This window comes from Aegilops tauschii, chromosome 3 (genome assembly GCF_002575655.3).
Source record: "Aegilops tauschii subsp. strangulata cultivar AL8/78 chromosome 3, Aet v6.0, whole genome shotgun sequence".
In the NCBI taxonomy this organism is placed as follows: Eukaryota; Viridiplantae; Streptophyta; class Magnoliopsida; order Poales; family Poaceae; genus Aegilops; species Aegilops tauschii.
In genome coordinates this window covers 266,440,881-266,512,969 of record NC_053037.3, presented here as the reverse complement: position 1 = coordinate 266,512,969, position 72,089 = coordinate 266,440,881, and the positions used below count along the sequence as shown (strand labels likewise).

The following is a 72,089-nucleotide window of genomic DNA, read 5'->3' as shown; positions in this document are numbered from 1 at the left end:
AGATAGCATAAAGGATACTTGAATAAGAATTTTTCAATGAAAAACCTCGGTGATGTTGCTTACATATTAGGCATCAAGATCTATAGGGATAGATCGAGACGCTTAACGGGACTTTCACAAAGTACATACCTTGACAAAGTTTTTGAAGAAGTCCAAAATAGGTCAGTCAAAGAAAGAGTTCTTGCCTGTGTTACAAGGTGTGAAGTTGAGTAAGACTCAAAGCCCGACCACGGCGGAAGATAGAGAGAGAATGAAATTCATTCTCTATGCCTCAGCCATACGTTCTATAAAGTATGACATGCTGTGTACCAGACCTATTGTCTACCTTGCCATGAGTTTGGCAAGGGGGTACAATAGTGATCCAGGAGTAGATCACTGGACAGTGGTCAAAATTATCCTTAGAGAACTAAGGAAATGTTTCTTGATTATGGAAGTGATAAAAGAGTTCGTCGTAAAGGGTTATGTCGATGCAAGCTTTAACACAAACCCGGATGACTCTGAGTGTCAATCTGGATATGTAGTGAACGTCGGAGCAATTAGCTAGAGTAGCTCCATGCAGAGCATTGTAGACATAGAAATTTGCAAAATACATATGGATCTGAATGTGGCAGACTCGTTGACTAAAATTCTCTCACAAAGAAAAACATGATCACTCTTTGGGTGTTAATCACATGGCGATGTGAACTAGATTATTGACTCTAGTAAACTCTATGGGTGTTGGTCACATGGCGATGTGAACTATGGGTGTTAATCACATGGTGATGTGAACTAGATTATTGACTCTAGTACAAGTGGGAGACTGAAGGAAATATGCCCTAGAGGCATAATAAAGTTGTTATTTTATATTTCCTTATTCATGATAAAGGTTTATTATTCATGCTAGAATTGTATTGATCGGAAACTTAAATACATGTGTGAATACATAAACAAATACCGTGTCCCTAGTAAGCCTCTACTAGACTAGCTCGTTGATCAAAGATGATTAAGGTTTCCTAACCATAGACATGTGTTGTCATTTGATAATGGGATCACATCATTAGGAGAATGATGTGATGGACAAGACCCATCCGTTAGCTTAGCATAATGATCGTTCAGTTTTATTGCTATTCCTTTCTTCATTTCAAATACATATTCCTTCGACTATGAGATTATGCAACTCCCGAATACCGGAGGAATACCTTGTGTGCTATCAAATGTCACGACGTAACTGGGTGATCATAAAGATGCCCTACAGGTATCTCCGAAGGTGTTTGTTGAGTTGGCATAGATCGAGATTAGGATTTGTCACTCCGAGTATCGGAGAGGTATCTCTGGGCCCTCTCGGTAATACACATCATAAGAAGCCTTGCAAGCAAAGTGACTAATGAGTTAGTTACAGGATGATGTATTACGGAACGACTAAAGAGACTTTCCGGTAATGAGATTGAACTAGGTATGAAGATATCGATGATCGAATTTTGGGCAAGTAACATACAGATGGACAAAGGGAATTACGTATGTTGTCATAAGGTTCGACCGATAAAGATCTTCGTAGAATATATAGAAGCCAACATGGGCATCCAGGTTCCGCTATTGGTTATTGACCGGAGAGGTGTCTCTATCATGTCTACATAGTTCTCGAACCCACAGGGTCGGCACGCTTAACGTTCGTTAACGATATAGTGTTATATGCGTTATATGTTCTAGTGACCGAATGTTGTTCGGAGTCCCGAATGAGATCAAGGACATGAAGAGGATTCTCTAAATGGTCGAGAGGTAAAGATTGATATATAGGACGATGGTATTTGGACACCGGAAGTATTTCGGGACATACCGGGAAGGAATCGGGTCACCGGAAGGGGTTCCGGGCACCCTCCCCCCCCCCCGGCAAGTTATGGGCCTTATGGTCCAAAGGAGGGGACAGACCAGCCCACAAGGGGGCTGGTGCGCCCCCTCCCTTGTTTGGCCAGCACTAGGGAAGGAAAAGGGGGAGGGCTAGCCCCTCCTGCATTTCCCTCTCATGGGAGAAAGGAAAGGGGGGCGCAACCCTCCCCTGCCTTTCCCCGCACTCCAAATAAGAAAAGGGGGGCGCGGCTTGGGAGGGAGCCCAAGTAGGATTCCTCCTACTTGGGCACCTCCTTTGGCTGCTCCTCCCTCCCTCCCACCTATATATATGTGGGAAGGGGGCGCCTAGCACACAACAGACAATTGCCTAGCCGTGTGCGGTGCCCCCTTCCACCGTTTACACCCCCGGTCATATTCTCGTAGTGCTTTGGTGAAGCCCTGTGGAGATCACTTCACCATCACCGTCACCATGCCGCCGTGCTGCCGGAACTCATCTACTACCTCACCGTCTTGCTGGATCAAGAAGGCAGAGGACGTCACCGAGCTCAACGTGTGCATAACGTGGAGGTGCCGTACGTTCGGTACTTGATCGGTTGGAGCACGAAGAGGTTCGAGTACATCAACTGCATTGTTAAACGCTTCCGCTTACGGTCTACGAGGGTACGTAGACACACTCTCCCCCTCTCGTTGCTATGCATCCCCTTGATAGATCTTGCGTGTGCGTAGAATTTTTTTGTTTTCCATGCAACGTTTCCCAACAATACCGAGTATTGCCGGTAATTATATAGGTGGAAAATATTTCTTGGGATGTTAAATTATATATAAAATGGTCTAAAAGTATTTAGAACAATTATATATTTAATTTAATATCAACGGGCCTAAAAAGGCTAAGAGGTGGAAGGCAACTTGGGCCACAAAGGCCCAAGTGGGAAGGCGCCTCCTTTCCCTAAGGAAGGAGGGTGAATAGGGGTGGAGGAGAAGTCCAACTCCTCCTCCCCCTTGGCTGGCTCCCCAAGGATGCTTTCCCTCCTTGGTGGCAGGGCTGCCTCTCCCCTCTAACCTATATATACTTGAGGATTTATGCTCTTTTAACATACAAGTTTTGGAGCCTCCTCTGGTTCCTCTAGTTCTAGTTGGTCCTAATTGACTAATAAGAGCTAGGCTAATCCTCTTGTCCTCATAATTAGATGCCCTGTGTTTCTAATCTCCTCCCTCTAATTCTTCAGCGACGATTAGCTCTGGACAATGAAGCGCTGCCAGATCATGAAGGTTGTACGCTTGCAACCAAGTAGAAAGGTCGTGCTTTTGGTCTTTGGTTCGAGGGACTGTTCATGGCGGTTCGCGGGATTGTTCATCAACGGTTGGAGGGACACCAAGTATGATCTACACCGACATGTTCTTCTTCCACTGCAACTCGATGATGGTAACAATCGTAATCCCAACCCATTATGCATCTTCATATTGATCTTGGGTGTGCGTAGGCGCGAAAATTTTGTTTTCTAATAAGTTTCCCAACAATGGCATCATGAGCAGTTATATGAGTAGGTGCAGGTTGCGATCTAGATCACATGTGGCTGTGAGGGTGATGTTCTTGCTATGCTTCCCTTGAGTGTTGCTTTGGTTCAATTCATTGACGACATGGTGTCGCTTTTCACAAGATTCTCACAATCGATCGACTCTGGCTGTCGACGATCTCCTAACAGTTCCTTGGGCTTCACCATAGTTGAGAATAGTGAACCATCATGTACATAAAAGCGTGCCGAAGATGGATGATCTTTTAGGGGGTCACGCGTATTTGACGAAGTTTAGTGTGGGGGACGAGACTTTTAATTAAGTCTCTTGTTTCACACACCCTGAAACTCAATCTAGCATCAAGAATCATCGCCTAAATTATGGACGTAGGTAGATAGTATTATTTGTTAAAACAAGGTTAGCCACGTAACTAAAATTTGCTAAAACCGATTAGGGGACGTCCAACTTGGTTTTGTAGAGTATGCATATGATGTGGTATAGCCTTCGTCGTTATAATGAGTTTATGTACGAGATGGTTATATGTATAATGTTAAGTGGCATGCGCTTCATGGCGTGATGGTTGGAGCCACGAGATTGCCACATTAATGTAAATATCGTAGAGATAGCCTACGAGTTACAGGTGACGATGGTAAACGTACACGGAGGACCCCAACATGGAGAAGGCGTACTGGGTGCAGGACGAGGAGCTATGATTTTGTGCCACGACGGAATTTCTGAATTTGGTGCCACGACAACATTTTCTGGAACAGTCACCGCGGCAACATTTCCTGAAATTGCCGCCACGGCATCATTTTTGAAACGGCTGCCACGGCAACGAAATATTGGTTGTCACGACGCTTCAACTGAAGATTGAAGATGATCATGAAGGATTCCCGGCGTCCAGGGCTATACCATATCATGCTTTTATGAATTGCCTGAGATGTTTATCCATTTTTTGTTTGCACCCTTTAATTGCGCAGTAGTCAATTATTAGGGTGATCTCTCACAGAAAATATCAAGTTAAAAGGTGCTCTTCCCAGTGTTGCAACCGTCTATAACATGTAACTTTTCGGAGTGGGTCATGTCCACATGAGCACAAACGGATTGGGACGTGTAAGGCGGGGATGGTCAGACCATGTATGCAGATAGCACTCAGTTGTCCTGAAGTTCTGGCAGAATCATTCTGAGTTCGGAGCACGAAGCATCGAAAGATGAACAAGAGTCATATGGAGATATGATTGGCAAAGGTTTGCCTACCGATTAAAGTTCACGTCATTTGTGATGTCCACATCAATGACTGAATTAGATCAGGGTCTTGAATCACTTAAAATCAATTATGAGAGATATTGTTTTGAGCGGGAGCACAATTATGTATTAATTAACTTTAATCACTGGTGCAAATTAATTATGAACAATTTCTATGTGTAGTTTGCATTATAGTTGTAGAATTATGGCTCACGGTTCAACCTTTGTTGTTGAAATTGATTGACTCTTATTTATCTGGTTGAATCTTTACGATTCGTAAATGTGATGAGAGGATTGTCCCCTAAGAGTTCCAAGAAGGATTTTGTCCTACTGCATGCATGCAATACTCTCCTACTAATGCTATGGATGACGACACTTACGCCTTTCGATCCAAAATGCTAAGAATTACATTACGGCCTGCTTGCTTCCGAGAGACTCGAACTTCAAAATGTTTGGGATAGTTATGTGATATTCATGGAACTAAAAATTGTTTTTAGAAACAAGCAAAGGATAAAAGATATATGATATCTAAAGAAGTGTTTTGTTTGCAAATTCTAGTGAAGCGTTCAGCTATGTTTGAGACTAAAATGTGTAAGATTCGGAAGAACGCCAATCATGAGTTGATGCTGAGAACTTAAAGACAAAGAACAAAACCAAATGATGTAATAAGACTTACATGCCTAGAAAAATTCAGGGCTAACGCCACTCTTACAAGTTAGATGATTCTTCTGAGTGGCAGAAATATTGAAAGTAAAACTACAAGAAGAGAGGCGGAAAGAAAAGAAGACTAGAATGTCCAGCTCAGGTATGAATGTCATACAAGTTAAACGATGTAGAGAAAATCGGTCAAGTAAAGTGTGATTCTTGAGAATTGTTATTAAATTGTTAAACACTAAATTCTTTGAGAATTGTGGTTAAAAGTTTATCACAAGGATACCGACTTGATTGCATATTGTTGCGAATCGATGCAAGAACTACTACGGCCTAGTGACCAACAAAATAATGAGGTTAAAATATATGTTGAAAATTTTGTGAAAGTTATGATACTTTTTCATCAACATATTACATCCGAATTTATTGTCATAATTCATTTTAGAGTTTTGCACACTCTAGCCCATTGCATAGAAGTTGCAAGGACGTTGTTCATAAGAGAACAATAGTTGTTCGATATAATGAACAAAAGGCCCACACTCCTATTGCGAATAGGATGTAAGTTATGAATGTTGATGATAGAATTAAACACCCATAACACTGACGCTAAGTGTCGCAAGACGAAAAGAATACCATACACTGGTACGTGTCGGTGCTATACAAATGGTTTTTAACCCCTTTCCGTGACGGCATTTGGAACCGTCGCCTAGTGAGTGACGGCGATGGGGGGGTCCTTCCCACACGACCCAGAAACCGTCGGGGATAGGGACCCTACAGTACTCCTACTCATTTGTGCTCGCATTGCCATCGCAGTCGGTATTATATGGTGCTACATTTACGATGCGCGGCCCATCACAAACGGTTCACTATTATAGAACGTGTATGATAAGCATACAGCCACACACATTCGCTTTTCCCAAATCATATGCGATAACCAATTAAGAAGATTAGCTCGGACATGATTACGAAATGTCGGACCATCGTAACATCGTCGTACACGACAACTATCGCACACGCTATTCTATGGTGCAACGTTTACGATGCATACTTCATCAAAAACAGTTCATGGTTGCGAATCGTGTACGATAAGGCAACTAACACAAATGTTTAGTTTGCCCGCACCGTTTGTGATATAGTCTGACATCGCACACGCTTGGCAAACGGCAACTGTGTGCATGCTTGCACATGTTTCCTCACTGTGAACCGTCTCGGATTATGGTGTATATCGCAAACGTTTGTGTTTTACCAACCGTGTGTGCCGTAACGACCTGGAGAGCGTAATTTCACCGTAATTTAATTGCTGCTATTTCAAATTGTACCGGATTTGAATTTGAATTTGAATGTATCTATAGCTTTATTCATATCCATCAGGTTCAACAACCAATGCATTATTCGATTCATAGGTACATATGTTCAAGAATTACATAAGAAACAAATAAAGAATGACGAATCACAGTTGTATACTTGTACTATTAAAGATGGTAAAGAAAGAGGCGAAATACATTCTGCTTGCTGAACAAGGTGAAGTGGAATGCCCATATTGTGCCCTCCTCCATGCAGAAGGCACGCACGACTCTAGTCCAACCCCTTGTGATAGCCGACCGCCCATCCTTCACGGTCTTCATGAAAACATCTAGATAATCATCGTGTTCTTTTAGAAATACTTTAACCTTTGCATGCCCACCAATCATGTAGTTTGAGAGGTAATCTTGAGTAAACTTCTTTGGCAACCACTGCAAAGGAAAAAGATTCAGACATTGTCATCTAACACAACTCATTATGGGCAGTAAAAAGAAGGCTGCAGAGTTCTTACTTACCATCCTGCAGTTTGCTGTTGTCTTGGATAAAGTGTAAACAAATAGTTCAATTGCCATCTTTGGACCCATTTTACTAACAATCTTTATCGGCTTCCTCACTTGATGCTGGTTCATCGATATCTCATTGCCCCATACGCAGAGAGGGTTGAAGCGCGGATCTTTACCAATGACATATGTACCTAAAAGCACCAAGTTAATATTAGAAGCTAAACAGCAATTGCATAATGATGTAGTACAACACTCTTTTATAATATTTTATAACATCCAATATACTCACATATTAGATGAATTAACATCTTATATTATGGGTCGGAAGGAGTTTATTGCATTCTCACAAATTATCGGCTGATTAACTGCTGTTGTATCCATGGGTTACAGTTAGTTTGAGCTAGTTCGGGATCAAATAGCCCTAAAGTATATCTAAACATGAGGGATAGTTTGAGCTAGTTGCATCTATAACCCACCCAAATAAACTATCCAACCCAAGAGGTGCTAATTGGAGCTAGTTCTCCTAGTGCATTTATTGTCAATCTAACCCTGCCATCCAAAAAACTCTTTGGATGGAGTTAGTTCAGGGTTAGTCATGAGCTAGGAACTAACTCTAACCTCTAGCTAAGTTGGGTATCCAAATAGGGCTGTGTTGTTGTTATTACTACTGCTGCTCTTCTACGTATATCTAGACATCATCAGAACATTAATGTAACACTCTTCTTTGTTGCTATGTAGCCTAAGATTGCATATTTAGACATTAAGTACAGTGCATGTTGCTATGTAGCCTCATATATATTACATATGGCCCTAGTTAACCTAACGATAAATGGGTTACAGATATATTCAGCTAAAGTCCGATTCACCGATTAGTCCCTTATCAGCCCCTGGCCTATATGGTACCAGCTACCGATATCCTGAACAGTGAGCATATATAAGCCATGGGATGAAACTAACCTCGATGGAAAACAGCAATCGTTCCCAAAATTGTCCTGTGTAGGTACATCGAGAAGCATGTTAAGCACAACAGGCTAAACATCAACCAAAATTATTCATGCCAGACAAAATAATCTCCAAAAGATAGCTTCAGTGTGCAGGTTTAAGCACTCTAGTAAAGCAAAACAAGTGGAAAGGTGTGTTAACTGCAACAGGCCTAACATTTAACAACAAGCAAACATAGTCATTCAAACTGGTATTGTGCTGGTCCAAGTACACTGGTTATTGTTAAATAAAAATGGAAAGGCGTGTTAACTACAAGATGCAGCAACCAAATGTAGTCATTCATAGTGGTACTGTTGAAATGGGTACTGATGAAATGGCATCGTATGAGACTCGTCTATTGCTAGCACTATTTTGACATTAATATGCAATGGTCTTAGATTTCATTAACCATTCTCGAATCTGTTTACCTTGTCAATCTCACAGCACACGATCTGTATAGCTAACTCGACTGCGATCTTCGACATTATTGCACACAGTTGGTTTCTTCCACCGTGTGCACTGTAGAGCACAAAATTAATTATCGCACTCGAGTGTCCATCATCACCCTTCTGTGTACCTTCGACCTCATCACCCATGGGTAAACTTATGACCGGAGTCATTCCACACACTTCGTTTTTACAAAGCTTTTTGCCAATAAATGCCCATGATTTGTCCCTCTTCTAGCCGACGCGTGGCCAAACTAGCCGGGCGGGAAGCTTGCGCGGTAAACTACGCGGTAGCGCGGGAATAGGCTCACCAACAATACATTTGGCGCCTCTTCGAGCCCACGCGTGCGGTGCGGTGTTGTCAAGCGTGCACTGGAATCCTCTGCTATGAACGCCGTGACAAGACGTGACGATTACAGGTCGGCCGGCCCCCATTTATTACAGCGGCCATTTAACCCTTGTGTCTCTTCAACCTTTCGATCGCGCCCCACCATTGCAAGAAGCACACCCACCATGAGAAATTCTTAGAGGGTATCCTGCGCGTCCAATGGCGCTCCGAGCGGCTGCCGACGATGAGCAGCAGTTCACCATGCGTGCCGTGGTGGACACCCACAGAAGGTTCATGGACCTCTCAGTGGTGTACACCAATGACCCGGTCTGGGTGGAGCACTCCATCCACATCATGGAGTTGTTGCTTTCCGAGGAGAAGTACAAGGTGGTCGGGTTCGACCTCGAGTACACCCGCGCTCGTGTCGGGTCTCATCCCAAGGTCGTCGTCGCCCAGATGTGCATGCGCCACCACGTCCTCGTCTACCACTACTGCCTGGCCACAAGGCCTTGCGAGCGTTTCGCCAGGTTTTTCAACAACCCCCACTACATGTTCGCTACGGTGGACATCACCAACGATGTAAAGGCGCTCGAGAATTCGGGCATCGCCTGCCAAAATCTTGTCGACATCCAGGGCCAATAGAAGATCTGGGGCAGCAAGGAGCATGAGAAGGACTCACTAGTTCACCTGGCCGAGGCCATCATCGACCCCTACTATGGAGACATGAAGGATTCATGCAACAAGGACAAGCGTGCCTAGCACTCAGCCTGGATGGAGAAACTCGACAAAGCTCACGTCGTGTACGCGGCCAAGGAGGCGTACACGAGCTACGACATGTACAGGCGGATCGTTGACATGAGGAAGTGCCTCCTTCCCCGAAACAGTCAGGGATCCAGCCGGAAGCAGAGCAATGGAAAGCGTCGTCGCAACAATAAGTAGATGATTAGATCCTCGTTTCTCCTAGTTTAGTATGCATGTAATTGCTTACTTTGGTGTGTGGAAGTGTTATGTGTGTAGTCACTTGTGTAATTGTATGCTTAATTTGGTTATGCAATGCTGTCTTTTTAAGTATATATGTTGATGCTCTGTAGACAGAGCATAGATGTTGTGCAGACAAAGAAAATCACATCACACACGGACTAAACAATGGAACCTGTCGGTGATGTTTTCATCAATCACTCACAATTGTATACCAGCAATCGTTTGCTCACAACCCAAACGGCTTGTTAGCAGCAATCGTCTGTGTTGTTATCGGTCTTCGCACATGTTTTCGATTACAGACCTGTTTGCCGAGTATCACACACATCTTGTTAAGTTGAACCGTTTCTGTTCTCTTGTCTCAACGCAAACAGTTCATCCGAGTGAACCGCATGCCGTATATCGCACACACCTTGATCTGGCTGACTGTTTCTTTTGTGTTTCCTAATCACAAACAGTCCATCCGAGTGAACCGTATGATGTATATCGCACACACCTTCATCTGGCTGCCCGTTTCTTTTGTTCCTCCTCATCGCAAACAGTTAATTGAACTGAACCGTATGCCCTGCATCGCACACGCAACTAAAATCTGAACTGTGTTTGATGCATCCTCCTTCGCAAACGTTTTGCACCTTTTTTGACGGGTTTTTTTACACCACCGTTTGCGATTATTGCATCGCACACAGTTTTGTCAAAGGGTCTCTGATCGTAGTGTCGCGTTAGCAGCATCCTGCAGTAGTGATAGATGTGTGGCACTGCATTTAGTCACATTGGAGAAACCTGCCTGGATCATTCTATAGAGAGAGTCATATGATTATGAATCATCTGACACTTGCAACTATCGGCCAAATAATGAAGTAAACTAAAATGGTTCACGGGCTATAAAGAATGAGCAACAAAATAATTGGAAATATGTATATTGATGTATGTACTCCAATAAGTGTTGTTGCAAGTAGTGGATTTATCTATCTTCGAAGATGACTCAAGTAGATATTTATATTTACTAATTGAGACATAAATTTGGATCTTTTGAAATGTTTCAAAATATTTTTAGAATGAAATAGAATTTATCATAACAAAAAAATTAAGTTTCTACAATGGGATTGCAGAAAAGAATATTTGAGTTACAAATTTAGCGAATGTGTGATGAGTTGTTAAAAATATTTTATAGCTTGCACCTCCAAGAAACACTACTAAGAGTAGAGTGTTTTGAGTAGATGTAATCAAGCTATGTATGACATGGTGCGATCAAAGATATCCCTAATTATTTTGCTAATATTTTTTAATGTTATGCTTTAGAGATTGTGGCTTTTCCACTGAATAGAAGCGCCATCAAATCTGTAAAATAAGTGCTAATTTGTAAGTTGTCCCAAATGGTTGGGAATTCCTCTATCACTACGCCAAGGCAAAGTGTTTTGCCACAGAGTGCAATTTTTTTGAAGAAAATGTTTTCTGCAAAAGAGTAAGTGGGAGGACAGTGCAAATCGACGAGATTGCAAAATCTTTAAGACCGGGTCAAAGAAAATAAATGCTAGAAATGGTTCTAAAATTTCTCACCGCGACTGATACGAAAGCCTCTACATAAGATATGGATACGTTGGTCGAATATGCAGCTGAACTATAAAGGTTGGAAAATTGGTACAGACCTTCAGGGTATGCAGACGAAGTATTGTTGAAACAAACAATGAATCTACAATACAAAGAGAAGCGTTGATGGGCCCCAACTCTGGAAGTGGCTAAACGCCAAAATAATCCAAGATAGTATCCATACACATAATTCAAGTTTAGAACTTGATGGACTCTCTGAAATACTTAAAGTCTAAAGTGTAGTGATGGGTCTATAGATTGACAAAGACAAAAATGTTTTATAATGCTTGACTTGTTGCAAATAGTTATGACAAGATCAAGGAGTTGATTATGATAAGATTGTCTCATCAAAATAATACTTAAAGTAAGTTCAGATTAAACTAGCAATTACTAAATATTTCAATTATGAGATATAACAGATGGATGACAAAATGATTCCCATGAGATGGAAATAGAACCAAGGTTGTATATTTGCTACAGTCCAAGGTAATTTTGTTGATCCAGAGGATGCTAGTAAGTGTACAAACTTCAAGAGATCCTATAATGATCTAAAGTAAGTATAGTGGCGTTGGAATCTTCATTTTGATGAATTGATCAAATAATATGATTTCATCGATAGAAGCAAAGATACTTGTAGTTAAAAGAAAGTAAGTGAGAGCATAATATTTCTAAACACCGTGTGTGCATGACACATTGTTGATTGGAAATTATATAAATTTCTTGACATGGATTGAGACTTTATTGAATCTAGTTTTTCAATAAAGTACTCAAAAATATATAGTCTTGGTATTAGGCATAATGATCTATGGAGATAGTAGTGTCTAATTAGGCTTAACCAAAATACATATTGAGAATGTACTAAAGCAGTTTAGGAAGACAAACGCCAAGAAGAGTTTCTTGACAAAGTCACATGGAAGGAGTTCTTAGCAAGAATCGGTATCTTGAAATACTGATGAGTGAAATACATGATTTCTATCACACTTGTGTTAATTCCATGGTATGTGAATAAGCAGATATGTCCAATACTCCAAGTAAGTTGTGAGTAAACTTACCAGAATAGTCAAATTGTTAATCATAGGACAACAGTGAAATGTCGTTGAGTACTAACGACATGTTTCTCGCATACGGGAAAGATGAAGAGATTGTTGTAGGAGTTACATCAATACAAGCTCATGATTATGAGTACGTCGATAAAATCTTCATCAGTGCCCCAAGCGATTTTCGGTTTCAATTAAATGATTAATGGTGGCACAGAAAGTTGGAATTGGTCCAAGAAAGTTAATGTGGTGAATTCTAAAACAGAAGGCTAAGTATATTGTCACTTTAGAAGAAACAATAGAGGGTCATGAATCAAAGGTTCATTTATTAACTTAGTATTGTTTCTAGATGATTGTGCAAATAGAACACTGTTCTTAATAGTGGTTCTATGGCTCAATCTAAGGAATCAAAGGTCCTGCCAGTGATTCAATATATATTCACATAAATTATGAATCCATGTGAAAGCATGACAGATGCATTGAAATGCGAAAGATACACACGGGTCTAAAGATTGTCAAGTTTGATAGGACAAAGTCTATACCACAAGCAAAGCATGGAGTGACACTAGATTGCCATTGGTGTAAATGTTAAAAGTGCTAACTAGATTATTAACTCTAGTGCAAGTGGGAGACTATTGGAAATATGCCCTAGAGGCAATAATATTGTATTATTATATTTCCATATTGATAATTAAGTGTTAATATTTCATGTTATAACTGCTACGATCCTGGAATAAGTGATTCCGTGGAAAACTCATATGCACGTGTGAAATGATAAATGTATAAAATAAAGGTTCCTAGTCTCGCCTCTAAGACTAGCTCAAGTGTTGTTGGTGACCACGTTTTTTGGATCTAAGGATATCGTTAAGAGTAACGACGGTCCTAAAACAACATTAAGATTATGACATTGGAAGAACGATCATATTGAATCGACCCAAACTTGTTTGTTATGAGTTGAGATAATATCGTCTGTAATCAATTGTAACAAGGAGTGTTAACGAGTGATTTTGCTCCTTAGACCATGAGAGTATGGTTGTCACTTCTTACCGTATGGTGGGATTTGGGGTTGCTCAAACGTCACCGCAACACGGTGATCACAACGACAATTTATAGGTTCATCAGAATGTTTAACAAGGGTCTAGATAGCCCGAGAGTGGGTTTGCTCCTACGAAGATGGAGAGATATTCTTAGGGCCCTCTCGGTGTGACGATATCCATCGTCATCTAGCTAGACACAGGTGACTTCATCACGAGGATGCCGGAACACGACAATGAGAAAAAAGGAACAAAACCAGTAACGAGGATAACAATATAGGGAGCATGGTGATGACTCAGGAGGACTCCTGGGTTTTATGAAGTATCGCGAAGCAAAGGGAACATCACATGATAACCAAAGGTTCACTCGAATATCGTTTGTGTGCTCATAGGGATCGATATGGACGTCTACGGTTCCGCTATCGATCATTGAACGAACGGTTTCGTTAATGTCTATGGGTTACCAAACCTACGGGGTCACAAGCTTAAGTTAATCACGATTTGTTGACTGTTGGTAGGACAGGAGTGATGGTAATATATTTGGGGAATTGTTTCATTAATATTTGGAAGAGTACTAAGAGGCTCCGGAAGCGTTTCGGGGTCACCAGAAGGGTTTCGGAGAGTATCGGGTAATACTGTTATTACACATAAATATATATAGGTGAAAAATGTTTCCAGGGAGGTTACATTATATATAAAATGGTCTGAAAGTATTTAAAACAATTTTATATTTAATTTAAAATCAACAGGCCTAAAAAGGCCAAGAGGTGGAAGGCAACTTGGGCCACAAAGGCCCAAGTGGGAAGGCGCCTCCTTTCCCTAAGGAAGGAGGGCGAATAGGAGTGGGGGAGGAGTCCAACTCGTCCCCCCCTTGGCTGGCGCCCCAAGGAGGCGTTTAGTCCTTGGTGGCAGCCCTCCCTCTCCCCTCTAACTTATATATACTTGAGGATTTGTGCTCTTTCAACATACAAGTTTTGGAGCCTCCTCTAGTTCCTCTAGTTCCGGTTGGTCCTAGTAGACTAATTAGAGCTGGGCTAATCCTCTTGTCCTCATAATTAGAAGCCTTGTGTGGTTCTAATCTCCTCCCTCTAATTCATCGGCGATGATTAGGTCTGGATGGCGAAGCATTGCTGGATTGTGAATGTTGTACGCTTGCAACCAAGTAAAGAGGTCGTGCTTTTGGTCTTTGGTTCGAGGGACTATTCGTGGGTGGTTCGAGGGATCGTTCATCGATGATTTGAGGGACTCCAATTATGATCTACACTGATACGTTCTTCTTTCGCTGCAACTCCATGACGGTAACAATCCATTATGCATCTTGGTATTGATCGTGGGTGTGCGTAGACGTGGAAATTTTGTTTTCTACTACGTTTCCCAACAAAAACGTATCGACGTTCTATCCCAAGTATGTTATGTACGTATGGTTCCTGATGAACCCGCACACATTGATCCAAGATGATCAATGATGTCAATATACTATTCCATGTGGCGTGATGCTATTGCTATTGCTTACAAGCTCTTTATTTTCTTTTTCTCTTTGCTTAAAAGCTTTTTCCTCTTTTTTGGATGTTTTCTTTGGCCACTATGCGATATGCCCAAACCAAGATAGCAATTATGTATATGATGGAACAATTGATGATACAAGAGATGATACGGTGATATATGCATGCAATGAAAGCTATGCGGAATATGTATCACTAAAGTGCACAAGTAATGTTGCCCGACAATACTCAAACAACTACTCTCGGTAGGCAAGTGACGCTAAAGGCTCAGGGGTAACAATGCAACGGAAAGGGAGTATGCTAAGATGTCGTCGAAGTTACTGTCCTTGCTTACGGCCGGGCTGTCAAATGATGAAGTGGTCGTTGTCAATGTCGAGTCTATGGCGAAGTTGAGCAGCGGTGTCGATGTTGAACCATTCCTAATTAGCCAAAACACCTTAGGAAACGGAAAACCGTGAACTCAAAGTCTCAAATGGCAAATAGGGAAAAATGTGTGGTGGTTGCGAAAGGTTGGCAGTGCAACATTGGAGATGCATTTCGGTGGATCTGGAAATCTCGATGCACTATGAAAATCAAAGTCTTCGCGTGGCTCCTTGCAGCGGACAGGATAAACACAAGAAACATGTTGCGTAGAAGACATTACAACATTGGAGACGACATCAATTATGCTTTATGTTGGGGAGGGGTCGAAGAAACAGTGGAGCATCTATTCTTTGGATGCCCCTTCAGTATACAATGTTGGTCCTCCATGGGTCTTACCTGGACGGTCGATTCCCACCGCCTCGAAGCCATTCATTCAGGACAAAGATGTTGGACACAGCCAATGTACATGGAGGTTTTCATGACTGGAGCGTGGAGTATATGGAAGGAACGTAACAACAAAATTTTCAGGGGAATACAACACTCCATTGGCTCTTGGAGGGAAAGATTCAAGAATGACTTTGCCCTCCTTATCCACCGAGTCAAACCTGCCCTCAGGTTTGTGAGCACCTTCATTGCTTCGTTATACTAGATCTATGTAATAGTTTGGACTAATCTTGTTTTTGTAATACCCCTCCACATACCTATCCCTAGAAAGGGTGTGGCCCCCCAAGTTGGTATCCACCCCTGTTTTAGCTGGATATATGTAAGGATGGAAACTCTGTAAGCATTTTGATAAGTTAACTAACGTCAGTAGGAGCCTCTCCTACTGTCTTCAACGCTCAAAAAAAGGTTGGCGGTATGGCGGAAGTTTGGTGGTGCTATGCGCAAGTAGTGTGGGCAAAAGTGGTCAAAATGGTGAAAATTGGGTGAAAATGGAGATGTTGGCTACGCCGGGCCGCATGTCTGGGCTGGTCCGGATGTCTGGGGGGTCGGGCTGGATTTCTAGCGGCTAGATTCCATGGAGATGGGGATCTCGGGTGTTCGAAGATGGGGAAGAAAAATTGTGGCGAAATTGGGGGATTTCATGGATAGAAATGGTGGGGAAGGTGTGGGGAAGCTAGATCCACCTGCAACACTTCGAATCCATGGATCAAAATCAACAAAATACCATCAAAATTGACAAATCACATTTTTTTTTGCTATGTCTATTTTTGAGGGGATTTTTGAATTTGGGCAAAAATAAGCAAAATTGGCTAGCAAATGGGGGGTGATTAGGGCTCCAAGATGTGAATCAACCTTACTCTAATCCAAGATGAGGGTAGAACCCTAGTTCATGATCTTTTCACACTTGGGGGAGGAGCAATTCAAGATAAGAAACACAAGATGAACACTCAATTGACAAAGATCCAATTACGCATGTGCTAAATCCATATACACATAATAGGGATACAAGGGTCCAAATCCAACAAAGTAGGCAAAGAGGAATTGGTTCATCCCAATCGTCAGAGGAATTGAGGGCTTGATATCCAAGAGGATCTACCCCAGAAGGGATCTTGAATCCACTAAGGGATCTTTTCACATGGAGGCCTTGATCTCTTTGGGAGAGGGATAGTGGATGAGAAAAACTCAATCTCAAATGAGCTAAACCTTTGCTAACCCTAGCTAGAGGGAGGAGGGTGTCTATTTATAGTCTTGGGCGGAATAAGAGATAGGGAGGGGGATACATGGGACTTTGGCCCGGTGGTGCACGCGCGCAGGTGTGGGATGTTCAGCCTTTAGGCCGGATGTCTGCCCTGGCGAAGGCCGGGAGGTGGCCCGCTACTGATGCCCTCGGGCCGGATTTCTGGGGGTAGGTGTCGCATGTCCGGGGCACAGCCGAATGTCTGACCGCTGTAGCTCCTTCAGGTGTTGTCTAGGGGCGATCATCTCCATCTTGGGGGCGCCAGATATCCGGGCTGGAGCCGGATGTCCGATTGCTGTAGCGCTTCGGCGACTCCTCTTGCCGTGCTCCTTCATCCGCATTCGTGGTGGCTTTGCCTCCGTCCTGAGTGTCTCCGAGGTTGCTTTCTTCATACCTAAGCACACATCCATTCCTGCTTGAGGTAGTAGCCATATCTCACGTGGTTCATGTGGAAGCTCATTAAGGAGAGATGTCACGTCGGTATCGATATCCCTTACACATGCTCTTGTCATCAGTCCACTTAGTGCTTAGGGTGATGAAGGTGGGTCCATGGGGATAACCATGGGATGCTTCGCATCACCAGGTAAGAGGGTAGGTCGGAGGATGGGCCGGACAGTATGACCCATTGTCTCACTTGGCAGATTTGACCGGAATTGCCTCCGTCATGGCTTCTCGCTCTCCTTCTCATTTCCTTCCTTCTCCATGATAGTTTGGCCTTCATTCCTTATTGCTCACGCTCGATTCCATCACACCTAACCACATTTAGCATTTCAGCTCGAGGTAGAAATCATCTCTCACTGGAAGGGATTTCAAAGAGGAACGAGTTCATCTCAGATTCAATGGCACATGTGCGAGCTCTTGACAAAGGTCCACTTGGAGGGGTAGGTGTTCACTACAGAAAACATACACTTCTGTGATGATACGTGTTTGTCACAGTAGGTCACGTTTTCTGTCATGCATGTACATCCATGACGATTTTATGATAGAATCAAGATAGCCATACATGTGCTGTCGTAGAAGTGTTCCATGACAATACCAAAATTATCGTCACGGAAGTGTCCACTTCCATGACGATAAATGGCGCATCATGGAAGTGCTTCCGTTAAGGGTGACCGGCACGTGGCATCCACCATAACAGGTCGTCGTTAAGCTATCGGGTTCCGGTTTGGATCCGATAACCCGTTAACAGCCCCGACCAATGGGGATTTTCCACGTGTAAAATCGTCATTGGCTGGAGGAAACACGTGTCGGCTCACCGTTGGGACAGATGTCATCCAATCATTGGACCGAAGGCGCCTATGATACTTCGACACGTGGCACGACCCAACAGAGGCCCATTCCTATGAAAAGGCCGGCCCGTTTGACTTGGTCAAAAGGTAGCGGGCCGGCCCATAGAAAGCCTGTTAACGGCATGTTTGCATATAGCCCATTTACAGCCCGCTAACTCAGGGCCTGTTACGGCCTATCCGAATTACGCCCAGTAGCGTCATCTGGGCCGTCCAATATGATTCCAGCCCGTTGTAACTTCCGGCCCATGTATGGCACATGACGTCTTTCGGCCCATATGAGGCCCTCTGTAACTCTTGGCCCATTGACGGCCCGTGGTGAAACTGGCCCGTAATGAACAGTGTATCGCTTTATACCCATTAACGGCCCATTATTCCATTGGGCTGTTTCCAGCCTGTGTTATCTTTCGGCCTTCTCACGGCCCATTTATTCTTGGGCTCATTTCCAGCATTCGGTTACTTATGGCCCGTTACTGGCCTTTTCTGCTTGTGGGCAAATTCAGCCCATGGTTACAGTCGGCCCGTTTGTGGCCCATTAATCTGTTGAGCCGTTTTCATAGCGTCATCAATTACGGCCTATTAACGATGACCCGTTATGGTCGGCCCATGAACGTACGATTCCAACTCTAGCCCGTTTACAACCCATAACGCGGTCCGTTATTGGCCCATGTTTGGCCAATCGATTATACGGCCCGTAGAAGGCCCATTATTTCTATGGCCCATAGAAGGCCCATTGTTTCTAGGGCCCGCAGGAGGCCCAGGCTCACTACAGTAAATATGTAGCCCATGGTTATTGTGGCCTAGTTTTAAAAAATAGGTTATTGCGGCCACTAGCAAACCGCGGAAAAAGAGCTGCACTGACTACAAGCAAACAAATAAACAAGACAACAAGGAAATAAATAAGCAAGCAACTTACGCTAGGCTATCACAGCTATTACACATATTACATCCACTGGGCATCAAAGTTCGCCACCAGTGCAAATATAGGGAACAAAGCAGCATATCACATACACTGGTTGTCAAAGTTGGCGACCAGTGCAAATAAACGCCACAGCAAAACAAGTCCAGAACTAAAAACCACTTCAGAAGAGCTCAAGCAACAATATCCTGGGTACCCATAATGCTGGCAAGATGCTTAGCAAGCTTATTAACTTTCTCTTGTTTGGCGCTTAAATCCTCCAACGCTTCTGTTGCACCAGAAAGTATGCATCTGAATTCTGCAGGGACTTCCTCAGTCCTTCGGGTTCCTATCGCAGAACATCTTATCGATGTCTTTCAACTTGAAGTTGAGCATTAAGAAGCCGAACTGATTCATGCAGCGAGTTCGAAGAGCTGGTGCCAGCAGTAGTGGCTAGTAACTCGAACACTACATCAAGACAGGTTGGGGTTGTCTCAGTGTCTTCAATATAGTTTTTATCAGCTTTCTTGGAGACCAATAGGGATGTCTCACTATCTTGAACCTTATATGCATTACTTCCTTTACCATTGCATAAAGGGGTACTCTTCTCCAGTATTTTATCCACATTCTAAAAGAGGAACAAACAGACACATCACAGGTTTACCATGTTTTATATGAAAACTCATTTTGGTAAACCAGTTCAGTAGTAAGGTGGACAGGATAACAGCATGAAACAAACATATATCTATGTCGTATGGTCAATGTATGGTCTATATCATTCTAGTTTATGTTGCCAAATCAAGATAGAGACAGTTCAAATCATATCTATTTAAGACAAAGCAGCATATACAGAATATAAGTGTGGGAAACTACACAACAATAACAACACTTGTAATGTGCATGGCATGAGAACATAACTGTTTATTCAATTGAAACTGAAATCAACATAGAGCAAGTTACAACAGCAAACACGTTAAAGAAACAGGTTTAAAACATACCTGTTGCGCCATTGGAGTTTCAATTGCATCCTTCAAATTTGAAATTAGTTGGTATGAGTAAATACAGTGATGCAAGAGCAAAGGAGTATGAACCATAGCTACGGAACCTGACCTGGGAACAATTCTTCTTCTGCTTTAAGCGTTGACTTGGGGTTCGGAGTGGTGGTCCTCGTGCTTTGGGCACTGCAGTTGCCTTACTAACTGCTCGTGTTTGGGTGCTTTGTGGTGGAGATGGTGTTGTGTCAACTGGAACTGGGTTACTATCTGCTGGGGTTGGGGTTAGAAGGGGTGTAGCTGGTTCTCTGTCCAACTGGGTAGGGGTACAATCTGCGTGAGTCTGGGTTATGTGTGGTGGGGCTGGTTCTTAGGCAAGTACAACCGTGGTTCTATCTGCATCGACAGGTAGCATGATCTTTTCTGAAGACCGTGTTTTTACTCCCACAGATACTGCCATCACCTCTCCAATTCAAATGGCTGATAAGCAAGGAAAGTAATTGAATGTACACACATTGTAAGATAGACAGGTGCAATGGATAGCAGGGAAGAAAACAGGGCACGAAATAATTCACGTTTATGTTGTCTAACCAAACAGAATAGTATGACATAATTTCATATATATGATGGCTAATTAAACAGGATAGCATGACACAATTTCACATGTATGATGGCTAACTAAACAGGATAGAATGACATACTTCAAAATATGATGACTATGTAAACAGGATGAGATGATATAACTATATTATGTCTTTAGAAAATGGGTTGGCATGCCATAATTCAGATACATGTTGTCTATGTAAACATCATGGCATGATATAATTCAAATATATGATTTATATACTAAGCAAGTGAGCAGAGGGCAATCACATATATGATGTGTCAACTGAGGAGATGGCATTCAATATTGTGTATATGATGTAAAAACTAAGCATTGCAAGACAACATATGCATGATATGAGTAATTAAACCCTGCCAAGTTTGAGCATACACCTCAGGGGGATAATAGGACTGGTCATCTACCTCTGAATCCTCCTCTAAGGAGCTATCTGTAACCAGCAAGATATCTGCTTCAGCAGGTAGCATTGTCTTCTCTGAAGACCTTGTTTTCACTCCAGATTTCTCCATCACCAATTCAGATGGCTGATGCACAGGAAGAGCAGTTGAATATACAAACATTATTGATAAATGCAATGAGTAATACAAAAAGGAGGGCATGATATAATTCACATATATGACGCTTGGCTAAACAGCATGGCATTGCATAATTCACATACATAATGCCTTATAACAAGATAGCATTGCATAATTCACATATATAATGTCTTGCAACAAGATGGCATTGCAAAATTCACATACATGGTAATTAGACACTAAATAGGTGGCATTCACACAAAGCATGTCTAAAGCAAATGACATGCCAATGCAAGACACCATATGCATGATATGAGCAATATAACCCTGTCAAGTTAGAGCATGCACCTCGGGGGAGAAATAGGACTGGTCATCTGTCTCTGAATCCTCATCTAAGGAGCTATCCGTAACCAGCAAGACATGCGCTTCGTCAGATAGCATTGTCTTGTAACATCCCAATTTTCAATTTGGATGTTATACATAGGTCATCATATGCATATCATATTTTATTTGCGATCCTAGAAATACTAAGCAACTCAAGGACCCACGGAGAGAGTTGGGGATTTCAATTATTTTCATATTTGAATTTTTCTCAAATTTGAAAAGAGGATCATTTTGGTTTTAATATTTTTCTCTCCGAAATATTTCCAATATTAAAAATAAAAGAGAGGGGATAAAAGGACTTCTCCAAAATAAAAGAAACATTGGAGAAAAAAATGTTAAAATCAAATAAATATTTTATTTGGATTTTATTCGAGATTTTATTTGAATTAGAAAAATATGCTTTTTTTTAAAATTGCATTTTTAGGCCAGAAAAATGTTCACTTTGTTCTAAATATTTTATTTAGACGGTGAAAATTATTTTTGGCATTTTTTTTAGAGTTTTTATATCTATTTAGGATTTTCTTCGGCGGAATTTATTTAAAAAAACGTGAACCGACCTAGGAGCCGGCTCGTGCCGGGACTCCCAGGCCGCCCTGCCGCCGCCAGCCTCTATAAGACGAGGCCCGAGGCCACCAGCCCCAAGCCGCCACCAGCCCAAGCCGCGCCCCGCGAAACCCTAGCCGCAGCCGCGCCTCGAGCTCCGCGCCGCGCCGCCGCTGTTGCCGCTCCGCCGCCGCCCCGCGCCGCGCCGTCGCCGGAACCCGACCCGCCCGCTGCCGACCCCGCCGCGCCGACCGTTTTTTTTGGGTTTTCGCCGTTTTTTTCTGGTAAACTCTAGATCTACTCCGGGTTTTTTAGATCGGTTTTTTCGGTTTAGATCTATTCTGCGAACGTTCGTTCGTTTAGTTCTTATAACGAACGAATTCGTTCGTTTGTCACTGTTGGCGGACATTCGTCCGATAGATTTTTCTTTTTCCTGTTTTTTTCGGCTAGGGACCTGTCCGCGATTATTCTTATCGCTGATTAGCCCCTAATCTTTAAACCCTCGTGTGTTTTTAACCGTTCATCCAAATCCAGTGAAACCAATGCCAAAATCTTCGTCTCGAACCCCTCTTTCCAGTTAATCAACTTGACATGATTTTGACAATTTAAAATTTGGTTTCAAGCAGATTTGTTTTCAAACTTCTTTTGATCGTAGTTTGAGTTTCGTAGCTCCGATTTGATTGATTCTTTTTGCAAATCGAAGCTCTTCAGTTGAACTTTCAGATTTAATCTTTCTCATCTGAGTTTGACCCTTGCATATATGCTTGAGTGCTTATGTATGCTATTGTTTTTTTGCGATAGAATTTCCGGAGTGCGAAGCGTGCTACTACGAGTCTCTAGGGTTTGCAGATCGTCAGCAAGGCAAGTAACACTTTGATCATACCCCTTTATTACCTAGTTTTATGCATTAGTTTCAACCCTCAAACATTGCATGAGTAGGATTTGTTTAATATGTGGGTTTGGGAAGTAGATGATGAGGTAGAACCTATTGCCCTTTATATCAAACCATGGGAGTTACTTCTATGTTATGCTTATATTGCTATGCTATGCTCATAGACGTGGTTTGGTTTGAGTGATCCACGACAGATGTGAGAGATGTTAATTAATGGTTAACTTAAGGTGGCTACTTTAATGCACATTTGGGTGGATTGGTTGTCTGTGCACCTGGAGAATCCAGTGTTGTCCTAGGATATCCCGGAGTACCCGTGTGATCATCCTACGGTTCGCCACCGAGGCTCAAAAGGATCATAAGATTATTCATGCTAGAAACTTCCGTGTGCAGCCACAAGCCATTATGGGCTCTGGCATAGTTGAGTATGTTGTGTGACCTCTTTCAGTGGTAGAGTAGCAGATGTAGGGGATGTAGGTGGTACGGTCTACCCGTCGAAAGAGTTAATGCTTCTGAAAAACTGTGTCTCGGTCATCCGTTTCTCAAACACCATGTACTGCGAGAAAACCAACGGAGGATATCGAGTCTTGTGGGGAAAAGTGCGCAAACCTCTGCAGAGTGTACAAACTAATCATGGTTAGTCGTGTCCCCGGTTATGGACATCTTGAGTATCTGGTTCTTGAATTATTGATTTGATCTCATCACTCTAAACTAATTTGTTGGGTTATTAATACTGTTTAATTGGGATTGAGATGGGGTTTCCATTCTCAATATTTATCAACTACCATGATAGTTAAACAAAATATATTCCTTTGTTGTAGGGAAAAATTGGCTTTTCGCAAAAACATGATAACCGTAGAGCCTCCACCAGCCATATATGCATGTAGTGTTAGCATTTACCTTGTTCATTGCTCTACAGTGTTATTTTGCCAGCATATTCCAAGTGCCGGCCCGTTTCGGGCTGCAACGTATTATGTTGCAGACTTTTCAGACGAAGAGTAAGGTGCGCTAGGTCGTTGTCGTGCACTCAGCTATGTCGTTGGAGTTGATGGACTCATTTACCTTCGATGCTTCCGCAGTTATGTTATTTAGATGGCCTTAAGGCATATTATTGTAATAAGTTCTCTTTTGAGACATTCGATGTAATAAGGGTGTGATTGCACTCTGTTATAAATCCTTCAAGTACTGTGTGTGTCAGCATTACTGATCCAGGGATGATACTTATGCATAGAGATTTGACCGTCTGAGGTCGGATCGCTACATGTCTACTCTGAAGACCTTGTTTCCACTCTAGATTTTTCCATGACCGTGTCGAATGGCTGATGCACAGGAAGAGTAATTGAATGTACTAAAATTGTTGACAAATTTAATACGTAATAAAAAATGATGGCATGATATAATTCACATATAAGATGACTGGCTAACCAGGGTGGCATTGCAAAATTCACATATATGATGCCTGGTTAAACAAGATGGCATTGCATGATTCACATACATGATAAAGAAACTAAACAGATGGCATTCACACAAAGCATGTCTAAACTAAGCAGATGACATATTTGATGTATAAAGTAAGCAATGCAAGGCACCATATGCATGATATTACCAACATCAGCGTGCCAAGTTAGAGTGAAGACCTCAGGGGTTAAATAGGAGTGGTCTTCTCCTTATGAATCCCCCCAGAACAATTATCTTCCTCTTGATTACAATCCGAAATGGGTGGAGGGGGGCTGCCTTTGCGCCCACCATGGAGCAACGTCTGTAGGAAATTTTATTGCCACGCAAGGCTCGTCTCTTTTGCTCTACATATTCAGTTCCACTATGTACAATAACTGACATGCATAGGAATAAAACATAGTGAGATTATGTAAGGAGTGCATGCACAAATCCAAAGTGATGGTAGCAAACTGTGGGTAGACCCAAAACCAATGATAGCAGGCAGATAATAGCTTTAGTTAAAAATACAGATAATGGCTCCTTTAATGTTTGTTTCCACCCAACATGAAACTCATAGTAGACACCCGAGATTAACCAGATAGTAGATAGATAGTATTGATTGCTGACCCAATATGTACCCCACAACCATTGAAAAACTCAAGTTTGAGCATTATTTTGGACCTGACTCAGAGTCTAATAGGTGAACAGGACGATAAAGTAGCATGTCATCATATTAAGCAATGCATAACGTAAGCATACACGAAAGAGTGCGACCTCTCTTGCAGACCCGTGTAGTCCTCAAGGTCATCTGCTCAGTTGATGATGGTAATGAGGTTGTCATGGCTATCGGCGGCGGGGAAGAAGATCTGAGGCGGCGAAAGACGGTCTGGAGGGTGGATCCCTGTTGTGGTGAACCGTTCCGTCGTTGGAGCAGCTGAGCTGGGGTGGAACACAGCGCAGCAGGAGCGGGACAAACCACACAAGGTTTTCTTTGACACATATCTGTAACAGAAGTAATTGTGTAAGGGCTTGTTTGAATTTGAGGATTCTCACAATGCAGGGATAGGAGATACACAGGAATAGGATAGGAATGCACGTGCAAAACAAAGAATTTAAAAACACAGGATTTCTACCAATCTGGGTGTTTGGTTCACAAGAATTGGAAGATCACAGGATGCAAAGAAGCATAGTAAGATTAAGTCAAACCACAAGAAAATGTATGGATATAATGCTATTATGCTACTATCTCTTAGTCTTGTGCTTCATGAATAGGAATTTGAAAAGGAGGACAAGTGGATATTAAATTCCTACGGTTTTCCTTTCAAGGAGACACTAATGGAACAAATCCTACAGTTTTCCTTTGCTCCATTCCTTTGAACCAAATGCATTAATAGTAGTACCATAGGAAACTTCCAATTCCTATGTTTTTCCTTCACTTTTCCTTTCAAGCACTGGCGATTCTAGTAGGCAGGCTTGAGCAGGGAAAAGCCTACACTCAAAAAATGTTTTTCTGCTACTTCTACTACTTTGGACCCAGGCCACTGCCCTACTAGCTCAACTCCCAGGACCATCTACAAATGCACAGCTCAAACGCGCAGAGATAATTAATGACGACGTTCAAGGGAGTACATCACGGATAGCTAAGTTTCCTGGTACCTCACTACTTGTCGTACAGTAGGAGAAACTAATCGTATTTCACGTTAATACTTGTGCTCAGTGCACAATATATATAACATGTAGAGTAAAAAAGAGATGCAACAAGTGTACAACCTCTTTGGCGAAGCCATGTCGATCTCAGTGTGATTGGGTTGGTCAGTGAGGATGCTCCGGCTGATTTGGCTATTGGAGGAGGGGAAGAAGATCTTAGGCGTCTGAAGATGGAGCCCGGTGTACTGCTGCGCTGTGATGGAGGGTTTCGTCATTGGAGAAGCTCCAGTGAGTTGTACGAAGGCGAGGCTGAAGCAGGACAAGAGAGACAACGTTAACCTGAGTGGAATTCTAATAGCATCTCCAATAGATGACATAAAACACATAACCACAAAGTACTACATGTAAAATACATCAGCCGCTCATCTGTGAACTTAACTGTCAAAACTGAATTTAACTGTTGAAACTGAATTTAACTGTCGAAACTGAATTTTGCTGTCGAAACTGAATTTTACTGTCGAAACGGAACGCACTAGTAGCCGAAAAGCAGTAGCAGCAGCGCATGCGAGAGCCAGGGCAGCTGGTCGTGTAGCAGCATCTCGGCTAGCTGCTGCAGGGGCTCAAGGGAGAGCAAGATCTGCTGCTCGTGCAGCAGCAGCGCAAGCAAGAGTAGAGCAGAAGCGCAACCAAGAGCAAGAGTGAGAGCAGCAGCGTAAGCGAGAGCAAGAGCGGGAGCAGCAGCAAGAGCAAGAGCAGACCAGGCAGGGGACTGAGAGCAAGAGCAGAGCAGCAGCGCGAGCGAGAGCCAAAGCAGAAGCAACTCGTACTGATGTGGACGTGACCGCCGATGGAGCGACGTCGTGGAGGAAGTGGCCGGCAACACCGCCGTGGATGGAGCCGCGCCATGTCGGCTCGGGAACGAGCGCCGGCAGCATCGTGAGATCGAATCAAGAAGAAAATGCGGCGATTAGTGTAAAACCTCTTTGGTGGCGCCGATTAGGCCTCAGCTTCATCCGAGGAATCAGTGATGATGCTGCTCTCCCGGCGGTGTAGGTGAAGACGGCGGTGTGGGAATGGAGGTGGCGCGAAAGACGAGGGGAATGTCAGGGCAACTCCTTGGAGGTGGAGGACGGGGGGCTGAACCGGCGGGACGACGAGATCGATGACGGATCCTCATCCGGTGCAGTGGACGAGGGACGTCGAGGTGTTGCTGTGGACGACGGCGTCGGGGAAGAGGCATCAGCTGGGTGGCGGACGGAGGAGGGTGTGGGGCTTCGCGGGTTTTCGCGGCCTCACTGTATGAATGGGTGGGCGGATGGGATGGGAAGGGAGAACCATGGCTTAGGGACGCGCTTGTCCAAAATGTGGGGTAAGTTACAAAAGTACCCCCACCGATTTGAACTAGGTGGTTTTTTTAGTTCAGGGGTATCACGGCATTTCAAGTGTCGGGATTTCGCATGAGGTGGGAGTTTTCGCGCGCGTTGTAATTTTGGGATAGCAAGGCGCGGGTTGAGATGGAGGGAGTTTTTGGAGCACAACAAGACAAAGATATATCTTAAATATTTTAAGATAACAAGGCGCGGGTTGAAGAGGCGGGAGTTTTGCAGCACGATAGACAGAGATGCTAGCTTGAAATTTCGGCATAACAAGGCGCAACTTGAAATTTCGGGAGAACAAGCTTAACGTGTACAAAAAAAGACAATTCGCACCTCATCACTAGAGAGAGCCATGTCCCGTTTTACTATATTACTATAAATGCATTCAAATACAACAACAACAAAACTAAAAAAATCGGGACAACAAACATAACGTACTCCAAATCAATTTGCACTTCCCACAACAATAAAAAAACAATTCGTGTTGTCTAGCATATGGACTAAATTTGAGTACATTTTCCCTGTTTGAATGGGATTGTACTCGGGTTAGTTATACAACCATCTAAATATTATCTTCACAACACATGACATGAATATAGGAGTAGTAAATTCCTATATAAATACGAACTACATGTACATACGATCTCAAATTCAAATATATGTATCCATTTTATGTTGAATTCAAATCATAGTACATGTATGCTCTAGCTAGATGTTCGGAATCTAAACCATGTATGATACTACGTACAATGTGTTTAACACGCACAACACACACACAAACACCATTTAGACTAGTGAGGTACACGTGCATTGCACGCAAGTGATTTGGCAACCAAATTATGAATAAATACCACATTATATATAGCATGTAAGCTTTGAGTCATATATGCATGATGTAGATGTTCGTTTAATTCTTATAGTTCATCTCATTCAAAATCATTTAGTTTTAATAAAAAAGCTAATCTATTTTAAGATTCATGAAATTGTGCATTGTAAAGCATAAAGTAAAAACAAATAATGGAAATTCATGTAGAATTTTTTTTGGGCAATTATAATACGGAAGATTCTAGAACAAAGGAGAAGTGCTTTGTGTTTTGAGGTTTGTGCATTATGCTTAACTTCAACCATGGAGTCTTCTAGATTGTACATGTGGCAAAATCTGGTGGAATGTAGATGATATCCAATGGCCAGTAGTGCTCGGATTTGCCATCTTTGCACCATCGGATTGGCTTCATCCAACGACCATCTTTCAAAGTTATTCACACACTATATAGGGGTATAGATATAGATATAGATATGTGATGCGAAAGCCACCCATCATCTCCAATTAGAATAGTGTGTCCATGCACAGATGCAATGTGGGCAAACGATGTCTGCCATCGGTATCTCAAATTCAAATCAGTCTGACCTTGTTTAATGTGTATACAGTATAGCATGCTCGTTTCCAAACCACACCGCGCATATCTCATTTATATTCGTGCATGCATGGGTTTCAAACATCATGATCTCTTATTCAAATATTCGAAATCAACTTTACATTGATTATGACCTCACCTAGTCTTTTACACCCACACAGTGGTCTTCTCTTTATAATTGTACCACTAACTTTCTCTCATGCATGCATGCACACACACTACCACTCGGCATTATCCATCGCACACATGCAATCTTTTTCTTCAGGTCGGTCTCCCATGCATGCACACACACACACCTCCCTCTTCATCATTTCGGGCATTCTTTATCTCTCACGTGCATGTGCAACGATCGATGTTCCTCTATGTGTGAGTGTATATACCTAGGTCTTTCCCAGTTTTCCACACAAACCGATCGATCTATATATCTAGTGAGGTCTCACCCTCTTTCCCACGTACACATCTATAACGACCAAACCTCGAAGGATTTGAGTCTCTGTGCTTACCGTGCTAGTCCCTGGATCGAACTCGCTAGCACACACAGTATAGATGAATACCAGAATAGCAAGTGCATCATTTATTACAACGTATGATCCTGAATGTATAAAATAAAACAATCTCCATAGCACTTGGCTAGCTTTATTCAATCAAACAGCGGAAAGTAGCAGAAAATAACGATGAGTCCCATCATAGCCCACTGGCGATGCTGAGTGCAGACTCGCAACCCTAACGGTACCTTACTCTTCGTCTGAATATCCTGCAACATGAGACGTTGCAGCCATATAGGTCAATACTTGGAATGTATTGGCAAGTTACACAGGAGTAATAATAAAGCAGACCTACATGTATATGCATAGTACAACAAAGGAAGGCTTGAGGGTTTATTTTTGTAGAAAGCTGGTTTTATCCTAATAACTACCTAATAGTCAAATTTTTATTTAGTTCTTTTATTACTACAATTAAATACACAAGGTTGAGTTGGCAATATCAACTCCAACCTACCCTTTATTAAGTTGCCCAACAAATTTATTAAGTGTCACATTTGTCAAGATCATCCAACAACTGTAATGGCATAGTCGCTCAAATTTACCCATAACCGGGGGCATGGCTAATCATGATTAGTTTTAATACTCTGCAGAGTTTTGCACACTTTACCCACTAGACTCAACCCGAAGATTGAGACAAAGTCTTTAAGAAGCAGTCACCTCCACCCCCGGCAGCTGGTACACCTACTCATATCTACATCTGCTAGCTTACCTGGGCGAGTATCCCACAACCTACTCAACTAAGCCAGAGCCCATTTAGCTAGTGGTTGCGCATGGAAGCTACTAGTCACTAAGTCTGTCTGATCTTTTTGAGCCTGGGCGGCCGTCCACTTACATTCAGAGGGTAAAAACCATGATGTTCTTGAAACCACCCATCAATACCAGTTCCACCCAGAGGTGAGTTAAATCCTTAATTACTACTCAATTTGTTATATATATATAATCCTCACATAAGCTCAATGAATACACGAACCACCCCCGTCTACAAAGCATAGCAAACTACAATTATCACGATTTGCAATGACGGGAAGATAGCTCAGCAGCATAGCCAAAATATATAATACTCCTATACATGCATATATTCATAGTGTGATATAACTACATGCATAGAAAACAATTGGTAAAGGATGATCAACATGTAACTTGCCTTGGTTCTGGTTCAGAAAGTCACACTCCTGACAATAGCTCGCGTCGCACTCCGGACAATCTACACGTTTCACACAATTCAACAAATCAATCATCAGAACACGAATAGAACCAAAATAAAACCAACAGCAAGAACCATTTTTGAAACTCAACAACAGAAGCTTAACAACACCTAAATGCACTAGGGTCACAATGCCAAAAGAATCACTCGATTCCGATAAACGGTTTGAAAGTTACGGCCTCTGGAAGGTTTGATTCAAATTCAAACGAATTCAAATTTGAACAGTGCAAACATGCGCAAAGTTGGTACTGTGATAATGTGCTGATTTTTGTGAGTGCATAGGAAAAAGAATTATCTAAATTGGAGCTATAGACTAAAAGATATAGCTAGTTGAATTTTGGATGAAAATCTATGAAAAACAAAAAGAAACAGAAATCTCCTGGGCACTGTAGCAACTCCGATGCGTGATTGGCCGGGGTTTGCTGTGTGTGCGTGCTCACTGGAAACAGAGTAAAAACGGTGGTGGCTTTGGGCGTCGGAGGTGGCGCTCCTCCGGTGGGTCTCCAGCGAAGACGAATGGACGGACGGGTGCATCGTTGAGTGGCGGAGATGGCAAGGGTGTGGTCTGGGGGCAGCGTTAGCTTCCTCGGGCGGCGGTGGTAGCTCGCGTGACTCCGGCGATCTTCGGAGCTTTGGCTCGGCGTCGGTGGTCATGCTGGTGCTCTGGAGGTCACCCCACGGTGTTAAACAAGCGAGTAACCGAGAGGGGGATCGAGTGGAGACAAGTGGCGCGGCTGGGCGTGCTCTTACGGCGACGGAACGGCCGGCAGACTTGGAGCTCCTCCGGTGAGATCCAAACGAGCTCGGGCAACGTGTATGGATGATGGGAAAATCGGAAAGAGGCTTCGGGGGTGCCTGGCAAACCCTTACGTGCCCAGGGAGTCCTAGGGGAGCACGAGGTTGACTAGGGGGCGAGATCGATCCGGCTCGCGCTCGGGTGTGCGAGCTGTGCGGCTGCGCGCGTGTTCGTCCGACCGGAGGAAGGGCATGAGCAGGGCGCGGGTCAGGTGCGGGCGAGCAGGCGTACCGCTTCGCTAGGTTTAGCGGGCTGCAGCTATGTGCTGCTGCTGCGCTGGTTGGCTGGGCCGCGGCGATGGGTCGGTTGGCTGGCCGGCTGACTGGCCCTGTTTTTTTATAAACAAAAACTACATCAGCAGAACAAAATAAATAAAATAAAATAAAATACACAATATAAATTCTAAATAAAAATACCTAGACACACAGTCAAAATAGCCCTATAGCTATAAACTACAGGAACACTAGTTCCAATACTAATGCAATTTTTGTAAAATAATTTTGATGCAATAGGCCACACAAAACAGTAATAAACACTCAAATAAAATATTTTGAAGATTACAAAAATTACCAGAACATATCAGATGAACTCTGCACATTATGAACATTTTTAAAAACAGGGGAGAAGTCATGTTATCTCCGCTCCAATAAATTGCCTTTGTTGCATAATGATTTGAATATTACCGAAAAGCAAAATAATGCATGGAAAGAATATGAGATGCATATGAATGATCTAATAACATCCTAATTTAGGAAAATTGGGATGTTACAAACCTACCCCCCTTAAGATGAATCTCGTCCTCGAGATTCGGGCTGGCTAGCAAATAGGTGTGGGTGATCCTGCCTGAGATCTTCCTCTCGTTCCCAGGTAGCTTCCTCCTCTATATGGTGATCCCACTGAACCTTGCATAACTTGATTGTCTTGGTGCGAGTAACTCTCTCTGCTGTCTCCAAAATCTTAATCGGCTTCTCCTCATATGTCAAATCACTCTCCAACTGAATTGCCTCGAGTGGCATTGTGTTCCTCAATGGAACATCCATCATCTCCGCATGACACTTCTTCAACTGAGATACATGAAACACATCGTGAACTCCTGACAAGGATTCTGGCAACTCCAACTGATAAGCTACCTCTCCTCTACGCTCAAAGATCTTGTAAGGCCACACAAAGCGTGGTGCTAACTTACCTTTAATTCCAAACCTCTTAATTCCATGAAGTGGTGAAACTCTAAGATATGCACGGTCTCCTACCTCATATGTCACCTCCTTACGTTTTGCATCTGCATAACTCTTCTGCCTGGACTGTGCTATCTTCAACCTGTCATGAATCAACTTGACCTTCTCCTCAGCATCTCTGATCAAGTCTGGTCCAAAGAACTGACGCTCTCCAACCTCATCCCACATCAATGGTGTCCTGCACTTTCTACCGTACAATACCTCAAACGGTGCCATCTTCACACTAGCCTGGTAACTGTTATTATATGAGAACTCTGCATAAGGTAAATTATCATCCCAACTGGACCCATAGTCCAAAGCACAAGCTCTCAACATATCCTCCAAAATCTGATTTACCCTCTCTATCTGCCCATCTGTCTGTGGATGGAAAGTTGTACTGAACTCCAGCCTGGTGCCCAAGGATTCATGCAACTGACGCCAAAATTTAGATGTGAACTGAGTACCTCTATCAGACACTACCTTCCTTGGAACTTCATGCAGACAAACAATTTTAGACATATAAATCTTTGCTAGCTGAGCACTGGTATAAGTAGTCTTTACCGGGATGAAGTGAGTAACTTTAGTCAAACGATCAACAACTACCCAAATAGAATCATAACCTGACCGAGTCCTGGGTAGACCTGTAATGAAATCCATACCAATCTCATCCCACTTCCAATCAGGTATAGGCAATGGCTGTAACAAACCTGCTGGTCTCTGATGTTCTGCTTTAACCCTCTGGCACACATCACATGTCGCAATATATCCAGCAATTTCCCTCTTCAGGCTAGGCTACAGCTTAGTATTACCTGGGTGAATAGAATAAGGTGAATCATGTGCCTCCTGAAGAATTAACTTCCTGGTATCTTCATCTTGAGGTACACAAATACGCTTCTCAAACCATATGGCTCCATGTTCATCCTCATGGAAACCTTATGCCTTACCTTTAACCATATTCTCTTTTATCTCAGCAATCTCCTTATCATTCTTTTGAGCTTCTCTGATCCTATCAAGCAAAGTAGGCTTTACCTCAAGTGTTGCTAAATATCCCTTAGGAACCATCTCCAACCTGAGGTTCCTGAACTGTTCACATAACTCGGGTGGCATATTATCAGTATTAATTGCATTAGCATGGCTCCTACGACTCAATGCATCAGCAACAACATTAGCCTTACCAGGATGATACTGCACATTCAAATCATAATCCTTAATAAGCTCCAACCATCTCCTCTGCCTAAGGTTCAAATCCTTCTGAGTAAAAATATACTTCAAGCTCTTATGATCAGTAAATATATCACAATGATTACCAATAAGATATGGCCTCCAAGTTTTCAAGGCATGCACAACTGAGGCTAACTCCAAATCATGTGTAGGATAATTATGCTCATGATTCTTAAGCTGACGTGAAGCATATGAAACAACTTTACCTTCCTGCATCAAAACACTCCCAAGTCCTTGACGAGAAGCATCACAATATACCTGGAAGTCCTTATGTATATCTGGCAGAGTTAAGACTGGTGCTGTAACCAAACGTTGCTTCAACTCCTGAAAACTGGCTTCACATTCATCCGTCCAAACAAATTTCTTCTCTTTCTTCAGCAATTCAGTCATAGGCTTTGCGATCTTAGAAAAGTTCTCGATAAACCTCCTGTAATAACCTGCAAGGCCCAAAAAGCTGCTAATCTCCCCAACTGTCGTGGGTGTCTCCCACTCTGTAACTGCAGCAACCTTAGATGGATCAACTGCAACTCCATTACCTGCCACAACATGTCCAAGGAAAGCTACCTCATCCAGCCAAAACTCACATTTGCTGAACTTGGCATACAACTGATGTTCCCTCGGTTTCTCCAATACCAAACGCAGATGCACCTCATGCTCTTTCTTATTATGGGAGAACACCAATATATCATCAATGAAAACAACCACAAATTTATCCAAGAACTCCATAAACACCTTGTTCATCATATTCATGAAGTATGCAGGAGCGTTAGTCAATCCAAATGACATAACAGTATATTCACACAACCCATACCTCGTAGTAAAAGCAGTCTTTGGAATATCTTGCTCACGAATCTTCAATTGATGATAATCAGAACGAAGGTCAATCTTAGAAAACATAGTAGCTCCCTCCAACTGGTCAAACAGATCATTTATGATAGGCAAAGGATACTTATTCTTAATGGTTACCTCATTCAAAGAATGATAATCAACACACATCCTCAAGGTCCCATCGTTCTTCTCCACAAACAAAACTGGGGCTCCCCAAGGTGATGAACTTGGGCGAATAAATCCTTGCGCTTGCAATTCTCTTATCTGCTTCTTCAATTCCTCCAACTCTTGAGGAGACATTCTATATGGTCTCTTTGCAATAGGTCGAGTGCCCGGTATTAAATCAATAAGAAACTCAATATCTCTATCTGGTGGCATACCAGGCAACTCCTCTGGAAACACATCTCGATAATCCCTCACAACTAGCACCTCTTCCAGGCTACCCCCCTTAAGAGAGTTCACCTGCACCTGATTACGCTTATACTTACACACTTATTTGATCCTCTTCCCTCCTGGTGCATTGAGAGTAATAGACCGACTGGCACAATCAATACGACCTTTATATAACTGCAACCAATCCATACCCAAAATAATATCCAAACCTTGTGACTTCAATATAATCAAATCCGTACGAAACTCATGCTTCCCAATAGACAAAGTCAACTGATGACAACCAACACCTGCTATCATCTCAGCTCCTAGAGAACTCACTCTAATAGGCATGCTAAGGGTTTTGGTTGGCAAGAATAGATGAGTTATAGATATAATAGGGCCAAAAACTATGTATATATAAATATATTCTACCCATATGCATAATATGATCAAGGCAACAAAACACAACAACGAATAACACCAACAGACAAACAACAAACAACATAATAATATTATATATATATAGTCGAATAAATTCGACAAGATATAACTTAACAAACAAACTACCAATCAAGCAAACAATCTAGTATCTTCATACCACGAAAGTGGGCATCATCAGATACGCTAACACGATAACGTTGCAATATAAAACAAACATAAATGGTGGTCTCGGCACTAGTTCCTACTTAACTGGTCAACATACTTGAGGGATTTACTAATAAATAGCAAGAAGTATAGCTAGTTTATAAAATAACTTCCACTCCTATGGCTTTTCTAATCCATTTTCTAGGGTCACGTCCTACAGTCAACACACTGCTCTGATACCATCTGTAATGACCAAACCTCGAAGGATTTGAGTCTCTGTGCTTACCATGCTAGTCCATGGATCGAACTCGCTGGCACACACAGTATAGATGAATACCAGAATAGCAAGTGCATCATTTATTACAACGTATGATCCAGAATGTATAAAATAAAACAATCTGCATAGCACTTGGCTAGCTTTATTCAATCAAACAGTGGAAAGTAGCAGAAAATAACGATGAGTCCCATCATAGCCCACTGGCGATGCTGAGTGCAGACTCGCGACCCTAACAGTACCTTACTCTTCGTCTGAATATCCTGCGACATGAGACGTTGCAGCCATATAGGTCAATACTTGGAATGTATTGGCAAGTTACACAGGAGTAATAATAAAGCAGACCTACATGTATATGCATAGTACAACAAAGGAAGGCTTGAGGGTTATTTTTGCAAAAAACTGGTTTTATCCTAATAACTACCTAATAGTCAAATTTTTATTTAGTTCTTTTATTAGTACAATTAAATACACAAGGTTGAGTTAGCAATATCAACTCCAACCTACCCTTTATTAAGTTGCCCAACAAATTTATTAAGTGTCACATCTGTCAAGATCATCCAACAACTGTAATGGCATAGTCGCTCAAATTTACCCATAACCGGGGGCACGACTAATCATGATTAGTTTTAATACTCTGCAGAGTTTTGCACACTTTACCCACTAGACTCAACCCGAAGATTGAGACAAAGTCTTTCAGAAGCAGTCACCTCCACCCCCGGCAGCCGGTACACCTACTCATATCTACATCTGCTAGCTTACCTGGGTGAGGATCCCACAACCTACTCAACTAAGCTAGAGCCCATTTAGCTAGTGGTTGCGCATGGAAGCTACTAGTCACTTAGTCTGTCTGATCTTTTTGAGCCTGGGCGGCCGTCCACTTACATTCAGAGGGTATAAACCATGATGTTCTTGAAACCACCCATTAATACCAGTTCCGCCCAGAGGTGAGTTAAATCCTTAATTACTACTCAATTTGTTATATATATAATCCTCACATAAGCTCAATGAATACACGAACCACCCCCGTCTACAAAGCATAGCAAACAACAATTATCAGATTTGCAATGACGGGAAGATAGCTCAACAGCATAGCCAAAAATATATAATACTACTATACATGCATATATTCATAGTGTGATATAACTACATGCATAGAAAACAATTGGTAAAGGATGATCAACATGTAACTCGCCTTGGTTCTGGTTCAGAAAGTCACACTCCTGACAATAGCTCGCGTTGCACTCCGGACAATCTACACGTTTCACACAATTCAACAAATCAATCATCAGAACACGAATAGAACCAAAATAAAACCAACAGCAAGAACCATTTTGAAACTCAACAGCAGAAGCTTAACAGCACCTAAATGCACTAGGGTCACAATGCAAAAAGAATCACTCGATTCCGATAAACGGTTTGAAAGTTACGGCCTCCGGAAGGTTTGATTCAAATTCAAATGAATTCAAATTTGAACAATGCAAACATGTGCGAAGTTGGTACTGTGATAATGTGCTGATTTTTGTGAGTGCATAGGAAAAAGAATTACCTAAATTGGAGCTATAGACTAAAAGATATAGCTAGTTGAATTTTGGATGAAAATCTATGAAAAACAAAAAGAAACAGAAATCTCCTGGGCCGAGGTTTGCTGTGTGTGCGTGCTTTCCGGAAACAGAGGAAAAATGGCGGTGGCTTCAGGCGTCGGCGGCGGCGCTCCTCCGGTGGGTCTCCGGCGAAGACGAAGGGACGGACGGGTGCATCGTTGAGTGGCGGAGGTGGCAAGGGTGTGGTCTGGGGGCAGCGTTAGCTTCCTCGGGCGGCGGTGGTAGCTCGCGTGACTCCGGTGATATCCGGAGCTTTGGCTCGGCGTTGGTGGTCGTGCTGGTGCTCTGCAGGTCACCCCACGGTGTTAAACAAGCGGGTAACCGAGAGGGGGATCGAGTGGAGACAAGTGGCGCGGCTGGGCGTGCTCTTACGGCGACGGAACGGCCGACAGACTTGGAGCTCCTTCGGTGAGATCCAAACGAGCTCGGGCAACGCGTATGGATGATGGGAAAATCGAAAAGAGGCTTCGGGGGCGCCGGGCAAACCCTTACGCATCGAGGGAGTCCTAGGGGAGCACGAGGTCGACTAGGGGGCGAGATCGATCCGGCTCGCGCTCGGGTGTGCGAGCTGTGCGGCGGCGCGCGTGTTATTCCGACCGGAGGAAGGGGACGAGCTGGGCGCGGGTCGGGTGCGAGCGAGCGGGCGTACCGCTTTGCTAGGTTTAGCGGGTTGCGGCTGTGTGCTGCTGCTGTGCTAGCTGGCTGGGCCGCGGCGATGGGTCGGTTGGCTGGCCGGCTGGCTGGCCCTGTTTTTTTTATAAAGAAAAACTACATCAGCAGAACAAAATAAATAAAATAAAATAAAATACACAATATAAATTCTAAATAAAAATACCTAGACACACAGTCAAAATAGCCCTATAGCTATAAACTACAGGAACACTAGTTCCAATACTAATGCAATTTTTGTAAAGTAATTTTGATGCAATAGGCCACACAAAACAGTAATAAACACTCAAATAAAATATTTTGAAGATTGCAAAAATTACCAGAACATATCAGATGAACTGGAAACAATATTCTGCACATTATGAACATTTTTAAAAACAGGGGAGAAGTCATGTTATCTCTGCTCCAATAAATTGCCTTTGTTGCATAATGATTTGAATATTACCGAAAAGCAAAATAATGCATGGAAAGAATATGAGATGAATATGAAAGATCTAATAACATCCTAATTTAGGAAAATTGGGATGTTACAACATCGATCAATCTATACCTCTCTATATAGGATTACATAGCTAATACACCCACATTAAATATATATCCAACGTCCCCCTCTCATCATCCATGCCTTCCGCTTCATCTCTCAGACGCACGCACAGTGGAGAAGACAGGGGGCAGCAAGGGTAGATCAATTGCTGGTTAAATGGTTTAAGTTGATGAATTGGCCCTCCTCGTAAAGGATTAGCAATGCTTGGCCCCCTAGCTCATTTATTTTTCATGGCTTCGCCACTGCGCGCAACCGCGCACGTTCTCGCCCCCTCTCTTTAAGTATCGATCTCGCACTTATGCACTCCTTCATAGTCTCCCTCCACTACAAAAAAAACACTTCCATGATGATACGTGTTTGTCACAGTAGGTCACGTTTTCTGTCATGCATGTACATCCATGACAATTTTATGACAGAATCAAGATAGTCATACCTGTGCTGTCGTAGAAGTGTTCCATGACATTACCAAAATTATCATCACGAAAGTGTCCACTTCCATGAAGATAAATCGCGCGTCATAGAAATGCTTTCATCAAGGGTGACCGACACGTGGCATCCACCGTAACGGGTCGCCGTTAAGCTATCGGGTTCCAGTTTGGATCCGATAACCCGTTAACAGCCCGGACCAATGGGGATTTTCTACGTGTAAAATCATCATTGGCTGGAGGAAACACGTATCTGCTCCTCGGTGGGCCAGATGGCGTTCATCCAATGGAGGAGACCTGCCTATGATACGTCGACACGTGGCAGGGCCCGACAGAGGCCCATATAGGTTAAAAAGGCCGGCCCAGTCAAAGGCCCGTAGTATTTACTCAGGTGCTAGTGGGCCAGCCCAATATCGGCCTATTTAAACATGGCCCATTTACGGCCCGAAGCCAGATCTGGCCCGTTAATTGTTCGCCGAATATTTGGGCCCAATTACGGCCCAGTGACATTTCGGCCTATTTGAGGCCCGATGTAGACATGGGCCCATTTCAGCCCGGTGTGTCTTTCGGCCTGGGAATGGCCCGTGCTACCCATGGGCCATATATGGTCCAACGCGACATCTGGCCCTCTAACGGCCCGTGATAAAGGTGGCAACAGTTCAGCCCAACGTGACTTTGGGCCTGTTAAAGGCCAGTCGTATAATTCGGCCCGTTGATGCCTGTACTAAGCTTTCGGCCTCTTAAAGGCCCATGATATCAGTGGGCCAACTAAGGCCCGAGATATGTTTTGGCCTGGTAATGGCCCGTCATATAACTGGGCCAAAAAAGGCCCGGTCTACATTTCAGCTTGCTGAAGACCTGTCGACGACTAGTGAAAATTGAGGCCCAACATGCATTTCGGCCTGCTAAAGGCCCATGGTTTCTTCTGGGCCGTAACAGGCCAGCAGAATATTCAGCCTGTTAATGGCCCAAAGCTACATGGGCCTAACTATGCGCTGGGTCCACTAAAGGCCCAACTATGGGCCGAATATAGGCCCGTGTAAGTTGTGGGACTGGCGCAAAGTGTGAAGGCCCCAATGGCCTTTCAGGCCCAAGAAAGTTGCAGGCCGGCCCAATTGTGGCCCGCTAAAAAGCAGGCCCGTTAGAGGCGAATGTTTCAGCCCGGTCGATAGATTTTTTTCAGATAGCGAATGATGGAAATTCTAGTAGGAATTAAGAACAAACCTACTCTATACAATAAAGAAATTATGGCATAGTAACTTAGAATAAACGTACACTATACAATAAAGGATTTATGGTATATTACATCCACTGTGCATGGAAGTTTGCCACCAGTGATCGTAAAGCGCAACGAAGAAGCAGATTACAAAAACTGGGCACCATTGCAGCGTAGCAAAATAGTACTGAACCAAGACCACTTCCAAGACAGTTCAAGAAAGGTTAGCCTTGCGCGGGAACTGCTGTGCAAGCTGCTGAGCAAGGCTGTGAGACTGGCCTAGCATGTCGGTCATAGCTTCCAGGTGTAGCTGTTTAGCAATGAGGTTCTCATTGGTGTTCTCCGCAATCTTTCTTAGAGATAGGACTTCAAGTCAAAGTTGAGTTGCAGAATACCTTTCTGCTAGAACTTGGGACTGAAGAAGTCAAACTGATTCAGACAGCGAATTCTGTGAGCTTGTCTGACTGCTAGTCTCAAGTAACTTGAACACTGCATCAAGACAAGACTTTGGGGTTGTCTCGCTATCTTCAAGATGTTTTGCCTTCTTTGATGCAATATATGTTGGGTTTGTCTCACAGCCTTTAGTAGACTTGTGCATGCCATCAGGCATATCACCTTGAAACAAGCAGAGAGATGACAGGTTTTGCACGTGTGACGCCCGGATAATTAGGCTACAGTAACCCCACGTTAACGATGCCACGTCACCTCAGATTACTGTTGATAATCTCGCGTTAAACGATTCAGATTCAAAATTTGAATTTAAGTTAAACAATTAAAGTTTTCAAAAGTCAAAACTAAATTGTTCCTAATGTGTCAAATAATCCTTAGTAAATGTTGGTGGATAAATTATCTTTTAATAAAATATTTAAATGCACTAAAGTAATAGAAATGACAGCAAAAACAATTAATTAGACGCCTTTTATAAAGTTATAATAATAAAACTAAATTAGTAGTGTGCCAAAATAATTGTGGCAGTGGACTGATTAGCAATACTAATTTAGGTGCTGACTGGGTATTTTATAAAACTAAAATAAAAGAAACTTTAAATGAAAACAGTAAAGAAATAAGTAAAAAGAAATAAAAGACAACCCCCCCCCCCCGACTGGGCCTTGGCCCAGTTGGCCGAAGGAGCCAGTCGGCCGAGCCGACCCACTCCCGCACCCCTGGCCTACTAGGCCTCCTCCCCTCCCCGTGACCTAGCGCCACCCCAACTACTCCCACTCGCCCCCACTCCCTCCCCCTCGTCCCACTCCTCCTCTGCCTTTCCCCCGATCCAGATCGGATCGAAGCGTGGGGCCCTACCCCGCCGCCTCGTCCCTACGCTCTCGCCGGCCGGCACCTCCTCGTCGCCTCCCCACACCGCCTCCTCAACCCTCCTCCCCAACCGGCCTCCTGGCGCCTCTGCTTCCTCCCGGCGCCTTCCTGCCATCGCCGCCTCGACCCCGACCCCGTCGCCCGAAGACCTCGCCAGACCTCCCCGCCGGCCTGCCTCCCCTGCGTACGACGTCTCCAACCTCCATCTCGCGCCCCGCTGCCACTCCCCTACGGCCACCGTGAGCACGCGCCCCTCCTCCCCTCCTCCTGTCTTCCTCGCGCACGCGCTCACGGCCACGGCCACGTCCAGCGCACGCGCGCGCACGTCGCTCCCTCCGGCGCCCGTCGCACGCCTCCCCCTGCTCCTAGCCGCGCGCGCCTCGCCGGCGGCTTTGCCGTTGGTCGCCCGCGGCCCCACACCTGTCGGCCGCTTTGCCGGACCCAACCTGGCCTCGCCCTACCCCGCTCCGGCGCCGCCCGGTGTTCCTCCCATCCCTCCCGCTCCGGCCACTTGTGGCCGGTCTCGCCGCGGCCACGGCTCCCTCGCTGGCCGGCACCGTGACCGCTGGCACCCGCAGCGCCCAGTCGGGCGCCCGGCGCCCGCCCACCCGGGGCTCTGCCCCGTTTCGCCAGCGCCCGATCCACTAAGCTCCAAGGGGCCAATGAGAGGCGGGCCCCGCCCTTAAACGTTTTATAAAAAAAGAATAAAATAATAATAATAATTAAGAAAATAATTTATTTATTTATTACTTAATTAATTAACTTAATTAATCCTCATCAGATTAACTTAATCACTTAGGTTAGTTAATTAATCTGTTAGGTTAGTTAACAGTCAATGACAGGTGGGACCCACGTGTCAGATTGACAAGTCAACCCCTTTGTTGACTGCTGATGTCATGATGACGTCATGCTGATGCAATAATACTAATTTTGAATTAATTAATAATAATAATTTAGAAAATGATTTAATACTTTAAAAATTAATATAAAATAAACCATAACTCGGATGAAAATGTTTTGTACATGAAAGTTGCTTAGAACGACGAGATGAATCCGAATACGCAACCCGTTCGTCTGCCACACATCCCTAGCATAGCGAACCTGCAACATTTCACCTCCGGCACATCTGTCCGAAAACGCGAGACACCGGGAATACTTTCTCGGATGTTTCCCCCTTCGCCGGTATCACCTACTACCGCGATTGGGCACGCCTAGCATCACACTTTGTCCTGTCATGCATCGTCGTGCATTTGTTTGCATTGTATTTATTGTTTCTTCCCCCTCTTCTCTCGCTAGACACCGAGACCGACGCTGCTGCTACCCAGTACGACTACGGTGTTGACGACCCCTTCTTCTCGGCTGAGCTTCCAGGCAAGCCCACCCCCTTGATCACCAGATATCGCCTATTCTTCTCTATACTGCTTGCATTAGAGTAGTGTAGCATGTTACTGCTTTCCGTTAAACCTATCCTGATGCATAGCCTGTCCTTGCTACTACTGTTGTTACCCTTACCTGCATTCCTACATGCTTAGTATAGGATGCTAGTATTCCATCTGTGGCCCTACATTCTTGTCCATCTGCCTTGCTATACTATCGGGCCGTGATCACTCGGGAGGTGATCACGGGTATATACTTATATACTTTACATGATACATGTGGTGACTAAAGTCGGGTCGGCTCGTAGGAGTACCCGCGAGTGGATCTTGTGGCGGAGCGACAGGGCAGGTTGAGGCCACCTAGGAGAGAGGTGGGCCTGGCCCTGGTCGGCGTCCGCGGTTACTTCAAAATAACACGTTTAACGAGTTCTTGGTATTTGATCTGAGTCTGGCCATTTGGTCTATACGCACTAACCAACTACGCGGGAACAGTTATGGGCACTCGACGTCGTGGTATCAGCCGAAGCCTTCGTGACGTCAGCGACTGAGCGGCGCGCGCCGGATTGGACTGGAACGCCTGCTAGGCTAGGTCTGCTTCCGGCCGCGTTCGCAACGTGCAGGTGTGCAATGGGCGATGGGCCCAGGCCCCTGCGCCATAGGATTTAGACCGGCCTGCTGACCTCTCTGTTGTGCCTAGGTGGGGCTGCGACATGTTGATCTTCCGAGGCCGGGCATGACCCAGGAAAGTGTGTTCGGCCAAATGGGATCGAGCGTGTTGGGTTATGTGGTGCACCCCTGCAGGGAAGTTTATCTATTCGAATAGCCGTGTCCCTCGGTAAAAGGACGACCCGGAGTTGTACCTTGACCTTATGAGAACTAGAACCGGATACTTAATAAAACACACCCTTCCAAGTGCCAGATACAACCCGGTGATCGCTCTCTAACAGGGCGACGAGGAGGGGATCGCCGGGTAGGATTATGCTATGCGATGCTACTTGGAGAACTTCAATCTACTCTCTTCTACATGCTGCAAGATGGAGGTGGCCAGAAGCATAGTCTTCGACGGGATTAGCTATCCCCCTCTTATTCTGGCATTCTGCAGTTCAGTCAACGATATGGTCCTTTACACATATACCCATGCATATGTAGTGTAGATCCTTGCTTGCGAGTACTTTGGATGAGTACTCACGGTTGCTTTTCTCCCTCTTTCCCCCCTTTCCTTTCTACCTGGTTGTCGCAACCAGATGTTGGAGCCCAGGAGCCAGACGCCACCGTCAACGACGACTCCTACTACACCGGAGGTGCCTACTACTACGTGCAGCCCGCTGACGACGACCAGGAGTAGTTTAGGAGGATCCCAGGCAGGAGGCATACGCCTCTTTTGATCTGTATCCCAGTTTGTGCTAGCCTTCTTAAGGCAAACTTGTTTAACTTATGTCTGTACTCAGATATTGTTGCTTCCGCTGACTCGTCTATGATCGAGCACTTCTATTCGAGCCCTCGAGGCCCCTGGCTTGTATTATCATGCTTGTATGACTTATTTTATTTTTAGAGTTGTGTTGTGATATCTTCCCGTGAGTCCCTGATCTTGATCGTACACGTTTGCATGTATGATTAGTGTACGATTGAATCGGGGGCGTCACAAGTTGGTATCAGCGCCGACTGCCTGTAGGAATCCCCCTTCCACACTCCTTGGTCGAAGTCGAGTCTAGACATTACAAAACTTTTACTAACATGGTTGTGTGCCTTACGGGCCCACGTCGCCATCGGGTGGTATTAGTATCTTTTACTCCTTGATATTTACTCTGGGACTCTGAGCTCTCTTCTATTCAGGTTAAAAGATTTTGCTAAAAACAAAACTAACTTTAGGTTCTCGAAAATAGTTTCTCTCGCAGAGCCCCTCACTTCAGATGATCGCCTGCTGCACTAGAAGATTCTGAAGTTACTGTACGATGTTCTCTCGAGTCTTTGTGACATCGCATTTGCGATTTCCTTCCACCGTCAACCCCTATGAAAATTGCATACACTTGCCATTCATACAATCATTCCCCGTTGATCTTGTTATTACAAGATGTCCTGAAATACTCTATGTTGTCCCAAGAATCCTTTGAGCTTACTGCCTTGCAGTTCTTTACCACATGAATACCCCTACGAATAAATCCTCGCACTTGTCGAGTATCCGCTCATCCCCAGTTGATCATGTGTTTCACAAAAGTCTTCAAAATACCATTCGATCTTCCGAAAATCCCCAGGAGCCTTTTGCTCTTGAAATTCTTGCTTACTTGCATTATGATTAATCCCATAAGTCTAGTAATCTTATTGACATCCTTTGTCATTATCATTTTGAGTCTGTTGATTCAATATGTTGTGGTTGCTCGCAATCCTCAACCGAATCGTAGAATTCACACTTCTGGCTTAGACGCCAATTTTAAACATGAGATGGTTCTCGCCGAATCAAATTGCCATCGATTGTATACCTAAGCCTATTCAACTTATCCATCTTTGATCAGACCGTTTGCTTCTGATCTCTTGATTTGGAAAACATAATTCCTTTGCATTTGATTGAATTAGTCGGTTGTTTCTATAATTTGATCTCCTTGCATTGTATCTTCCTCTAATTGAGTACCGATGCTCACATCAGATCCCTTGAGGACCACCGGATCCTTTGTGGGATTTTATCCGATAGCGTCCTTCATATCCAATCACTTTGGAAGTTCTTTCTCCATTGGTAAATCCTATCCTCTGATTGACCAACCATGCTCTGCTTTCGAGCTTGTGTTATTTACTCCTGAAGTTTGTGGTATATGTTCCTAAGAGACCCTGATGGGTTGAACCTATGCCTTTTTTCTAATCTGTGTGAACCCGGAAACTACTACGGGTCATACTCTACTGTTGTTATGTCAGATAAAATTTCAACACAACTTCGTTGAAGGCGAGAAGTGAATGAAAGGTTATGCATTAGAGAAGTGGGAGTTGACCTAGAACTTTGTGTTCATGCCCATGGACACGATGTAGATCCTATCATAAAAGCTTCTTGTAATAATAATTGTTTCCTTGATATAATATCATATGGTATCTGAGAATTGACCCCTTTGCAGTCGTGGTTCCGGCCATGTTCTCCTTTAAATACCATTTCTTGGACAAGTTGAAGTACTTGTCTTCTGTAGAGCAATACCCCAGTCCAACCTCTACTTTGGTTTGTCGTCGAGTATTACCCCCTGGTATCTCGAGATTATCATGGAATTGCATAACTTCTTATGAGTTCTCCATCAAGTATTACATTCTCATTGATTCCAATTTTTCACGGGCTTCGAGTTATTAAACACTCAAGGACATCGATAACTGAATCGAGTCTGCATCATGATTAAACAACTCTTAGTAATCTCCTTTGCTTACGAGTTTGTACTCGATCACGTCATCCCTAGCCTGATCGGATTATCATTATCGTGCTGATTTTAACTATGCTACCTGGTCCTTATTCCTGGAGCACAACTTTCGACGATTGAGCTAAGATTACGTCGATTTCCTTGTCTTATCGTTCCACCTCGAACAACAAGCTTGGTTCCGAGTTGGTGTCGTATCCATGGATCCAATAATCTTTCGCTGCACCAGTCCTTTTGCTTGATGCAGTCGCTGTTCGATTGCCTCTTCGTGGAGCCTCTCGACAAAATTGCCATGATCATCATCAACATCTTGACTCCTTCCAGGATATCAATCGAATTGATGATGATAAGTATCATCCTCGTCCCTTTGTAATTTGAGTTACCATGAACAACATCCTTATCTTCCTTTCATCACAACACTGATCATGTTGTGGATGCGACTTGCTATCCAGCTTGTATTATGTTCTATCTTGGAGTATTACCATCTTTTAGGTCAAGATTGTCATGAGAATTTCACCACCTCTTAAGAATTCTTGATACAGGTGATACTTCTTGCCATATTCGTTCATTCCTTGGTCCCCGTGTTGTTTCTAACCAGAAAACCAACAATTAAACTATGATGTGCGACTTCAAAACTTTTAGCAACCCTATTGCTTTGGGGTTAATGGTCAATAGTTTCATTCTAAGTCTATTGCTTATTGAATCATCGTTCAAACATTGATCGTGCTACCTAGTCCAGATTTCCGGGTGCACCCTTCTATCATTGTTAAATTGTGTATGTTTTCCTCGAGCATACGTCATTATATCATTGATCTGACTAATGATATCTCCTTGTTCACGCAATTGTGGAAATCCCTCTTTTTGGAAATCTCAATGAATTGTCGCTGAGTCAATCAGCCACCTCCTCACCTCCTTGATTTAATGCTGAACTCTTGTTTCAGAACTCGCTTCCATAGTTCAATTCTCGAGAATATTACAATGCCATCTCAACAATTTGTGTTGCACCTTTCTTCTCAGGCATCCTGAGTCTGAGTTATCCTGACACCAACCAGATCTGAATCTCGGTCAGATATGATGGTTGGAACATATTTTCAAGAGTTATAACATTGGTCGTTATATGACCCGGTAAGGTGGTGTCATGCATAGTACACCTGGCCGGAGGACCCTATTGTTATAGTTCCCTTCTTAACAAGGTTATTGATTCTTCCATGAGGAAATCGTAAGACTTATTCTATAAGTTGTTCCTGATGGATCCTTTGTGTATCCAAAGTCCGACCTTTGCTTGAAGACCATGTCAAAGCTATCTCGAAGCATGTTTGTGGTACTCCGATCATCAATAAGAACATTTAAAGCACAATGCTAAATTTTCCTTATCAATTATCCAAACACCGTTGTATGGGTAATGTTAGGAAAGTTCTCTCCCCTTACCTAAATGGTTTTCTACCTTCTATCCTGTCATGGATATCATCTGCTTGTCCTTGGGAAGGATATAGCCCTGAAATATGTGTTTAAACACATTTTCCTTTCCATTGTTCTGTTTAATCTGATGATCACATTTTCCTTTCCATTGTTTTGTTTAACCTTTCTGGTGATCTATATGATCTAAGCAGTAATGTTCTTCTGCTTATGTAAACACCTCGGTGTACAATTCTGTCAGAAAGAACCTGTTACTTTTGTTGATGACATTATGGTAACCACCGATGGACGAGAACTTTGTCTATTGGTCCGCCTCGTTCAACGAGCAGGAAAATGGTTCTCTTCGTCCCTCGCCCTTGGAATCGATGTTGTTGTCGACATAACTGATAGGCTATCCTCTGACATGCCTTGCTTACATGATCGTGTAAGACGTCATCGCCTTCCTACTTTTAACCCACATGGTGGGCCCATAACCCATAGGTCCACTGGATCGAAACCTGACTCTTCTTTATAACCCGGATTCTAATGTATCCTTTGCACCTGGCTTCGTATGTGATTCACGAGCTGAATGCTATACCATTATTCATCCTGGAATCAAACACATTGTTATTCTCGTTGTTCAAACCCCCATTCTAGCTTCTGTCTAGTCATCGAATGATTGCCTACTCGTTTGAAACTTTGGTACCATCGTATATTGCACTCAACGAATTCAATGAAATACAACTCGTGGGGTACCTTGTGTATTTCCCATTGAGTTCACCGTCAGATGCCCAACTTTGTGGATATGCGTTCTTCCGGAGTTTTCCCCCTTGGTCGCGTTCGTAGGACGATGGAGATCCCGAAGAAAGGATGACGACTGGATCATGGTGACTTGAAACAGAGAAATGAAGACATCAACGAAAGGGATCAACCTCTTCGAAAGGGCAGCCAAGACCGAGAAGACTCGTTAGGTTTTTCGCTACCAACACCTTCCCCCCTTACTCCACCACTTAAATCTCGGGACGAGATTTCTTGTAGTGGAGGAGAATTGTGACGCCCGGATAATTAGGCTACAGTAACCCCACATTAACGATGCCACGTCACCTCAGATTACTGTTGATAATCTCGCGTTAGTTCGAAATGATTCATATTCAAAATTTGAATTTAAGTTAAACAATTAAAGTTTTCAAAAGTCAAAACTAAATTGGTCCTAATGTGTCAAATAATCCTTAGTAAATGTTGGTGGATAAATTATCTTTTAATAAAATATTTAAATGCACTAAAGTAATAGAAATGACAGCAAAAACAATTAATTAGACGCCTTTTATAAAGTTATAATAATAAAACTAAATTAGTAGTGTGCCAAAATAATTGTGGCAGTGGACTGATTAGCAATACTAATTTAGGTGCTGACTAGGTATTTTATAAAACTAAAATAAAAGAAACTTTAAATGAAAATAGTAAAGAAAATAAGTAAAAAGAAATAAAAGACAACCCCCCCCCGACTGGGCCTTGGCCCAGTTGGCCGAAGGAGCCAGTCGGCCCAGCCGACCCCCTCCTGCACCCCCCTGGCCTACTAGGCCTCCTCCCCTCCCCGTGACCTAGCGCCACCCCCACTACTCCCACTCGCCCCCACTCCCTCCCCCTCGTCCCACTCCTCCTCTGCCTTCCCCCGATCCAGATCGGATCGGAGCGTGGGGGCCCGACCCCGCCGCCTCGTCCCTACGCCTCGTCGCCGGCCGGCGCCTCCTCGTCGCCTCCCCACACCGCCTCCTCGTCGCCTCCCCACACCGCCTCCTCAACCCTCCTCCCCAACCGGCCTCCTGGCGCCTCTGCTTCCTCCCGGCGCCGTCCCGCCATCGCCGCCTCGACCCCGACCCCGTCGCCCGAAGACCTCGCCGGACCTCGCCGCCGGCCTGCCTTCCCTGCGTACGACGTCTCCAACCTCCACCTCGCGCCCCGCTGCCACTCCCCTACGGCCACCGTGAGCACGCGCCCCTCCTCCTATCTTCCTCGCGCACGCGCTCACGGCCACGGCCACGTCCAGCGCACGCGCGCGCACGTCGCTTGCTCCGGCGCCCGTCGCACGCCTCCCCCTGCTCCTGGCCGCGCGCGCCTCGCGTCGAGGCAGCGCCTCGCCGGCGGCTTTGCCGTTGGTCGCCCGCGGCCCCACACCTGTCGGCCGCTCTGCCGGACCCAACCTGGCCTCGCCCTACCCCGCTCCGGTGCCGCCCGGTGTTCCTCCCATCCCTCCCGCTCCAGCCACTGGCGGCCGGTCTTGCCGCGGCCACGGCCCCCTCACTGGCCGGCCCCGTGACCGCTGGCACCCAGAGCGCCCAGTCGGGCGCCCGGCGCCCGCCCACCCGGGGCTCTACCCCATTTCTCCAGCGCCCGATCCACTAAGCTCCCAGGGGCCAATGACAGGCGGGCCCCGCCCTTAAACGTTTTATTAAAAAAGAATAAAAAATAATAATAATTAAGAAAATAATTAATTTATTTATTACTTAATTTATTAACTTAATTAATCCTGATCAGATTAACTTAATCACTTAGGTTAGTTAATTAATCTGTTAGGTTAGTTAACAGTCAATGACAGTTGGGACCCACGTGTCAGATTGACCAGTCAACCCCTCTGTTGACTGCTGACATCATTCTGACGTCATGCTGATGCAATAATACTAATTTCGAATTAATTTAATAATAATAATTTAGAAAATGATTTAAAACTTTAAAAATTAATATAAAATAAACCGTAACTCAGATGAAAATGAAGTTGCTCAGAACGATGAGACGAATCCGAATCCGCAGCCCGTTCGTCCGCCACACATCCCTAGCATAGCGAACCTGCAACATTTCACCTCCGGCTCATCTGTCCGAAAATGCGAAACACCGGGAATACTTTCCCGGATGTTTCCCCCCTTCGCCGGTATCACCTACTACCGCGATTGGGCACGCCTAGCATCACGCTTTGTCATGTCATGCATCGTCATGCATTTGTTTGCATTGTATTTATTGTTTCTTCCCCTTCTTCTCTCGCTAGACACCGAGACCGACGCCGCTGCTACCTAGTACGACTACGGTGTTGACGACCCCTCCTTCTCGGCTGAGCTTCCGGGCAAGCCCCCCCCCCTTGATCACCAGATATCGCCTATTCTTCTCTATACTGCTTGCATTAGAGTAGTGTAGCATGTTACTGCTTTTCGTTAAACCTATCCTGATGCATAGCCTGTCCTTGCTACTACTGTTGTTACCCTTACCTGCATTCCTACATGCTTAGTATAGGATGCTAGCATTCCATCTGTGGCCCTACATTCTTGTCCGTCTGCCTTGCTACACTATCGGGCCGTGATCACTCGGGAGGTGATCACGGGTATATACTTATATACTTTACATGATACCTGTGGTGACTAAAGTCGGGTCGGCTCGTAGGAGTACCCGCGAGTGGATCTTGTGGCGGAGCGACAGGGCAGGTTGAGGCCACCTAGGAGAGAGGTGGGCCTGGCCCTGGTCGGCGTCCGTGGTTACTTCAAAATAACACGCTTAACGAGTTCATGGTATTTGATCTGAGTCTGGCCATTTGGTCTATACGCACTAACCAACTACGCGGGAACAGTTATGGGCACTCGACGTCGTGGTATCAGCCGAAGCCTTCGTGACGTCAGCGACTGAGCAGCGGGCGCCGGATTGGACTGGAACGCCTGCTAGGCTAGGTCTGCTTCCGGCCGCGTTCGCAACGTGCAGGTGTGCAATGGGCGATGGGCCCAGACCCCTGCGCCATAGGATTTAGAACGGCGTGCTGACCTCTCTGTTGTGCCTAGGTGGGGCTGCGACGTGTTGATCTTCCGAGGCCGGGCATGACCCAGGAAAGTGTGTCCGGCCAAATGGGATCGAGCGTGTTGGGTTATGTGGTGCACCCCTGCAAGGAAGTTTATCTATTCGAATAGCCGTGTCCCTCGGTAAAAGGACGACCCGGAGTTGTACCTTGACCTTATGAGAACTAGAACCGGATACTTAATAAAACACACCCTTCCAAGTGCCAGATACAACCCGGTGATCGGTCTCTAACAGGGCGACGAGGAGGGGATCGCCGGGGTAGTATTATGATATGCGATGCTACTTGGAGAACTTCAATCTACTCTTTTCTACATGCTGCAAGATGGAGGTGGCCAGAAGCGTAGTCTTCGACAGGATTAGCTATCCCCCTCTTATTCTGGCATTCTGCAGTTCAGTCCACCGATATGGTCCTTTACACATATACCCATGCATATGTAGTGTAGATCCTTGCTTGCGAGTACTTTGGATGAGTACTCACGGTTGCTTTTCTTCCTCTTTTCCCCCTTTCCTTTCTACCTGGTTTTCGCAACCAGATGCTGGAGCCCAGGTGCCAGACGCCACCGTCGACGACGACTCCTACTACACCGGAGGTGCCTACTACTACGTGCAGCCCGCTGACGACGACCAGGAGTAGTTTAGGAGGATCGCAGGCAGGAGGCCTGCGCCTCTTTCGATCTGTATCTCAGTTTGTGCTAGCCTTCTTAAGGCAAACTTGTTTAACTTATGTCTGTACTCAGATATTGTTGCTTCCACTGACTCGTCTATGATCGAGCACTTCTATTCGAGCCCTCGAGGCCCCTGGCTTGTATTATGATGCTTGTATGACTTATTTTATTTTTAGAGTTGTGTTGTGATATCTTCCCGTGAGTCACTGATCTTGATCGTACACGTTTGCGTGTATGATTAGTGTACGATTGTACCGGGGGCGTCACAGCACGTGTATAAACAAAGATGATAATTGTGATGTCAATTCCATCCAATTTCAAATTAGAAAATAAAGAGTATGTTCAAAATATCAATAGCATAATTTGGCATTGTTCATAATGCGGGGAGCTTCACCACACTACTGGATTACCATGTGAACATAACAAGCATAGATGAAGGGCAAACACAATCATTGTATCTATTTTGGTTAATGTGCTTGGCATGTTGTTCATATCATCAGCCACATCAGTAAGATAAAACAAGAGATGACAAGGTGCAAACGTGGGCTGCTTCACCACACACTAGATTATAGATCCACAAAAACAAGCATACATATAGGGAGTATTGAGTAATGTGCATGGTATGAATAAGGAATTTGGTTTTACAAGTAAAACTTGGAACTTACGGTTCATGCATTTTAATAGAAACAACAATCTAAACAGTAGTTAACGATAGGGAGTATGAGCAAATTAAATAGTTGTTGAGGATAAAGGATTTAGAACGACTGACTTACATTAACAGTTAACACTGGCTTTATAATGCCCTTCTCCATGTCAAGGGAAGGATAACTCAAGAATTTCAGCACAGAATCTTCTTCATAAGCATTGCATGTACTCTACATTTTGTAGAGAGTAATTATAGATATGATAATACTGGAAGGGATAGAGGATAATGAAGATAAGATGTAGATTGAGGCTACATAATCAACTACCAATCCCTGGAAGTACAAGCGTTACAGGACAAAATGTACTGAGAAGAGCAATGGGCTACACTTCTGCACTGCATTGTCTGTGTATTCAACTTTTTGGTAAGATTAAATATAGATCTGATATTTTTTAGTAGATGGTGGGCGAGGGAGATAAGATGCAGAATGCTACGCAATGAACCAATCCCTCTTCCCATAATATAAGAGTGTTTTGAACACTGGTGTACTGTACAAAACGTTCTTATATTATGGGACGGAGGGAGTAGATTTTAATGTAAGTACAGTGATAGACGACGTTCAGTCCTTACAAGAGGACTGCAGAGCTAAACCTCTTCAAAAGCATTGGGTTGATTCTAAATTTATGTAAGAGTCCATACAGATCTTATAATGTCCACCAAATGGACAATAACAAGGCTAACATGTGCAGTGATGCTACATAATCAACCAGCTATGAAAGTAAGTATGGTCATACAGGGCAAGAGGTACTCACAAGAGCAATGCAGTGTGCAGTATAGTTGCGAGATTCTGTGTTCCCTTGAGAATGAATGTTCTTCTGCAAACAGTTTTCGTACAAGTGAGACGTTAAGGCACATGCAGAAATGTAGTTTAAATTGTGATGTGATATCATAGACATGACCTTATGTTGTAGACGAGACCAATGTGTAACAAGATTATTCCAGTCACTGTTTGATAAATGTAGCACCGGAGACTTTACAGAAATTTCATTTACAGGCTTGCCATTGAAGTGCGCTTGCCTCAGGTAGGAACGATACTTCATCGAAGAGTGCTTGAAAAGCTCAACCAACCCTTGCTCATCTTGACAATCCAATTTGGTCCTCGCCTATTTAAAAGAATGAAATCTTGTGTCTTCTGTCAGCAGAAACATGTGCAGTATTTACCATGAATAACATTAGTACATTACTTACGTGTAAGTTGCGGAGGAAGACTAGAAATTGTTGTGTGTCTACGGTATAATCTTTCCATGAAGGAAAGATGCGCACAAAGTTCCTCACAACAATATAAGCTTCGTCTTCTAAACTGGGAAGAAATGGAACAGGGGTCCTATTTGCTGCAATTGGGGCTCTCTCTCGTTCGAAAAGGGATTTGGCAACTGGATTTGGTGTAATCTTTGCTGGAATGGGGGGTTTTGCGTCGTAGTGCTGGTGCTATGTCAACTAGCATCATCATATTGTTTGCTGCAGTTGGGGTCCGCTGAGTTGGGGCATCAGAGATGGCCAGTGTAGTAGGGCTAGAGTCTGCTAGAGTTGGGGCCATGTTTTGTGGGTCAGGTGATATTGCAACTACACCTAATGGGCTATTTGATTTATCAGGTGTCACTACCTTTTCCAAATACTTTGCTCGTGCTCCTCTGTGATCAGCAATCGCCCTCTTCCTTTTGAACATCTGATACGCAAGAACATCATTTGAATGGATAAATATGGTATGATGACAGATGGAATATGTACTGAAAATGGATAGGCAGGGCGTATTCACATACACGATGTGTAAACTAAGCTAATGGCAGTGCAACAAAGTAGAAGCAATGCAAAGCATCAGTTGCAAGATATGTGCGACCAATATAACCTTGGAAAGTTAGAGCAAGCACCTTGATGGGTGAATAAGATAGGGCATCTGCATCTGACTCCTCCACTAGGGAGCTACATTGACTTAGGTCTCCCTCTAGCTCAGAATCACTGTTAGGATCATATTCTGAGCATGAATCTGTAGGTGGAGAGCGTTTGCATTGCATTGCATCCAGACTTGATTTCAGTCCCTTAATGCCAAGTTTGACAGCCATGGCATTGTTCTGCTTTATTCTTTTCATGCGCGCAAGCTCATAACCATTATGATGTTTTTCAGTATCTGAGATTCATGAAAACATAAAAAGTAGTCAGATTATCTATGGAATGCATTGCGGATTCAACTCGAAGAGTGTCTCCCTATAAACCCCTGCATATGCAAAGTTCACCCCCCAACCGTGCTGACCAGACCACACACAGAAATACAAACCTTTTATGTCTCTATAACAGGTAGACACACATTTCAAAACTGAATTAGGAACATTAGAATCATATCAAATTCGTATTCAAACAAATAAACTAAGGAATTATGAGTGGCATAATGTATAGCTTCAAGGGTGGAGTGCTGGTAGTGCGACACAAAGCAAGTAGGCAGATTGTATTCCATGTAAAAGATAGTAGTCTATGTAAAAGGTGGAAATGACACTTTCTTTCTATGCAATGCAGTGTTCGTTGCCCACACATGATGGAAGAGATCACACAGAGAAATACTATTCACTCATGTCTGCAGTTCCAGTATTTTGAAACAGGGTGGTCCACCCTAAAAGAATATTGACAACAAATATGACAAGGCAAGCATAGATGTAGTGAATCAATCATTACTTGTGAACTTACTAGGACAAGTATGCAGAATTGTAACTGCAGTAAGAGACCGTCCAAAATCTAAATCAAGAAGTTGTTCTAGCACTTATTGTTTGCAATTAATCGACGTGAATAATTGGACCTCATATCGAATGAGTAAGAAAGACAAGTAAAATTGTCAACAAACCTGGCCTGCAGTAGTAATCTGGGTCAATGTCACTACGACCATCAATCCAAAATGACTAGTGTCTGTTCCTAGGGCCGGAATTTTGAAACCCTGTGAACTTTACAGGTACTGAAGATTAATGAAATACATATGAACCATTAAGTGTAGGTAGCACTCAGTACACAACAAACCCTAATAACAGTCATGCCTAATGAGTAATTAATCAATTAGAAAATGGGTGATGAGGAGTGTTTGCTGAGTGTTGAGGACGTATCTCAGGATAAATTGGGTTGGCTTGGCTGTTGCACGCTTGAGCCCTGAACAGACTGGGAAGGTACGCACGGCAGCGTGCCCGGGCAGCGGTGACGTTGTTGGGCGAGCGGGTCCTGACCTCCTGTTAGTCTGGCGTCTCCTCCTAGAGTCATGTCGTCCGGGGACGGCAAGTCGCCGGTGAAGCAGGCGGCTGGGGGCGAGTAGAGATCGGAAGCGCAGCAGAACAGAGGGGAATCAGGGCCTAGGCCAACCCAAAATCCCAAGGTGGGCCGCGGCCCACCGTGGGCACCCTGTAGAGATACACACCCGAGCGGCGTACATGCATTTTATAAACTAAATTAGGAACATTTAGCTGACCAATTAAACGACTCTGTTTTAATAATATCAGATTCGTATTTGAACAACTAAGCTTGTTTAGCTTGATGGGTGGAGCAGTGCTATTATGACACGAAGCACGTATGCTGATCGTATAGTGATCATAAAAGGGGGAAACCCTAAGCATTTTTTTAGCAAAAGAGGGTTTCCCCTCCGATTTCTATTAAAGAAACCACCATGGAACCAACATGATCAATTAAACCCTAAGCACGATCATTTAAACCCTATTATGACTATGCCATGGCAGATTTAAAGCTGCCGCGGAAATGCTATTTAGCATCCATTGTTTGCTTCGAACTAAGAAATAAATTCTAAGAGCTGAAAAGAAAGTACAGTAACCAAGTTACTATCTATTTTCTGGTTGAGATCAACAAGTTGAGGAGATATGAAGTGCCACCTCTCTTGGGGCGCCGTGTAGGCATCGGGGGTGCGATGGCTGTCAGTGGCGTTGAAGCAGATCTGCGACGGTAGACGGGAGCATCCGGGGATAAGTCCCGTTGCGGTGGACGAGAAGGTCGTGTGAGTGGCCCCGTCGAAGAGAACGACGGCGCCAATGAAGCGAGAGGACGCGATGCAAGGCTCCTGGTCCGTCCCCGTGGATGAGAAACGTCCATCTCTAGCAGTGGACGGCGCGGTCTTGGTAGGCGCTCTGGCATGGTGGAGGACGGTGGCAATGGATGGTGTGGAGGACGGCGGCGATGGATGGGGTGGCGGACGGAGGAGGCTGGTGTGGGGATGGTGTTCTAGCGCGGACGGTGTATGATTGGGAAAATGGAGGGAGAGGTACGGGGAACCATGTTTTTGGGATGCGCCTGTCTGAAATACGGGAAAGTTACGAACTTAGCCCCCGTTTAAAATTTGGACGTCTTGTCGGTTGGGGATAGGACGGTAATATCGCATCTCACCAATATTTGCCCAGAGCGATTTCGGGCGAGGAGAGGGTGTTTTGGACCTCATGGTGTATGAACGGGTCTGACAGGTAGGGCGGTTGTGTCACGTCTGAGTGAAGTTACAAACCTGCCCCTATTGAAAATATTTGCCTACATCGATTTCGGCCGAGTCGAGTTTGTTTTGCCGCCCACCGTGTATGAATGGGGAAATGGAGGGAGAGACAGAGGTCTTTCGGACGAGCTTGAATCAAATGTGTTTTGCCGCCCATGTTTGGCGCCCACCGTGTCGGAATGGGCTCAGAGGCGGTCGTGACATGTCGAATGAAGTTACTAACCTACCCCTATTGAGAGCAGTGGAAATCGGGCCGATGGATTGTCCGTGTAAGGGGTAGACGGTAATTTCCATCTCCCAAACACTGGCTTCGGGCAGCCGACGTGGGAGTGGACATTTTGCCGCTTCTTTTGAATTTTGGGACAATAAGCATCCATGTTTACCCTGGCAACTAAATTCGAATCCATTTTGTATTCCTATACGAATCTTTATAAATCATTCTATGTGTTTTTATATATCTTCAAAAGCACGACAAAGATGTATTCCACTGTCATATATGAATATGATTTACAAATGCTGATACTCGAATTTAGAAGCTAGAATCCAGTTTAAGGTGAATTCAAATATTTGAAACCACTTTATGTCCAACTCAAGTTTACACAAACGATGTATCAAGATTCAAATACAGAGTCAATCTTTACCTAATAATAAAGGACAGAGGCTTTCATTGTTCTCCATCCGTCATCCCTTTACATCAATTAATGTGTCAAGTGCAAAGATCAACGACTCAAATCTATTACCTATTATTACAATGTATGCCACCGCCGAGCGACAAAACGGTTCGTTCATTCTTTTTTTTCCCTTACTAAGTCTTTGGAGTAAATTGCACAGAAGTACCACAATTGGGGCATTGGAAGCAGATTGGTACCAAGATTGGTAATTTTTACGTGTCAGTACCAAGATTGGGGCTAGCCGTTGCAAAAAAGACTAAAAGCTCGTTTTGTACGTATTGACACTAAAGCTGACCGATTGGGCCCGCCCGTGAGGCGCCACGCTGGCCAGGGATCTTGCGCTGGAACTCGAGGGCGTCGTCGGAGAAGCCGCAGAGCGCCGAGTGGCGGAGGAACTCCTGGAAGCCGACCTTGAGGTGGTCGGGCGCCTTGTAGCAGGCGAAGTCGACGAGGTAGACGGGGCGGGGGCGGGTGAGCACGTACACGGTGGCGCCGAAGACGAGGACGGCGGAGAGGACAAGCACGGAGACGAGGTTGTACTGGAGGTGCAGCCAGAGCTGGCGGAGGTCGTCGGGGTCGGTGCGGCCGGCCTCGAGGACGATGACGGCCATGAGCGGCAGCAGCAGCAGCTTGATGAGGTGGGTGATGAGGTAGTGGTACCCCAGCTTCACGTACTTGAGGTTCACGCTCTGGAGGAAGTCCGGCAGCCGCCGGTGGCTCGGCGTGGTCGCCGCCGTCTCCGCCTCCGTCGCGGCCGCGGCCGGCGGCGGAGCGATGCCTCCGTTCATCGCCCCCCCTCCCCGGATCGCGCGCGCGGCTAGATCTGGATGCGGAATCTGGACTGGGCAGTCAAAGGTGGATGGATGGGTGGATGCCGATGCGTGGACCTCGTGCCGGGGGGAGGCGTTACTGGTGGTGCTCGACGACGCGCGCGTGCTGGGGCGGGGGCGGGAGGAGAGCGACGGTGGCCGGCGGGAGGGAGGCGGCGCGGTGGTGCGGGAACGGTCGGTGCCGGCCGGTGAGGGGAGCGAATCCGGCGGCGGCGGAGCAGGAGGCGGAGGCCGTTGTTCAGGCGACACGCGCACTGGCCAGCATGGCGCCTGACGGGCGGGCCCAATCGGTCAGCTTTAGTGTCAAAACGAGCTTTTATTTTTTTTTTGCAACGGCTGGCCCCAATCTTGATACTGACACGTAAAAATTACCAATCTGCTTTCAATGCCCCAATTATGATACTTTTGTGCAATTTACTCAAGTCTTTGTCTGCCACATCCCACGCACGACGCAGCCCACGCTGCCTAAAAAACTCTCGATCCCCTCCTCTCCCTCTCCCTACCATCACCGCCACTGTTGACTAGATCGAGGTGCTAGCGGCCCGATGCACCTGGCGGCTACCGGATCCGTCCCCCCTACGGATCCACTAGCTCAACACTCTCCGCCACCGCCATGTCCACCATGGTGGCCAGCAATGCAAGGTGTCTCTTGGCGTTCGGCCGTCCCCATACGGCGGCATCATGTCGGCGCCCCACGTCCAGGTCTACGCTCTTCGCCGTCGGCAGCCTCCACCATGTCGCCACCTCCTTGCTGCCGGATGAGACATCCTATGCATCATTGTCATCTTGGTTGCCGGTGAAAGCCTGCTCTTTCTCCTCTGGGATCGATTTCACCTTCATCTTGCTCTGCCACGGGTGGATCTTCAGTCCCCTGGCATATGTGTTGTCCATTCTATACTCCCGCCGGCTGGCCAGCTGTGTGTGTGTCGTGGGTGGCTTGACGTGCGCGCTCTATTGGCATTGTAAGCGGGCAGTTGCAGGCAGGGGACGAGCTGTTGGCTACTTGCAGAGGAGGATTAGGATTGTATAGCACAACCAGGAGAGCTCGTTTGATTTGTTTTGGTCTAGATTAGTCAAACTGTGAATTGATATTTGTTTCGTGGTACAGGAGCTTCAAGGCAACAGGGGCAATAGGCTTTGACAACAACACATTCAATGAGTTTCTTCCCAAATCTGAAACTATTTGGCTCTAAATTGTAATCCCCTTGAGAAAGTTAGAGTATTTATGGACTGGTTTATGGATGTTGCAAATTTGATTGCAGCAGGGACGAGCAAAGAAAGTGCAGTGCTCACCGTTGATAGATATATTCAGGGAAACATCAAACTTCAGTGAGAATGAACATGACCAGGCAGGGAGCTTCATGCATCATTGGATCTGAGAATTGTTTACTACTGTGAATTGTTTATGTTTCTTGGAGACACTAACCGTAGCTTCTTATTAGTGCCCATGGTGAAAGAGCTATATTGTTGTGCCTTTCTTGGATTCAGGTTCTTCTATTCCAAATGGCCGCTTGTCATCCGCGAGCGCAGTGAGCAGTGCCTGCTGGAGTCGTAGCGCAGGACTCCTGCTACCGGCGGGAGTAATATTTACCGAGGACGCCCAACTTGGCCGACCCTGATGGCTGCGCCCGGTACACACTCACACGCATCAACGGCGATCCGCACACATATGCCGCGTTAGAGGCGTCGCTGCGTCTCATCGCCGAGCTGCGCCAGTCCAACAACTCAGACCTATGAGCACATGTTCACACGCAAGTTCGCACCTGACTGCCTTGGCCCGCTCATGGCCATCGCAGACACTGTCATCTTCCAAGACTGATTGATGTGGCGCTCTGGATCATAGCTACACGTAGGAGGTATTTCTAGCGCCTGATTTCTCAAAAGTTTCAGAGGTTCTAGACATTACTTCTTCTTGTTTTATACTTTATCTGAATTGAGTTTTCATTCCCGTTTTTTAAAAGTTAGTTGTATCCAACAACAACATAATACATGCTCACTAGGATGTTTTCTTTTGAATTTCTAGACATTACTTGTGAAAGCAGTAGCAACTGAGTGCTCATTACATGTTCTTAGCGTAAAAGGTTCCGAACTTGCTCATTAAACTTTCTTAGTGTAAAAAGTCTAGAACTGATAAACATGGAGTATGTTGGAGAATCAGAGAAGAATATCAGGGACATCTTTGAGAAGGTATATCCATCTGCACGAGCCATATAATTGCCATGAAATATCCACATATACTCAGATAATCAGTATTCACCGTCAATTTTAGGCTAGATCAGCACGCCCATGAGTAATTTTCTTCGATGAGCTTGATTCCCTTGCTCCTGCACGAGTGTCCTCTGCAGATTCTGGAGGTGGTTTCTCAGGTATAATGAACCTCATCAATGAGGTGGTGATTGTGTCTCAGTTTTCAATGTTTAAATGTTAGTAAACTAATTCAGCTTCCCTTTTTCTGTCTTTACTAGCACAAATGCTGACGGAGATGCATATGTTTGGCATTCTATCAGTAACATAAACTTGTGCTAGCTTGCAGCACTACATTTTGTGATTGTGTAGTATCCACACCACTACTGATTGTCTATGCTCTTGCCTGAGAGCACGTGTTGTGCTTTGTAGCATATCGTCTAACAAAGATGTAAACTCTGCAAGTAGAAATAGACTTTAGCACTGTGATCCAGTATGTATTGAGTATGGATTAGTATTTGGTATGCTTGCAAATGCTTATTTATTGCTTGCACCAGAGATACCAACAAGTTACTATTGAAAATTCAAATATACTGTCAGGAAAATGTAAAAACACCCACGCACTGGTCTCAACCAGCTCTACCCTGCTGTCACCGCCCTCCCCTAAGAGCATTCAACCCTACGGCAGAGCTGGTTCTGCACCCCGAGCACTCAACCCTACGACGGAGCTGGTTCTGCATACTGTCATTTTCTCCCGTTGCAATGCACGGGCTCAAATCAACTTTGTTTGCCGGTGCAGTTTAGTAGCGCATGTTCTCATGATCGCATCTGTTGTTTATTCCACCAAAGAAACATGTATGCAATTTTTGGATTTGTCTTGGAAGTTCATAAGATATTGTCGGAATCGGGCGATCATGAACTTGATGCCATATCCAAGAAATGTGAGGCTGCTTCGGGAGGGCGTGCGTGAGCCGTACTTTGGTGAGCGGCAGTCACGCTGATTGATTAGCCGCATTTTGATTTGTATCACTACCACTGGCTTGGATTGATCTGCGGAGCCGTACTAAGTTTTGGATTAATATTGTTCTTTGTCAATGTGAACAAATTGTATTACCATGCTACTGAGTGGTTTCTCGATAAATCTCAGTTCGTTTCCAATGGGCAGATGATATTTTTTGTAGTAATATGTGTTGAACGGAAATGTGTATATCATTCGGTGATTTGTTAACAAATTTAGATTTCTGTTGGAAATAATTATGTTTCATCTACTATACTCCAAATTTGAAGGTTGATGTTATACAAATTTTACCGAATTAACACAAATATTGGTTGAGAGAAAATTTTCATTATGTAACAGTGCATGAACATCAGGAAGCAATTTGTGGAAGCCAGCCCTCACGTCTAGCTCGACAAGATACTTTTTTAAGTTATAAATGTTCTCCTGTACTGGTGTGGTTCAATGGCAATGCGGTGACCGAATCCATCACCTTGACCACGTCAAGACGTGTTATGACAAGGTGAACGGCCTACGTCCGTGACGGCGGAAATGAGGATCCCTACGAGACAAATGGATTACCTTCTTCAAGTGGATGAAGCAAATTATGTGTGTGGTGATGGGTTGTGATGTTGTTAATTTTTTTCCGTTGTACACAGGAATATTTGCTAGTCAACCAATAATGTACAAAACTAACAAACAAATAAACATTTATAGAGTATATGGATCAATAATATCAACTAACATATATAAGCCAGGCCGGTGTACTTTTTTTTGCTAGAAGAGCATCTTTTTTTAGCGAAGCTAGTACAACATCTTGGCCCTTTCCGATGCGTGCCACTTAAGGTCCATCTATACTACTATTATTGCTGAATGCACATTCAGACCGATTGGCATATTTGTAGGTCTGTCACAGCAATCAAAATGAAATGTCTCAGAGTCTTATCAATTAATACAGACTTGTGCTAAAAATTACAAACCAGAAAACAAAAGACAATTATTTGATCTCTAAAACAAATGGTTTGATCGATTACATGAACAAACAACACAAAGGTTATTCAATGATGGAAAGAACATTTCACCTATGATTTACCAAGTGGGAATTTAATTTCCTTTTTTTCCTTCAGGACCTTAACAATGTGGTCAGTCTCAGCTTGCTTCGTTTTGAAATCCACCAAATATTTAATGGTTGTCTTGAGTACTGCTTGTGATTGTGTTGTTTGCTTCCTCAACATATCAACTTCATCTCTAAGTGCAGAAGCAGAATCTCTTTCTACCAATAGTTTAGCCTCTAGAGCATCAGTAGTTGGCAATTCATGATGCACGACTGGGCCGGTGCCACTGCTGTGGGATGATACAACGTCCATGGGGACCTCGCTCTTTGATCTTGGGCTAACCTATTTTGCCATTAAAGTTCCGATTGGATTCCGAAAAGTTGAAGTTAGCAAAACATCTCAACTAGGAGTTATAATAGCAAACCAGTTAAACAAACAAGGAATTAAAGAGTTTCAATTGGATGCTAAAAAGTAGTTATTAACATCATTGTAACCGGTTGCACCAGCAAAGCAGTTAAACAAATAAGTTTTGCAAAAGGTACCTGTTGTGGCATTGGAGTTTCTCTTGGATCCTGAAAAGTTCAGTAGCCAGTAACGTGATTAGAGCAACCGGTTGCAGCAGCCAAGCAGTTAAACAAACAAGTTTTGCAAAAGGAACCTGTTGTGGCATTGGAGTTTCTCTTGGATCCTCAAAAGTTGAGTAGTCAGTAACTTGATTAGAGCAGCAAGTTACAGCAGCAAACCTGTTACACAATTTTTTTTTGAAAATGTACCTGTTGTGCAATTGGACTTCCAATTGGATCCTGAAAACTTGAAGTTGGTAAGATGATTACAGCAGCAAACCAGGTAAACAAGGAAGTTTCTGAAAACATACCTGTTGTGCCAATGGAGTTTCAGTTGGATCCTGCAAATTTGAATGTTAGCAATCATAAATAAAGTGTTGCAAGAGCCATAAGAAACTAACATCAAACTAGTAAAGCCAACCAGTTTTGACAACGTATTTAATTACACATGAACTAGTAAAACTAACAAGTTCTTGGCAACGTATTAAAGTAACAAGTCAGTACCATTTACCAGCAACACAAACATCTGTAAATTTTTTTGATGTAAGCAAAATGATTCCAACACACACACACACACACACACACATATATATATAAGTTAAAAAGACAGTGTCCCTCATATAAACCTGACAGTTGTCTATCTATGAACATGCAAACATTACTAGTGCTACAAGTGATAACAGCAAACCATTTACACAAACTGGGTATCAAAACGTAAATGACATGTGAATTCTGCTGCACCCTAGAAGTACATATGACCAGCTATCTACGTGCTTAAGTAGCTATTTAAGGCAAACATGTAATTCTTAACAGTAAGTATCAAACACATAGATAGGCGCAGTCTATAATAGGATTAACAAGCTATGACATTATGTAATCAGTAGCAAACTAAATTAAGCCAAGCAAAGTAATTGAATAATTTTGCAATAAGTGGCTAATTGAAATTCCGAGAAGCGGGTAACTGAACTTACACTAGCTCTTTGTACAGGCACACTGCAACTTCTTTTTCGCTTACAAGGTTCTACGAAGGAGTCCATGGCATCAATTGCTTGGATACGCAGTCCCAATACTTCTTTCTTCCCACACTGCATTGGTAAGTCGAATGGTTAATCTGATAAGATGGTGCGTCCTTCATATGTTATATGAGGACGGGTTGTCAGACTAGTTGTAGCCACACACATCACACTAGCTTTTACTGTATATTTCATGCGATTACATTTGGCATATCGAGATCTAAGCAATCTACATTAGGATGAAAAGACTGGCATCCTTCACATTATTGGCGAACTCGGTTCATCGAAACAAGAAATTCAACCATTCTGTGGGTAAATCAAAAGCACCACTGGAATATTTTTCACTACCCCAATCATACACGCAAAAAGGGGCGACGCCATCGTAGGGGTTGGTATGGGCGACCGCCTCTGGTGGCTGGAAAGTGTGCACCTAGTTTGAGTCGTCCAGGTTGGCCCAGGCTAGTTTTGCTCGTCCCAACGCACAAGCAGGCAATGTAAAAAATGAAGAAAAACGTTTCAATTTGGATGGGCCAATAACATAAGTGCAAGGCAGGCCCTATAGCAGGCTCACAGCCCAAACGAGCGCCTCCCATATCGATTGACAGTAGGAAAAATCCCAATTCGTTCGCTCCAGCCTCCAGTCTGGTTCGCTCCTAACCTAGCCTCCACTGGACAAACCGACACAGCACTTCCTCACGCCCTCGTTGGACAGCGGTCGCCGGGCTTCAAGCGAATGGAAGGACAAGAAGATGAAGATCCAACCCTGGGTGTAGCCTGCGTGGGAGGCAGCGGCAGCACGGGCATGGCATCAAGCTTGCGCAAACGGACAGTCGCAGCTTGCAAGAGCAGCATGCGCAACGAGCAGGTACATCACATCCCTGATTATACCTAATTCAACTGTTCAATTTCTAGCCAATAGTTAAACCTGACGGTGTTGTAAAACTGCTTGTATATAGGGAATCTATGAGAAAATGAAACCAATTTCTGCTTATTTTATAACTCTCCCAATCAATATTGAACTGACTGAACCTGATGTATCTAATCAAGTTTCCGGTGCAAACATACAAGCTCATGTTGTTCTTGAGCCTGAAGTGTCTAATGAACAGACTGCTAATGAAGGATTTGATGCAAACATTTTACATGCTCCTGGTGATGAACATAAAGTGTCTAATGAGGGATCTAATACAAGCATTTTGCAAGCTCCCATTGAAGGATTTAGTGTCTAGTGATGATCTGCTATGTTGAGAGAGACATAGAGATTTGTAGACATTGATGACAAGCAAATTATAGTACATTTTCATGGCTTGGGGAAATGTCCAGGCCATCTGCCAGAAAGTCCCCGTATCATGACAATGTAGCATAAATACTTTTCTAATCTGTTGTTTGAAACTATTGGCATACTTGTGCAGGATAGATATATTGATATGCAGTTTGCGCACTGGTTATAGGTGCAATTACACTTCAATATTTTCAGCCAGAGAACGAATAATTCAAGCAGGTACAGACCATGTTAGTAGTCCTTGTACACCATGTTGCATTTTGTGTTTTTTGGTGCTTACATCATTTAGTATTTTATAATCTGAACTACTTTGGATCATTAGCTAGTTTTCAAAGTGCATGTAGCTTCACATTTCTCAAGTTATGTTGATTTCCAGAGTGCAAGTGCCTTCGTATTTATTAAGTTAAATTTTCGCCCATGGTAACTTGAATTCGTGGATCCACCACTGCACACAAATCATACACGCAGGCCAGTACAAATTAAATGAAATGCAGGGACTTACGCTAGCTCGTCGTACAGGCTCACTGCAGCTCTGCTCGCGCTTGGGATGTTCCATGTACAAGTCCATGTTACTACTTGCTTGGATGTGCAAGCCTTGTGCTCCTTGCATCCCCCTCTGCATTTTTGACACGGCGAACGGTTGATCAAATAAGAGGAATCGGCCGTGTTGTTGTACCGAAGGACAGATACTTACAAGGTTAGACGGGTGTGCAGGATGTGTACCAGACCCCATAGCACCGTCATGCTTCGCTAAAAAAATGGTTTTGCTTGTTTCAGATGATATCTCCATAAGAAATAAGAGTTAAAGTCAGAGTTGCATAGGCGTGTAAGCTAAGAGAGCAGTGAAAGGATATCCAAACATCATCAGAACAGTGCACAAGGGAGTGATATGTGGATACCTAGTTCGGGCCGGCGTTTAGGCATGCTCGCCTAGCTAGAGTGCGGGTCACTTTAGAGCCGTTGAGGATGATGCGCTGGCGTTGGCTGGCCGCACACATATGCAGATCTTGAGTGGCAGCGGAGCGCTACGATGCGGCGATGAGACCGTTGGTGAAGCGCCAACGGCCTCGGGGGCGGGGGTGCGATGATGTGCTCGGTGAAGTAGCCCCGGTGAGGTGGGAGACGGCATCAGTGAAGCGCACCTGATGCGGTGGAAGTCGGTGTCTGTGAGGCACGTCGGTTGTGGCGGCCGACGTTGCAGGTGGACCACCCGGTGCGGTGGACGAGGGCATAGATGAGGTAGCTCCGGTGCGGTGGTGAAGCACGACCGTCGTCTTCGTCGTCGTCGTCCAACACAGAGGTGGGGAAAGAGATAAGATGGGGGCCGATTCGAACTTTACTTGGGTTGGCGGTGAATTAGGGATTTGAGCACTCTTGGCATGGAAGGGGACTGTGAAGAAGGGAGATTTTGCAGGGCTGGAATTGGGGCCGCCAAATATTGCAATCCAAAATGTGGAAGCGCGAACTTATTTTGTCATCGTTCTTTTTTTGGAGGCGGGGGGAGGGGGTGGGTGGCTGGGTGGTAGCGTCCGTACGACACACGCGACCACCACGACACGATCCTGGTCTGCCTGGTGCGCCTACATTTGAGAATGCAAACGAATCTTCTTTCATTTGCAAACGAATCTGTATGTATTACCATGCCCGTGTTTTCCTTGCAAATAATTAGCCGTTCGAAACGAGATACTATAAATTAATTAATGAGGAGTTATTTGAATTAGAGTGTGTGTCATATAGTGATATCCAATTCTAACGTGGATTTCGCATTTCACGGTATCCACGCTACTTTTTAATACAAATTCATATGTATATGATGAACACCATGGTAGTGAGAAAACTTTGGATATATTCAAACATATGACCTACAAAATAGCACAACAATCGAGTCAATGTCAACTTTTCCAAACCTATTATGGCACGAATTCGAAATAATTACCCATATGCATGGTCCTCAATTCAAATCTTACAATGTACAGTAAATTGAAACATCGGTATTAAGTCTCGTACTATCTACATTCAAATGTTGTTTTTAGCCCCCCCCCCCTCGGCACACACGCTACATAAGTTTTCGACACACATTCATTCTTTCTCTCCATATTTTGATTTCTAACTCTCTCAACTACACAACCCCATTTTTCCACTCTGTTACCAAATGTATCTACCTCACACACCCGCTATTGCACCCCATGCTGAGCTCTCTCTCCCTCCCTCCCACCCTCTCTCGCTAGATACATGCATTGCTTATCTACCCCCCCCTCTCATGCGCACGCACGCACATTGTCTATCTAGGTCACTCCCTCGAGACTGTCTCACTCTTTCTTCCGCACGGCAGGCCACACTCGCTCTCTTTATCTGAGTCTCGATTAACCTCGCTTTATTTCACACACAAATGATATATCTCCCTGTTCAGGCCTCGATCGACACACTCTATACTCTCTAACACGGATTGTTTATCTAGGTCAGTCCATCCAAGCCGCCCCCACTCTTTCGACCTCATGGCGGCCACGCTCGCTCAATCTCTCTCTCTCTCTCTCTCTCTCTCTCTCTGTGTGTATGTCTCGATTGACCTCGCTCTTTCTCGGACACAAACGATATATCTCCATGTTTGAGCCCAATTCGACATATTCATATTGTATGCTCTCTCACGCACATTGTCTATCTAGGTCTCTCTCTCCAACCCATCTCACTCTTTCGATCGCACGACGACCCACACTCGCTCAATTTCTCTCCCTTTATATATGTAATCGATTGACCTTGCTTCCTCCCATGCAAAAAATATATCTACATGTCTGTGACTGGATCATCTCTTAAGCTCTATCTTACAGCCCTAACCCTTCCCAAAAGCTCAATCTGACGATATCTCTCCAGAGCATAAATATCTTTTCAACGAATGTCGGACCACACTCACTTTGTCTCTCTATCTATCTGTGTCTCGAATGACCTCGCTTTCTCACGCCGTATCTTCCACACATTGAAGCTACCTCTCCATCCCTCGCAAAGCCGAAGCTATTTATATTGCGAGGGGGTCTCCAACCTTGGATTAATTTGTGAAGGCATTTATTTCGGTGGGTTTAGATTATATTTTCGTAGCATCCGGCCCACAACTACTCCAAACACCATTGCAAACCCCGCACCTCCCCCAATTGATTTCCCTCTGGCTCGGTCATCGCTCTCTTGCACGTCCTTTCTCGCCTTCAATGTCACACCACGGTATTTTTGCAAAAAACTCTGTTGTTCTCTTTAATTATTACAAATAAGCTACAAACTACACACCGATAGTCCACCTATAATGGAACAAATTTTGACCCACAAATTAAAGTGCTACAAACTACACACCGAGGGGCCCACCTGTCATGAAACAAATTTGGACCCATATATAAATTAAAAATTAAAAAGGACGAGGATCGAACATGCGACCAGGGCCTTCAAGCCGCACGTCAATAGGCAACATAGTACAACAATGTTTGTTGTACCCCCCCTTTGTTGATATAATGTTTTTATATTACCACAACCTATTTAATGGATAACATGTAATATTATTTTTAGTACATTAGTGGGACCGTTTCGTTAGCACGTACTATTCGCCTTCACTTACTGGTGGGTTCCATGTCTGCTCTCTCTCTCTCCTCCCCTTCTACGTTTAGACGCACGGGCAAACACGAAGAACTCGCGGACGATGTTAACGTTGACCATATCTGGACGCGTTCACAAGTTACGGCACCATTTTCACGTACTAGTAGTACTAGTCAATGTGTACGTGCAATGCACGTTAATTTGGAAGTATATTTGGTGCATGCGGATATTAAGTAGGATATTATTTGCATGTTATTATGTGATTAGCACTATTTTTGGCATGAAATTAACTGCACGCTAAACGTGTTGAGCGCTCGACATTGAAGCAGTCTAGGTCATTGGATGAGAAGGAATACATGTGGCTTGATGACGTTTTATATTTAATTTGATACGGCTCTAGCAGAACATTCAATCGATCAAACCATAGATTGCATTCAGTCTGACTCTGACTTTACATTCATACGACGATCGAACTAAAATAAACGGAAATGATAAATGTTCGGATTTTAAGCATGGTAATCCGAACATTTTTCATGGCAAATTTAGATTACGCGGTGGCGGCGGCGGCGTCTTGCGGTGGGAAGCGGCTCCTCTGTCGTGCTTTGTGTGTCGTCGGGCCACTGACCGACAGCGGTGTCTTGCGCCGTTGTTGGCGTACTCCTGGACGTTGGACCTAGCTTCAAGGAAGGCCAGAATGTTTTGGACTTCGGTCTCCAGGAGCGAGTCAACTGGCAGGAGGAGGCGACTGGCATTGGTGCAAGGAAGTGGTCGACGGCAGCCATCCATGCCGCTGAGGGTGGCACTGGCACCCTCGCGGGGACAAGCGCTGGCAATGGCGCAGCGGAGACATTCGGGTGCACGGGCACCGGCACGGGCGCGCGCCAGTGCACGTGCAGGCGCATGTGCTGGCACGTGCACGGGCACGCGTGCACTATGCACGCGCAGGCGCATGCGCTGGGCGGTGCACGAGCGCGTGAAAGTCGGCGGGGACCTCGTGGAACCCCGTGGCATCAAGCTCGGTGACAATGTGCGGCTCCCAGCCCATCAATGCCAAGGGGATGGGCGCTGGCGCAGTCGGGGCGACGGGAGTGGGGAGAGGAGCGGCGTCTTCCCGCAAGGCCAGTTCAAGCTCGTGCCAAAGCGCCTTATGTTCTTAAGACACCGGCTGGGTGTCTTCCTCAGGAAATTGGAAGACTAAGGACAGACCATCATGATGCGGCATGGCGTATGGTTAGGTGAGAGGCTTGTTGGAGGTAGACGACAGGAGAATCGAAGAGGAAGAGAGAAGATTGTAGCGATATCGGGTAGTGCGGGGTTGATTTTAAACTGCGGCGCCGACGCCATTAAAAGTGGGGGCAGTTAGGATGAAGGTGGGCGGCGGAGCCTGGTCAAATAGCTCGCCTCCCGGTGAGTATGTGCAGCGGTCTGCTCGCACGCCTCCCGGTCAGCTAGTGCAGCGGTCTGCTCGCATGCCTCCCGTCGACTCACACGCTTGCTCGGACGGCACCTGCCGTCTGCCGATGAGAAGCGGGACTCGTGGCGGCACGTAAACGCCCACGGTTTGAATAGTGAAAGTGTTCGCCTTAACGTGGCAGTACTTTGTTCCAAAATACCTTGGCTCTTGATGTCTACTACGCAACTTTATTCTTGTAGACACGTGTTGGGCCTCCAAGCGCAGAGTTTTGTAGGACAGTAGCAATTTTCCCTCAAGTGGATGACCTAAGGTTTATCAATCCGTGGGAGGCGTAGGATGAATATAATCTCTCTCAAGCGACCCTGCAACCAAATACAAGAAATCTCTTGTGTCCCCAACACACCCAATACAATGGCAAATTGTATAGGTGCACTAGTTCGGCGAAGAGATGGTGATAAAAGAGTAATATTGATGGTAGAAATATATTTTTATAATCTGAATAAATAAAAACAGCAAGGTAGCAATTAGTAAACAGGCACAAAAACGATATTGCAATGCCTAAAAATGAGGCCTAGGATCCGTACTTTCGCTAGTGCAATCTCCCAACAATGCTAACATAGTTGGATCATATGATTATCCCTCAAAGTGCAGCAAAGAATCACTCCCGAGTTCCTATTAGCGGAGAACAAAAGATAGAAGTTCTTTGTAGGGTATGAGACCACCTCAAAGCTATTCTTTCCGCTCAATCTATCCTAGAGTTCGTACTAAAATAAAGCAAGCTATTCTTCCCGATCGATCTAATCATGAGTTCGTACTAGAATAACACCAAAGTAAATTCATATTCATAATACTCAATCCACACAAAGAACTACAAGGAGACCCCAAAGTTTCTACCGGAGAAAAATGTGC

The 72,089-nt window shown here is 44.4% G+C and overlaps 1 long non-coding RNA gene across 1 annotated transcript; it reads left to right on the top strand.

Annotated features, from left to right (window-relative positions):
- The first annotated feature begins 59,465 nt into the window (after positions 1-59,465).
- On the top strand, positions 59,466-62,473 carry LOC120976669 (uncharacterized). Its single transcript, XR_005772792.3, has 2 exons — positions 59,466-61,471; positions 61,571-62,473. It is a non-coding gene; the product is annotated as an uncharacterized lncRNA (long non-coding RNA).
- The last annotated feature ends 9,616 nt before the right edge of the window (positions 62,474-72,089 follow it).